We start from the raw sequence: 72,089 nt of genomic DNA, 5'->3' as shown, positions 1-72,089 counted from the left end.
GTCGTTGCAATTGTCTATATTGTCCAGATATAGGTCAAAAATCGAGGTTCTCCTGGTTTTTTCCTTATATCTCAGACATTTTTGGACCGAATTTCTCAATTTTAAATAGCAACCGAGCCGGAAGAATTTCGAAGATATTGATGTATGAATCGTGTATGTAAGTTATTTGGGGGCTTCGGAAAGTTGATTTCAACAGACAGACAGACGGACATGGCTTAACCGACTCCTCTATCTATAAGGATCCAGAATTTATATACTTTATAGGGTCGGAAAACTATATTTAGGAAATTACAAAAGGAATGACAAACTTATATATACCCTTCTCACGAAGTTGAATGGTATAAAAATTTGGTATACATTTTTTAAATACCTTTCAGAAACTACATTAAAATCGCCTTACAAATACCAAAACCTAAAAAGGGATTGAACCCCGAGCAAACATCTTGAGAAACAGTATCTTAGAATGAATTAAACTTTTATATTATTAAAAATGCGGGATTTACAAAGCGTCAATTTGGCTTCAATTTGAAAAAAAGTGCCGCTGAAGCACACCGATTGCTCACCAAAGCTTATGGTGAATGTGTTCCATCGGTTTCAACATGCGAAAGATGGTTTGTTAGGTTCAAAAGTGGTGATTTTGACAAGGAAGACGATGATCGCCCAGGTCAGCAAAGAATTGGAGGCATTACTCCATGAAGATTATTGTCAAACTCAACAAGAGCTTGCAAAATCATTGAAAGCAACTCAAGCAGCAATTTAAAAAAGCTGGGAAATGGAGTACCACACAAATTGTAGCCTATAGACCTTGAAAGACGATTTTGCATGTACGAAAAGATGTTTGAACTTGCGATGAAAAACGGATCCATTACGATCACCCGAGCGTAGGAATCTTATGTGAAGCCCGGCCAAACAGCCCAATCGTTACCAAAGCGCTAAGGTAATACTCTGCATTTGGTAGGAGCAAAAAGGTACATCTATTATGAACTGCTGTAATCTGGCCATATCATCACATGGAACCTGTACCGAACGCAACTGATTCGTTTAAAGTGATCATTGGCCGAAAAACTCTCAAAATATGGGGCAGACAAGAAACTGTAATATTCCATCATGACAACACTCGGCCACATCTTGCAATACCTGTTAATACCTGTTAAACCCGCCTTATAGTCCAGACCTTGCCTCGTCCGAATACTATTTGTTTCGATCGATGTAGAACGCACTCTCTGGGATACGTTTCGCCTTAGAAGAGAGTATCCGAAATTGACTGGATTCGTTCTTGGCCTCAAAAGATGATCAGTTCTTTTGGCTCGGAATCCATGTTTTGCAGGAAAGATCATAGCATACAATGGCCAATACTTTGAATAAATTTATATTGTACACAAATGTTTCAAAATAAAAGCAAAAAATTTTAAAAAATCCTGTATTTTACCCATTTAGTTGGGTGTATGACTTAAAAATATTTACAAAAATTGTGGTCATCGAAATTTTTTTGGATTTTCAATACTAAAATTCTAGCCGAATGTTAGTGGAGAGACCTAAAATATCACTCAGAGCCGAGGACTTTTCAATTTACATCGATAAGCAGAAATCTTAAAGCTGCACAATCATAAAGCTAATACTCAGAGGTCTCATCTCGCAAAAACTTCACTGTTTAGTCACCACCAATTGTCCCATAAACATCTCAAGATCGATCCTACCGAGCAATATAAACATCTGGAACTTTCCACACGCAGAGAAAAAACATGGTTGTGATAACCATAAACTAAGAGCAACATATTATGATCAGATTTATGCTTGTAGTCCAAAACATATTATGATCATTATTAGTATCATTAAATATCATATGTTCTGAAATAATCAAATTATGATACTAATCAATCATAATATGACCCAAAGTAATGATATTTATGACCCAATTAAATCTTATTATGATCCAATGAAATCATATTATGATAAAAATTAATCATATTATTATTAAAATTTATTTTTAGGAATACAAAACTTTATTTTAATAGGTTTTAGTTTTAAGGTACTAAATTCCCAATTAAAATGTTATTGGTAAATTCACCGAAATTTATTGTTATTCGCTCTAGGAAAGTTAAAGAATTACAGACACTCAAAATTTACTTGTAAAAATAAAACAGCTTAGAGAAACACCAGCACTCACAAATGGTTGTAAAAAAGACTACGAAAAGTAAACATATTTTGTTTGCATCTTAAACATATTGGCCCATAATCATAGTCAAACACTAAAGTCGGTTCTTTTTAAAAACAACTTTAAATTAAAAACCCGCTTTATATTATTTCCCAACTATAGTCAAAATTAAAGTATGTTTTAAATTGAACCGACTTTAACTGGGTGCCACCTGAAATGTAGAAAATGTTTTCATACAATATACAACAAAATACAGACAAGTGGCACCGCTGAACAGCTGACATAGAAAATTAAAACAAAAACCAAAAAAGGTAAACAATAAAAGTAACCGGGACAACTAAAGAAAAAAAGTTTTTTGTAGTGGAAAAATGGAAAAGATAAGATTAATATCATATTTAGAATATTTTGGTACTAAGTTTATTGATAACTGTTCAATAATTGCAAAATCTCTGCCAAATTCTTGTAACTTAATTTTTTTTACTTTTTGCAGAAGTGTTTTACATGACGAAGACTAGCTGATGCTGTTGTTAAATGAGTTAATAACAGCTTCAGCTTGTTTTATATTTACAGTCGACTTTAACGTCAAAAATATACTTTAACTTGTCTATGGTAGACCTAAAGTCCACTCTTAAGTAAAGACGACTTCATTTCTATTAAAATATACTTTATTTCTGACTATGATTATGGGCCATTATGACTAGACTAGCAAATTGCTAATCTACGGAAAATTCTAAGAACTTTTCCAGAAGAAACCATGGTTCTAAAATCAAAATCGAGCTTCCGGTTTTTTACGAGAAGATTTGGAGCTCAAGACCTCTTTTGCTAGGAGACCTCGGGTATGTTCAATTTTAAAAATAATAATATTTCTTCGTTTGTGTTCCGATTTCGAGTACTACATATAACAAATTGAACATACCCGAGGTCTCCTAGCAAAAAAGGTCTTGAGCTCCAAATCTTCTCGTAAAAAACCGGAAGCTCGATTTTGATTTTAGAACCATGGTTTCTTCTGAATAAGTTCATAGAATTTTCCGTAGATTACGAATTTGCTATACGCTTTACCACGTTTTTTGGGCCCGAACAAATTGACCCACCCTATTGTACATAATAATAATAATATGTTTAAATATTTATCATTATTTAGTTGTCCGAAAACCATATTCATATTTATAATTGCGATGAAAATATACGTTTAAAGTAACTAAAATATGGTTGAAATTAAATTAAAACAACAATTATATGTTTACGACAACAATATATTGTTACAAAGGACATAGTATAGTTGTCGTAACCATGTCGAACCATGTTTTTTCTCTGCGTGCACGGGATAGAGTAATAAACCGCTTCTACAGTATGAGCTGATATTACCCTCGCTGCCCAGCGAATTCCTATTAAACCCACGATCACAACTTCTCGGGATGCAAAACAATCGGCTCTCATGACCTGGAAGCTAATTAAGCGAATTCACTTAATTGTAAATAAATTCGAAAAGAGTCAATCGATTTTTATGATCGATATCTCATTTTGTTGCTATTATATGTGGCTTTGCTATAAAGCAATAAACCTGGTAAACAATTTCTGGAATTTTCAATTTTTCATTAGTTTTTTAAAACAAAAAGAGTTGAAGTTCTGTGATATTAGTATTAAGTTTGACTTATAGTATATGTTTGTGTTGTAATGATTATTTATTTATTTATTAATTCTGTGTCGTGAAGTCCAGTTTTTTAAATAATAAGTTAATTGACAATGTAAACAATAGAATTTCAATTCAACAATAAAAGAAAACCCCTGAAGAAGTTTGAAACAAACAAACGAAACGTTGGGTAAATAATAATAAAAATGAAAATACTTTGATTTTTATTTACACATTTGGTAACAAATGATTGACCATAAATAGCCCGTAAGATTGGAATCTTAAAAACTAAAATTGTCAACATCATTGGTCATAAATAGAAAACTAGAAAATTAACTATTTTCACGTAAAAAATATATTTTTTGCTTCAATTTGTTATTATAACTCCGTAACTACTGAGCCGATTAAAACGTAATATATATGTATGTATGTATGTATGTATGTATGTATGTATGAACGGATTAAAGGTTATGTAAATTTAAATTTTTCTAAGATTATTTTAATAATATCGGACTAAACATTTTTGTATTATCATTAATTATGTTTTATTCAAAATTTTACTTAATTTTTTTTTTTTAATAATATTCGGTGTTGTCATAAAATCCCGGAATCGGGTTTGAAAACGAAAAAAAAAGGTTCAATTGACTTATGAAATCTAATGTAATTTTTTGATAAATCGATAAAGAATTTAATTCTACATCGAATACAAAACCGATAACTTTTTATTTCACGTACTTTGTTTGTAGTTTTCAAAACCGATTGCGACAATGATTGGATTCTATGACAACCCCGATTGCACTCTTTTATAGGCCACTAAACTCTGCTCACAAAATTTGATGACAATTGATAATTTAGCAAATTACCTTAAAATTTTTAATAAAAAATTTCAAATCAATTTAAGTGATATGAGTTTTTACGAAGTCACGTTATTCGAATCCCACAGGTCAAGTCCGTTTTACGCTCCACTGTATTTAAACAAAACGTACGGCGAGTAGAAAGAATACAACAAAGCAAAGTTCAACATGAATAAAGTCGGAATTCATATCCAAATATATTTATTTCTCTTTTTTTATTATTTTAGTTGTGATATTTTAGAGGCCAGGTTTGGAAATATTAAAAAGATTGATAAGAACTTAGCTGCAAGATGTTTTTTTTCAGAAGCGCGTTAAAACTAATATATTTTTTTTGTTATTCTTTAATTAAAAAAAAATCCCACGTTTTCTTTTTATATTATTTCAAAGAGAGACATGTATGTGAAAAGTTTATATTTAGAAAAAAAAAATAATACAAATTTGATAAAGAAATATTAAAGAAATTTACAAAACTAAAATAAAAATTATCTTAGAATAACACAAAAATTTTAAAACTAAAGCTGCTAATTGTGTGTTACTAACTGCTGCTAGATACAGTTTATTTTCAAAACTTCTACATACCTAAATAAAACAGTAAGTACAAATAAAATTATCTTTTCTAGCATTATATTTAAATTCTAATCATGGGTTTTTTATCAAGAAAACGCCATTGGTATAAATATTCGGAAAAAAATAACTTCAAATGTCATTTAATATGTTTAAAAACAAATGCAAGATAAGCTGATATTAACCATATTACTATCAACAAATAAAATAAAAACTAAATAAAAATAATATTTTTATAATTTTTTTTTTCAATTTTGCATTAATTTAACTCAAATTTGTTTGTGGTAGAATTGAAAATATCGAAACCTCAAGATACCATGGACATAAAATACAAATAAAAAAAACAGTTCATAATCTAAATAATAAAAATATTAGAATAAAATGGTCGGTTACAAAATGTCTTTCATTTAGTTAATATTAAAATTAATATTGGTTTTGCGGCATTTATGGAAAAAAATGTTGAAAAGTTTTCCCATAAATTTGAAATTTACGAGTAAACACAAACCTCATAACCAATTCCGTATTTCAACATCGTGTTTTAAATAAATGGTCTGTCTATACATATGTATATATGTAGTTTATCAGGGTTCTTGATGTTTAAGAGAGATGAACATTTTTTTTTCATTTAGAGGCCTTACTTATTGTTTTTAACCAAATTTTGTTAATTTTATGGTTAGAATTTTTTCCAAACAAATTGGATTTTTTAATAGTGTAATTTTTTCATAGATTTTTGTTTATTTAAGATTGTCCATTCCAACTCGGTTAGAATTTTAATAAACAAATGAAGAATCTATTTTAACTTCAAACCAATAAAATAAATACAGTCATCACTCGATATATCTCGTCAAAATTTTGTTCCTTTTAACCTCGATTTCCGTCGCCATTCATTATCGAACGAAAAACTAAAATAGAAAATTATACATTTCCACAAATGTTATGCATTTCCACCAAGGTTGGCTATCGATTCCAAAGTGTAACGATAATTTGTATTATTTCGTTAACGGTATTTTAGAGGTAACGGTAATTTCGGTTAGACTGAAGTTATTAATAAAAATTACAAAAAATTAAGTTAATTTAACATTTTAATTTCTGTAGATATCAGCAAACTTAATTATGGAAAACATAATTAAGTTTACTGAAGTTGGAAGTATTTATTGAAAAGAGCACTCAACTGTTTATGTAAACTTTGTGATAAGTTGCAACGTTGAAGATAATTTGATTAAATTTGGCACAAATTTTTGTAGATATGTGTATATTAGAGTGTCCCTTATAGGCTTGCCACATAACCCCTAAAGAAGTACGCAAATGTACTTTCACCATCATTTTATAGAGGTAAACATGTCACTTAAACGACAAATTTGAACAACAGCAGCATGAAAATTTCTATGGGTTTTTAGCCGAACAATGTATGTAGCAGTTGCAATAATCAGCAGAGATTTGTCTTTTTAAAAAACGCTCAGCAGAGTTTTTATCGATTATAAGTACTTATATAAAAGGTCGTTTCAATTTAGAAAATAATAAGTTTGAAAAACTTTAAATTTTCCATCTTAATTCAAATATTTCTTTTCATGAATTTGTGGAAATAATTACATTATTTTCAATCAAAAATATTGATTTAGATCAACTTTTTGACGAATTTACATATATCATTAAAAACATTTGCTGAAAACATTGAAAAAGAAAAATCTGCAGAAGAAAAATGGAAAGAATTCTTAAATAGTGGATCATTTCTTAATTTTGAAAAGATTTGTTGCTTAGTCTTTTCAATTCCTCATTCTAATGCAGCCAGTGGACGAATTTTCAGTTTAATGTATAATTTTTGAAGGAAGAAACGAAATAAACTTTTAATAGAAAATTTGGGAAGCGAGTTAATATTAAAAACAATCTTTGAATACAGTTGTACTGAGTTTTTCAATTTTTTAAAAACCGAAAAAGGTAAAAATGAAATTGTACAACAAATACAAAAAAAGTGAAAAATATTTATAATTTATTTAAATGTATCAGTAAATTTTAAAGTCAATAATTTTCAAAAATTAAAAATGTATGTACTTATATCAAAGTATATAATTAAAATTATACTTTTTAAATAAATTTTGATGTATTAAACAATGAAAATTTGTTTTTGAGTTTTTATTCAGTTAAATTAAGAAACCAATAATACTATCATAATATACATTGTTTTTAATCTAGTCTGAAATATATATAAATTCAATAGATTTAAAATCACAAAAACTGATTTAAATTAAATTTTAAGTTCATTTTTGTATATTAAATAGAAATGTGTAGTTATGATCTCTTTTTTTATGTTCTTCATTGTTACTGTTGTGAACTATTTTTTGTTAGTTTTTTTTATTGAATTAAATAAATTTTGAAAATAAACAATTGTAATTCTTTTTACTCAATTGTACTGCTTTTTTAACTTCGATGTACGTTTTTTGACAATATCAAGCCTAGTCCCTTATAAGCCAAAATTTTTTTTTTGGGAATTTTGGAACCCTAAATTTTTATATATATATAAAACTATAGTTAAATATGAAATTTTGGCTTTCTATCATGATTGCTGACTTGCGATTTAGTTTTGAGGTGCATTTACAAGGGAAAAAATGCAATTTTTTCAGTTTTTGTAAAAATTTGTCTATTAAGTAATTACTTTTGCAATTTAATTTAAAAGAATCGAAATGTGTACGTAATTTTCGTTCTAATGAGATATAAAAGACAAAAATTGGTTAATAAATGTTAAAGTTATTAAAAATTCGCCAGGCCATTAATGTGTCTCAGGCCACTAGAACAAGAAAAAATTAACATATTTTGAGAAATATTAAAATAAAAGCTAATTTTTACTTAAAATATCCATATTTACTTGTATATGAGTTTTTTTTCTTTTTTATAGGAAACCGTTAACCTATTCGCAGGTATGACCAAAAAAAATTAATTTTTTTAAAGGCAGTTTTAAAACTCCATTTTCAAATTTTTAAAAATTTTGTTGAACAAATTTTAGAATTTTTTAATCATCACATGGGTATTTATTGGCAACATAATAGGGAATAAAAATATCGAAAAAGTATGTCAATACCTCCTATAGTTTTTCCGTACCTCGATATAAATTTTGAGATTTTCGAGAAAAACTAATTTTTGGCCATACTTTGGCGAATGAGCCCAATTTCCTTACTGTTATTAATTTTAAGTAAAATCTATTCAGAATATTATGGTCCAGGCAATTTTAAATATAGTCTGAAAGTTTTCCTAAAATCGGAAAACGTTAACCATTAAAATGTTATATATTTTTGGGCCGATTTTGATGAAACTTAAGAAAAATATAACATGAAGTCTAGTATTTACAATAACAGCACAAAAATGGAAATTAACCCTTAATAGCATGGGGTCCAAATGACCCTGAACTTTTAAAATCACGAAAAACACAGTCATTTTGACCCCAAGTGCTATTAAGGGTTAATTCATATTTTTCTTAAGTTTCATTAAAATCGGCCTTGAATATTTCTCCACTGAGTATAACTTAACGAAGGCAACTACACTGGAGCAGCATAGTTTACTACTCTTGTAGGTTGCTAGCAAGGTTTCTTTGTCCTATTTCGCAGTTTATGCGTAATTGCAGTGAAGTGTGTAGAGAAGATAAAAAGGCTATCAAAAGTGACACCCAAGATTTAACGGGTGGTTCACTGTCGGAATTTGTACGTCGTCGACCATGATGCCTTCGTCCAGGTGGTGAAAAATGCTGCCAATGACTTCGTTGATGATAACTGCAGGTTACGTGCAGTGAAGAAATTATGGATTTCGTTGAGATAACCGTTTACCATACCGCCAAGCTCATCAACGTTGTAATCAGTCGCCAAGATAGTGCAGACGTCCACATAGGTGATTACCTCCACAGAAGTAAAATTAAACAGGAGCGGCGACATGACCCCGCCCTGAGAGACTGTCGAAGGGCTTTTATAGGTCAAGTGCCACTAGGATAGTCCGTTCACAAAGCCTCTGCTGATTTAAGCCCTGTGAGATCCGAGTGACTATGGCGGATAATGCTGTGGTGGTGCTGTTCTTCTTACGGAATCCATGCTGGTGACGTGCTGCTGGGAGTTAGTGGGTCAGCTGGGGTGGTGAAGAGCTTCAGGTAACAGGACGGAATTCGGCCGAGTGTCCCTCGCTCGTAATTTTCCCAGGTTTTAACAACCGAGATCACTCACAACATTTTCCAGGCATCGGGTATTATTAAGCTCCTTACTGACAGGTTAAAAACAGTAGTCAGTTACTCGACTCCCCGTTCGCCTAGGCGTTTTAGCATCAATATGAATATTTTGACAGGTCCTGTTGCCTTTGAAGGCTAAGCTGCGTTGATGGCTTCTGCAACTTCAGTTGCAGAAGCAAAGTTGTGGTCGGTCCAAGACTGGAAGATCATGTAGTTTGCGAACAATATTTTTCACCTTGTCTCTCTCGGGGTGCTCAATAAATATTCGGCAAAAAGCAAACTTTATCGCGACCCTATCATCCTTGGTTATCAGGTTTGAGAGAGACCAAATGACATCAAGTTTATCTGCGAGTCCTGCGTCTTCTGTTGGGAAGTGCGGCCGCACTGTGTATATTCGTCCAGCGGGAATGAAGCTAGTGCATGCTGCGGTGACGGTTTCGCAAAACATGCTCTCTGCTTTTAACTTTGCAGACTGGAATTAATCGATCACAATGTTGTGTTGGCGAATAAATCAGGTTATCTCAGAAATCTTCTCTTGGAGGCCATTGCAGTTGAACAGCAATATGGATATCACTCCAGGTCTACGGACTACAATCGAAGTTGGTTGTTGATGCTGCAGATGTTGTATGCGCTGCTGTTATTGTGATTACGGTGGAGAGGGTGGAGGTGTGGCGTAGGATGACGACATAATTTTCCCACAACTCAATTTCATGATTAATTCCGGAACAATTCCCGAGGTGACATCGGCCCAAACAGCAGCTCCGAAGTTAAAAATTGTATTGTTGTTTGCTGCTGGGATGACAACTCTTAATTAATTTTACCTACGCACATTAGGGTGGCCCTTATAATGAAAATTTCTGTGTTCCCAAGATTAAAATTTATCTCATTCATCTAGAAACTAAATGCTAAAAATGTTACCAAAATCGGTTAAGGTTGCATATTTTCGAACCCATTTACATCCCTAAAATTGTAAATATCTCCTTAAATAATTATTGGATTTCAAATGTTGTGTTATCCTTCCCGAGAGCTTAAAGTGCAAATTACGATATACATATTTTTTATGAAACTAATTTTACAATAGACAAAAATGTTTTGAGTAGTCGGCCTCGGCCGGCCCAAAAAGTTTTACTTCCTTGATAAATCGAAATCGTTGTTGGCCGAACGATGGCGTTTTCATCTCTGACACACCCATTCAAAAAAGGCAGCTTTTATTACTATAGTACTTCTAAACAATAAAGGTAGGATCACACGATTGCCGCAATGCACCAATTATTGGTCTATTTTATACGTCAATCGTGTGATTTCACAACTTATTGGCTCATATGTCAAACCACAACAATATTGTGCTTATTTGGCCCAATCAAATGCAACCCTGGTACGGCAATCATGTGAATGCTTGATAGGCAACATGCACCAATAAAAAAGTTAAAAATACACCAATATTTATTGTGTTCTAGTGCGGCAATCAAAGAAGACAATTAGCGCCAATATTAATTTTTGTAAATGAAATATTGTTTTTGTGAGCCACTCTCTGACCCACATACATCTTTTAACATTTCTTTATTAATTTTTTTATATGATAATTAAGGCCGACGCAATTTTCTTTTTTTATTTAACAAATATTTTTTTCAAAAATAGATTGTTTTTACATTTATGTAAACAAAACAAAATTTAAAATCTAGCACAACAGCTGTTTCTCTGAGTTGCCGTAAACTAGAACAATCGTGTGACTGAAATGCGACAATTATTGCCACTAAATCGCTTTGCGCCAATTTACGACAATCAAATTTATATAAAATGAAGCAATCATGTGACTGCAGAGAATTTGATTGGGACAATTTCTTTATTGGGCCCCAATTCAGCACAATAAAAATTGTATTAAATTGGTTCATTGCGGCAATCGTGTGATCCTACCTTAAGACCCCTTTCACACTAGGCAATTTAGTTGCGCAAGTCTCTTGTGTTTGTTGATGCCAGAGGTAATGTCGGGTTAAGGAGAAGAAAATTTTACATGCTGTTTTGTTGTTGGGCAAGAGACTTAGGCAACTAAATTGCCTAGTGTGAAAGGGGTCTAAGAGAGCAGAAAAACAATTTATACCTTAATATTTTTTGGGTCAAGTAGCAATATTTTCAATAAAATTAAAAAAATTCAATATTGAAAAAAAAAAAAAACAATCGAAATAGTTTTGTAGTTGTTGCATTTGTCCCATAGAAATATAAAAATTTTCTGACATTCAAAAAAAATATTTAAAATGTTTTCGATGCTAATAGACACTGAATGCGGATTATGGTTAAGGTGCGGATCCATTTAAAATTGGTATTTGGTCACAAATTTTTTGCTTCTTCACGCAGAGAAAAAACATGGTTGAACATGGTTACGACAACTATACTATGTTCTCTGTAACAATATATTGTTGTCGTAAACATATAATTATTGTTTTAATTTAATTTCAACAATATTATAGTTACTGTACACGTTTATATTTTCATCGCAATTATAAATATGAATATGGTTTTCGAACAACTAAATAATGATAATTAGATAAACATATTATTATTATGTACAACCATTAAATGTTAAGTTTATATACGCGTAGTCATAATATATATACGCGTAGTCATAACATGCAAACAAAATATGTTTACTTTTAATAGTCTGTTTTCCCACCATTTGTGAGTGTTGGTGTTTGTCTAAGCTATGTTATTTTTACAAGTAAATTTTGAGTGTCTGTAATTCTCATTCGCTCTATAGTTTTATTTGTATATTATCTTTAACTTTCCTAGAGCGAATAACAATAAACTTGATTTTATCAATAATATTTTAATTGTGAATTTAGTACTTTAAAACTAAAACCTATTAAAATTTTGTATTTCCAAAAATAAATTTTAATAATATTATGATTATTTTGGATCATAATATGATTATTTTGGATCATAATATGATTTAATTGTATCATAATATGATTTAATTGGGTCATAAATATGATGACTTTGGGTCATATTATGATTGATTTATATCATAATATGATTATTTCAAAACATATTATGATTGATTTTTATCATAATTTTATTATTTCAGAACATATATGATATGATATTTTTTGATACTAACAATGATCATAATATGTTTTGGAATACAAGCAAAAATCTGATCATAATATGTTGCTCTTAGTTTATGGTTACCACAACCATGTTTTTTCTTGTGTTATCATAATTTGTTGCAAACTATTAGATATTTATTGAAACAACAAAAATACTCTACAAAGCGATTTTTAAATCAGAGTTTTATAAAAGCAATTTTTTATGGAAATTTTGTTTAATAAATTGGAAAATAGTTTGTGAATATGGACGTACTTCTGAATACGTACCTACAAAACTTAAATAAACATACTTTCAAAATAATCAATACTTAAGTTAACAAATAAAATTTCTCTTTTTGCAACAATTAAATTCATACATGACCCCAAAAAACAACATGATGATAATAAAACCGTCATTGACAAGAGTATTAAATCGATAAATTGTTTTTTCCTTTTTGTTTTCCATACAAGTTTGTTGAATGAAATTTGCCGTCTAAAACTGATGAATGAAGATGAAAATACATCAAACGAATAGAGAAAATTTACAATTCCAACGACAACAAACAAAAAATAATAAAAATATAAAGATATTAATTAACCGCAAAAGTCTGCATGAAAATGTCTATACTTGTGTGAGTTTAACTTTAAAATAAACGAAAAACATCATACCTACATACAGACATCAATCAATACAATACAGGGCTGGTAGGAAATTTATGAACCTAAAAAGAAAATGTGAAATAGAGTAAGAAAATTATTTTATGGATTCTTTCAAATTGCAAGCCAATTAATAGCTATAGGTAAGTACAACTTCAGTTGTAGCGGAACCACCTCGGAAGGGATATAACCGCAACTGGTATGATCCGTACATTACTAAAAATGTGTTTTCGCAATATTATTTACAAAGATGGCAAATGTTGTGACAGAATGACGAACCGTGTGCCATTTTAAAAAATCTCTCCTCTTATTTTTGAACAAATCATCCAAAACAATCAATCGTGGCATTTAACCGTGTGCTTTTATCCAAAATTAAATAATTTTCCAAACGGCCTTTAAAACATCTACAAAAGCAGAAGATTTACTAGAAAAATCCTTGAAATTTATTTAAAAAAAACCCTAGTAATAATTGCAAAATATTATACAAAAAATAATGTCAATGAAGGCAATAATTTAATGAGTTTTAAAGAAAAATACAAAAAAAAAACTCTAAAAAAAGAAGGTTATTAAAAGCGATGATGGAATTCTATACAGAAACTGATAAATTCAAAAAAAGGAACATAAAAAAGCACATTGTAAACGAAAAATGCAAAAAAAAAAGAAGTATAAAAAAGCACAAAACAACTGTTTAATACATGAAAAAATACAACCAAAATTAAACAAGAAATCAGATAAAAATCTTTTAACTGTAAACAACTACAACAAAACACCAAACATACACGCCCCATTAACCATTTAAGCTGCCAACAACAGCAACAAAAAAGCATTATTACCAACAACAATATAATTCCATACACAACACTGCACAAATAAGTAAACAAATACTTACAAACACACTCGTGCATAAACATACAACAAAAGATAATAAATAAAAGCCCACAACCATCAGCCAATCAGGATGGAATAAACTTGTACCACACAAAAAACATGCAAACAAACATGAAGTAATTGCGGTGAATTGTTTTTGTAATCGTTAAAACGAGTTCTCTGATTGGTCGTTGGTGGAGCAGAGTGTGGTGTCAATGATGAGATTAACGGTGAATGTACGTGCCTCTTTTGTTTTTATGATGTGTTTGTTGTTTTGTATTTTAAAGTGTCTTTAAGAGAGTAGATTATTTAAGAGAGATTTTTGGTTGAAAGTGTGTGAAAAAAGATAAGGTCTATAGGAATTTTTGTGATATTTAAAGGATTATAAGTTGTGAGTTGGTAAAAATGATTTCTTTACTTATTTATTTTTTAAAATAACGAACTTAGGTATTTTTCTAGGGTGGCAAAATCAGAATTATTCACTATAACTATAACGAAGCTGTCAAACGAACCACTATTTATGTTAATTTTTGTTAATATATTGTTGAGTGTCATTGTTCCGAAAACTTTAAATAATATTTAGAGGAGCAGTCACGAATATGTAGTAGGTGTTGAAGGTTTTTGAAATTCAGCCTTCAAACTTGGCTCTACTAAATTAAAACCTGGTAGGTCACAATTAACATTTTAACAAAAATCTGAACAAATCAAAAGAACAAAAAAATTGACTTCTGTTTTTAGTGTTTGTAAAATATTAAAGGAGACTTCCAAAGGTAAAATCTAAAAAATCATTTAAATCGGTCCAGCATCCATCCAAAACTAATTTTTCTACTTTAAAGAAAATGTTTGATTTTCTTTTTTGTTCAAAATAAAAATGAAATAAATCTGATGAAAAAAATTAATACCTAACAAAAATATTTGTAAATAATTTTTTCTAAAAATATACCAAAATTACAAGGGCATTGTTTTGAGAAGTGTTGTAATCAATGTTGACTACCGTTACACCTAAAATCACTTTCAGCTCAACTACCGTTACCGTTAAGCTGCAGTTACCGAAATAAACTCAGGTCTCGTTTCTTGCAGATTCACATTTATGCCATTTTTTTAGGATTTTAACAGATTTTGAAATTTTAGATATTTTTTTTAAGATTTTTTTACCGTGGGGAAATATTGACACTAACTAATGAAATTATAGATTTGGATCATCAAATTGGAGTTGACTCGCTAAACCACGATGATTTAGAAGAACTTTTAGCTGAAGAACCATTGACCGATAACGTTAGTTAAAATTTTGTTATTGAAACTGAGAAAAACGTGTATAGTGAAAACAGTGATTCCGTAGAAATTGTTGAACACTTCAAAAAAAATTGGTAATATCCTCAGCACAGTTATGTAATGCTTTACAAAATCAAATTCTTAAAATGGATCCAGATACGGAAAGAGCATTAAAGATTCAACGCGGCCTGTCTGTTCTGTTTTCCGGATATCAAAAGTTGCATAAGCAACTTTAAAATTCAAAATCGCAAAGTTTGATGACAAATTATTTTTCAAGAAAAGAAACAATTGAAGCCCCTGAAAATTCATTGATCTCGTACCGTATTCTCGAGCTAAATTCTACTGATGAAACTGATATTTTACCATATGATGACAATATGATTATATCATTTGATATGATTATATCATATCAAATAATAGCAACGAATGCTTTTTTTTCAAACTTTTTAAGTATGTTAGTCAAATTTTGTTTTGTTTAAAAAAATTTATATGCAGTTTTGTTTATCAGACACACAACATAAGAAAGAACATAATCATTCCTATTTTCATTTATATTTTAATACATTATATGACTAACAATGTATTGAGTCAATATTTTTACTGGAAAAAATAATAGAAACTCGTAAAAGGATTCAACTTTTCGAGGCACATCTTTATATTTTTTGTTAAAAAAACTATCTTATCTTAATATTTAGTTCCTCTAGCTTTGTTTTTCATAACTATATTGCATCTGCGGTTCATGGAACCAATTTCATTCAACCAATTTCTCTACAAACGTCCTTGTTAATGTCAAATCACTCTTCCTGGATTTGTTCCCATAATTCGTGCTTATTTTTCGGACTCTAGCTCCTCTTGAGCACTCCTCAAAGGTGTTTCATTGGGTTAAGGTCCGGTGACTGCGAAGGCCATTCCATAAGAGGTACTTTGTTGACAGCAAACCAGTATTTTGCTAATTTTGAGGAGTGCTTCTGACTATTGTCCTGCTGAAACTCCCATCTGAAGGGCATCCCTTCCTCAGAAAATGAAAGCATTAAGCTTTGCAATATATTTACGTAGTCCTGGATGCATATTTCGTTCTTTATCCAATATACTGGACCGACACCAGAAGAGGAGAAACACCCCCATATCATGATGGATCCACCGCCTTGTTTTACGGTCATCTTGGTGCATTTTGGATCATATGCCTTATTGTCTGGGCGCCTAATATAATATTTCCCATCGGATTCAAACAACTTTATCTTTGTTTCGTATCCCATATCATGATGGCGGTGGATCCATAATGATATGGGGGTGTTTGTCTTCCGTGTCAAAATCTCCACTACTAAACCGAACAAACCGTCTCTCGCACGTTGAAACCGATAAGCTTTGATGAGCAATCAGAGTGCTTCCGTGGCATTTTTTTTTTCAAATTAAAGAAGTAAAGCAAAACTTTCCGCATATGACGCTTTGTTGGCACAAAATTCGTTATTTTCATAGCAAAAACAAGTAAGAAAGCAGCTAATTATGTACCGATCGCCAGATATGTACCTGGACCATATTAAGGTTGTTGCAAACATATATGTACATGTTTACTGTAACCATATATATGGTTGATACAATCATGTGAATCTTAAATTAACCATATTATGGTTACCACAATCATATAAATAGTTACTGTGACTATATTATTGTTAAAAAATATTTAACAGTATAGAAATGGTTACAGTAAACATGCACAACTATATTTTTTCTCTGCGTGTAGAGACATTCTATTAACGTTCAAATATTATATGTATTACATAGTGAAGAAATAATTGAAAACAAGTAAGAGAGCTATATTCGACTGTGCCGAATCTTATATACCCTTGACCAAATTATAAAAAATTGGGTTAAAAAATGTTTTTTGTAGGTCCTACTATGGTCTTACATACGTCGTTGTAAAGGTCTTTGAAATATCTATCATTAGATATCCATATTGTCTATATTAATGTCTTAGTACTCCAGATGTAGGTCAAAAATCGAGGTTGTCCTGGTTTTTTCCTCATATCTCAGCCATTTGTAGACCGATTTTGCTGATTTTAAATAGGAAACATCTCGAAAGCATGTCTGACAGAATTATTTAAGATTTAGATCCCGAAGACAGACAGACGGGCTTGGCTTAATCGACTCCGCTATCTATAAGGATCCAGAATATATATACTTTATAGGGACGGAAAATTATATTGTGGAAATTACAAACGGTAAACAAAAGTTGCCGATACGAATTGTATTAAAATTAAAGTTTGTTTGTGCTATTCTATCAACTTTGCCGCTGCGAATAGGTATAAAGAAAATCTGATCGATTTCAAACTAAGTAGGCATTATTTATTATTCAGAATTGATGTCTCTTTAAAATTTATAGAAAAAATCATTAATTCCTTTTCTACTCACAAATAGACAAAAAAAATTCCTATAGGGTTTCCCCAGTTAACTATGAATTTAATTGAAACAAAAAAAAAACAAGTTATATTGATTAATTAACCGTTAAAACCAAACAATCTCGAAGAGACTCATAATGAAAATATAACATTAAGAGAGCAGCCAGCAAGAGTTCAACACAAAAGAGAAAACAAAACCAAGGGATTAAGCAAAATATTTATACAAATAAAAGTTGTTGTTAATGCGCAGTGTGGTTGTTGTTATTGTTCGTATTTGTTCTTATCATCAAAAAGTTTAGCTATAGCTAGTTGTTGTTGCTTTTGTAGGCAATAGCAACAATTGCGTATCTGTGAGTTTTGTTTGTGTGGCTGTGTGTGTGGATTTACTTGCTGTTGCTGGGTAAATTCAATGGGTTCTCAAAGTGCCGTATGGATTTGTAGGTGTGTTTGTGTTGGTGTAAGTGTTTTTTTTTTTGGTTGAATATTGAATTTTGTTATTTTTTTTTGCACTCAGAGCTCAGTACGTTTCAGAGTTCGTATTGAGTTTGTTGTTTAATGGTTAAACCGATGCTGGTGGCCAGGTTAAGTGCCAGTAACACTTTGATAAAGCGCGCGTGAGCACTTGTTTTAAACACGAGTAAATTTTTAGTAAATAAAATTTATAAAATTGTTTAACAAATGAATTTTAACAAAAATTACATTGTTGAAAAAAAGAAATTGAAAATTGTTATTAAATAAAAATTGAATTGAAAAGAATTTGTCCACAAAAAGAAAACCGGATATACCTTTAATTTTTTTTAAACAATTTTTTTCAAATTGTGATAAATATCAAAAAAAAAAATTTAAATCGTGCACATTTAGTCCGGAAGTGTAGTGTTTATTAAAAATAAATAAAAGAATATAAATTTTAAGAAAATTCTTAATTTAGTTAGCAAGTTTAAGAAAAAATAATTAAAATTTTTATAATTTATAACGTTCAACAAGATTTTTTTTAAATCTTAATTAAAAAATTCATTCATTAATTGCTTAAAATTTTAAACAAAAAAGAAATTGTGTTAATTAAAGTTTGTATAAAATTTTAATATTTGGTCAAACAAAAAAAGCCAAAGAAATCAATTCAAAACAAAAATAATCAACAAAAATCACAACAACGTGTGTGAATGAATGAATTCTCCCGAAAATTTAACCGGTCTCTGGTGTGCTTGAAAACAAAAACGAAAACCAAGTTTAATATTCACCTAATTTCTGCGAACTCATTAAAATACGCGCTAAGCTTCGCACAAACTCAAACTCACGCAGAACATACACACAAACAACTTTACACATGTTCAAACCTTTAAAAAACGTTCGATTTTAACGCTTATTTTAAATTAAAACACAACAAAAATTAATAATAACAACAACGTGGTTTAAATTTTATAGTGTAATCGGAACTAAAAGAAGTCAACACTTAAATGAGTCACTAAAAATAAAAAGCTAAAAAACCAAAAGCACTCAAAGTTTTTAAACAAAAAAAAAAAAAAATTAAAAATAAATTTTGATAAAACAAACTAATCATAAGATTTACAAAAGAAAAAACAAAATACACCATACAACATACAACATCCTCAACTCACCATACTCTCAAACATTTGAAAAACAAACCGTCAAAATAGCTCCCAAAAATTATTTAACCCAGCGAATGCATTTAACCTCCAGCACCGTTAATGCTCTGCAATATTCCGGCTCATCTTTAAATACCTCTTCGAATTTATTAAACTCCTCTTTATTGGGTGGTAGCATCACAGCTACTGGTGCTACCACCACTTTAGCACAAACTGCCACAAATCATCACATCACATCTGCAGCATCACCAACGTCATCATCAGCACTTTTATCGCCGGCTTCTTTGCCACCATTAACAACAACTGCCACCGCCAATATGGTGATATCATCGTTACCTCCAGCTTCTTCAGTGCACCATCATCATCATCACTTGCATTCGCATCCCCACCAGCAGCACACCACACACTCACACCACTCAGCAGCACATCCTCAACATTGGAATTCCGAGGCGGTGGGCATGGCTGCCGATACTATAGGGGCCAGTAGTTCAGCCAGTATTGGCAGTAATTCGCCAAATGGCGGTGCTAGCAATGGTACAGCGAATAGTAATAGTAGTACAAATAACAACAACAACAGCAGTGGCAACAACAATAACAGTGCAAATAACAACAACAATGTTGTACACCAGGATTTAGCTTGGCTAGAACGATCCGTCTTGCAAGCTCAACAACAGTTTCCAAATGAATTGGGTAAGTGGGACAAAATTTCGAAAATACCGGCGTTTTCATAATTGATGATCTAAATTCAAGATTAATCTATCAATAACAAAAATGATTTAAATTTAAAAAGACTTATGTTCAAGTTCAGTTTATTAGTCCCGTCTAGGATTGCAATATAATCACAGCTTATTAATAGATTAATGAATAGATCAACAGTATTTACTGTTAGGTGTTTTTGTTACTGATCCGTCGCAAAGTACAAACGCAGAGTGAAAAAGTTTTTAAATCATAACTTTTGAATTATTAAATATTGCTTAATATCGTTGATTAATTGTTAATTTGAATAATAATATAAAATAATTATTTTTTGAACACAATAAACAAAAGTACTAAGTAGTAAATTGGTAAAAAATGGCGGGATTTTAAAATATACGCGGGACAAACAAATTATGCAAACTAAATAATATAACCAGAACTGAGATTTTCATGCAAATGCATGTTTGTAGTCAATAATCCAAAATCAATTTTTAACAATTACTTTTCCCTAACAGATTATTTGCAAAAAAATTACATTGATTTGATGTTGCATATTCTTGCATATTTTATTATAAATGCATATAATTTGCATAAGAAAACAGGTTATGGGGGGAGGATAGAGGGAGTAATGTTTGTGGATATTTGATTTTAATTTTCCTATGTTGAAAGTGACAGGACGGACAGTACGGCTAGAGAACGAATTTTTCCCAGAAATGTGTTGTGCGATCCACTGTCCAGTTGATCACGACTTGATGAGCCCTTGCCAACGACGTGTATTGCGTAAAAAAAACTACGGGTTTCGGGAACAAGTACAGCTGAGAACACTCAATTGTAGTATCGATAGAACAGTAAAACACAACACACATTGTGATGATGTTCCAGTGAGTCTTTAGAGCTGTATACCCGACAAGCATCTTTACCCTCTCCTGTACTCGGTCGAGTAACATCAAAATAAACTTCGAAGCACCGGCCAATACATGAGCGTTGTATTCCATATTGTGTCGGATATAATAGTTGCATTGGATGCGGGATTTTTTAAATTTTTTAGCTTTTCTTTTGAAACATTTGTACAATATATGATCTTTTCCCATCTTTCTGGTAACATATGGATTCCGAGCAAAAAGAACTAGTCATCTTTTGGGGCCAAGAACGTATCAAGCCAATCTCGGATACACTGTTCTGAAGTGAAGCGTATCCCAGAGAGAACATTCTGCATTGGTCCAAAAAAGTAGGCAAGGTCTGGAATATAAGCCGGGTGAGGCAAAACTTCTCAATCACTTCTTTCTAATAGTTTTTTTCGCCCAATTTTCGCTTCAAATGAATCAGTTGCGTTCGGTATAGGTTCCTTGTAATGGTTTGGTCAGATATCAGCAGCTCATAATAGACAGGACCCTTTTGCTCCCACCAAATACAGAGAATTACCTTAGCGCCATGGATATTTGGCTTTGGTATCGATTCGGCTGATTGGTCGGACTTCACATCGTAATAAATTTGGGTTATCGTAATAAATTTCATCGCAAGTAATGATTCGGTGCAAAAATGATTTTCTTTTAAAGCGTTCAAGCAAGGTCTCTCGGCTTCAATTCGTATGGTACCCAATTTCGCAGCTTTTTGATGAATCTTGCTGCTCGCAAACGTTTTGAAATTGGTGCTTGAGTAGCTCCCAATGATAGCTCTTGTTAAGTTTTCCAACAATCTTTATGGAGTAATGCCTCTAATTCTTGTTCTTCAAACTTTTTTAGTTGGCCTGGGCGATCTTTGTCTTCCGGGTCGCATATTGAAACCGATGGAACACATTCACCATAAGCTTTGGTGAGCAACCGGTGTGGTTCAGCGGCACTTTTAAAAAAAAAAATCGACATTTTCGATACAAAAAAAAACTGTGTTGATTAATGTTCAATAACTAAGTGAGAATAAATGACCCATCAAAGTGACGTATAAGTTATTAAGAACAATAACCGCCTTCTGAAGATACTCCATATAATTGATTTTAATTTAATTAATTTTGGAATTCCGTTTGTAATACATCGAAATATTATATTATATATTCTGCGTCCTTATAAAATTCTAAAACGATCTTCCTATGTATGTCCTTCTGTTGAAGGGCAGCGTCTAAGGATTGGACTTTTAACGTGTTAAGGGGGTGAACTTTTCTCTAAATATTACTTTCTATAAATATATTGCAGATAATACATTGAAATTTTGCACACGTTATTTCTATTATAAAAGAACAATTTGTGTAGAAAATGGTAAGAATGATTTATCCTAACAATCATACAAATATCTTTCCGGAATATGGCTCTACGGTACATAAATGTCTATAGAATAATTAGTTAAATTTAAAAAAAATAAGTTAGATCTGATAAAAATAAATGCTTTTTATACAAAATGTAAAAAATATTGGTGGTGGGTATATGAGATTCTGCCGAATATAATACTCTTACTTGTCACTCTTACTAATTTTAATAAAAACTTTTTGCGTCTTAGTAACAATTTAGAAAAAAATTAATATACAAATTAAAATTCAATTAAAAATTTAATTCGAAGTTTTCATAATTTGTTATTTATTATTAATGATGGTTTTTTTACTTTCTTAAACTTGTACATAGTAAAATTTAAATGTTTTTTTTTTAATTATATTATAATAATAAACAAGTAAGAAAGCATGGTCGGTCAATACCCTACACTAAGTAAATTATCAAAAACATTTTTCTTTTAACATTTTAAACATTTATTTTCGAGAGCTATGAGCAATTATGGACCGATTATCATAAAATTTGGTGACATGACACTTATTTAATCGAAATATCTTCAAAATTTTGACCTGTACTTTCCGCACAAATTTTACATGGACAGCCAGCCAGCCAGACGGACGAACATCGTTTAATCGTCTGAAAAAGTGATTCTATGTCGAAACGATTTTCTATAGATTGTTTTTTTATTGAATCATAAATGCTTTTAATAGCACATCGGGCAAATGGTAAATGTTGTGGGCTTGTTTCCATATACCTTTGACTTCAAATCACCACATAAACGAAATCAAATGATGTTAAATCAAACAATCTGAACCCGAAACTGTACACCACCAGGAAATGTATGTCTCATTCGATAATTTAATTGTTTCATGTTGAAACCACATACCGTCCACATCAATATCATCCAATTTAGGCAGAAAGAACTCTGTTATCTTGTCTCGATATCGAGCTCTCATAACAGTTACTCAAGCCTCATTTTCAAAGAAGTATGGTCCAAAATCAATACCAAACAGTGAATGCATTTGTTGTTCTCTGAACCCTAAAAATTCGTTTCTTTTGAAATGTTGCCAAACAATGATAACCCGTGTGAAGCTCATTTTTTACTAACCCTAAACTGTCAGTTGTCAAGCTCTTTTTGTTTAGTTGGCAACACTTCGTTTATATGAATTAGGCCTTAGTGTTTTTCATTTTCGTTTAGAATCAATTGGTCAATTCACAAGGTCTCTTATCATGTCATATTGTCATAATGTCCTAATAATATATAGCTCGGCTTAACCGACTCTTAGGCATTCGGCTCAGGTCTCTGCTGGTTGGTTACGATAACACAATAAACATAGCATACAGAGTAGTATTATTTTAGGACATTTTTTGCTTGAAAAACAATAAAAACCATTGTGATATATTAGGACATTATGACAATATGACATGATAAGAGACCTTGTGAATTGACCAATTAAATTTTTTAATTTAGCATACCTTTGAACTGAAATTTAATGGGATATAATTTCTAAGCTGCGAAAATTCTTTAGTAATGCTCTCAAAACTTAGGTATTATCTTACTGCATTATTGTTCTATCTATGGGCTTTTCAATTGTGTGACACAAACATTTAGCTCGGATTTCGGATTGCTATGTCTGCCAAATTTGACCTATAGATCATTCTTATATACACAGAGAAAACAGATTCGTGATAGCAACCGAATTTGTTGCCAATCGAATGATTCGGTTGCACACATAGAATTTTTCAGTTCTAATAATAGAAAGTCAGTTGATAAAGAAGAATTTCAGTTGAGGCAACCAAACTTTAGTTACGCCTTACAAAATATTGTAGCCACAACGGTAAAATTCGGTCACTAAGATAGAATCATTCGATTGGCTACAAATTCGGTTGCTATCACGAATCTGTTTTCTCTGTGTACCATTTCTAAAATATTTCTTTTAGGATTCTCTTTTGTTTAACTAGATCACTAGGTAATTGTGTCAAAAGAAACAATATAAAGTTTTAGATTATGGATGTGTGAAGAGTTCCTCGCTTGTCGTCCATTTGTCCTCTAACTTCCTACCAAAGTACTTGAATATGTCTTTTGAACTGAAATTTAATGACCAGAGCATTAATATCTTCTGATTTGTCAATATCCGCTATTATTAGGGATGTTCGTGTATTTTTGTATTCCAAATTTGAGTATTGAAGAGGTGACGAACCGGCAACTCTTTACATTGCAACTGCAAAAAGCATGACGAATAAAGACAAGGCGAATTTATACAAGGTGGCGTGTTTGGAGGCTCAAACTGACTAGTGTTTGTTGTTTGTGTATTTTGAATTGCTGTACAATACTGCAATTGCAATAATGCAAGACTATCCGCACTTAATACAGATCTTCTCGAAGCTTCGCTATGATTATTTTTGTATTCTTGTAAAAATGTTGGTTCCTTGCAACAGTTTTATCGATTTTAACACCTGTTTTTCAGGCGATTTTTGGATTCTATAGGAAATAAAGAAAATGTTTAGAAACATAAATCCTACCAGCAGAGAATGAATATTTCAAAAAGTGATCTTAAACATCATCAATATATTATGTCCCTTCACTCCCAACACAGCATTCATCTCATTACAGCTCTTTATTCAATCCTATACTCTAAAGTAATCAAATCTTCATTAACTACAAAAAAATCCTGTTAAAAAAATACAATTTGATATTATTAACTTTCAAAACTAAAAAACATGTTCGAATATTTTAATACATGCTCATTTCAATAACTTGTAATTAAAAACCAACGCATGCCAAAATATCTGAATCAGTGTCAATCCAAAAACTAAATAAGGTTTCTTGGCAAAAAATTAAAAAAAAAAACATGACACGTTGCTTATGCATAAAAAATCCTTTCACACACTATGTCTACGAAAAAAAGGACACAACTTTCATTCAAGAATTATAAAATTAAGTTTCAAAAATTTAAAGTATCATATCAATGTCAGCACATTTAAATCACTGGAGTGTGCAATTATGATCGTAATGATCAGCAACAACTATGGTTGTATAAATATTAGCTGTAGACACTTTTGAAAGTATCAATAACGTTTTAATGATCCTCTACTTAAGCTGAATAATACAAAATAAAAGCAGCAGATTTAATTTAAGTTTTAGATGAAAATTCTTTACAGCCTTATTAATTTCCATTACCGTTCTATTGTTACAGTACGCACCAGCAATCCCTATTTTCTATGTTCGGCTCTACCCACCCATTGGCGTTCCAATAAAACTCTGCCGATTGCCTTTAAAGTGGTGGCTTTGGTGGATGTGGGAGATGGCACAAATGTTTATATAAGGGCAGGAAATGATGAAAACCACTGTGCCGAATTGCGTAATGAGAAGGCGACCATGAAAGATCAAGTGGCTAAATTTAATGATCTACGATTTGTGGGACGAAGCGGTAGAGGTAAGTTCCATTAAAAATTACAAAGTTTATAAATGAATGAAAATTTCTTTCCCATTCATGCTTAAGCTTAAGAGAAAAAAAGTAAATATTTTGCATTTTATTGATCTCACGTCATTTGTACGTTTTCTTTAGTTTTTAGTTTATTTTTTTTATTTTTTTGGGGAATTGTTCACTTCAGAAGTTCACTCACAGAAGTCGTCACATTAACCCTGCTTGTTTATGGCCTTAGGTCAGCATGCAATCATGGCCATCTTCGACTTGTTCATGCAAGTCGGTCGGTTCAAGCTTAAGTTCAATGCTTCCAAAAAATATTTTGTGAATTTTTATAAATAAATGATCATCTCTCAATGATCAACTTTGTGAAATGAAATGAAGTGAAGTGTGTGTATGTATGTCTGTAAGTTAAACACCAACTGACATATTTTTAGGGCATACACACACTCTCGATCTCTTTCATACTCCTTGATTCATGTCATGCACCATAGAATCAACTCATTTATCCCAAAAGCGTGTAATTTATAAAAAGGACCTTTTACACATTATTGCCACTTTACTCACACAGTTTATATACATAAAGAAGCCAAAGATCATATGATAATGATCGTTATATTTTTGATCATTCGTTTAAATTTTTGTTCTTTTGTACATATTTTTTTTTCCAGTTTGGCACGCAATATTTTGAGTTTGTTTTTTAACAAAGTTCATTATAGACATTATATTTATTGTATAATCGATTTAAAAATACTTTATATTTGGTTACTTTGAATGTAATTTGAATGTGCCTTTTGATCTCTGCCCCTTGACAAGGCAGGACATGCCAATATATCAATATGTACATATATTGTGGCATTACAGGTAAATTTCATTTACATATGAGCGTTTGCTTCAATTCTCTGGGGTTTCGTTTTTGCCAATTAATTAGTTAGAAGGAGATTAGTGTCGTTCATTTGCGCCTTTTTTCGGGTTTGTTTCTGTTGCAAGTGTTTTTAATTTGAAAATTGTACAAATGTTTGGAAAACATGTGTCTAGTTAAGGTCAAAATTGTTGTTTGACATTGCATGTCATATTTTTTTCTTATGACTGCCTTACAACATGTGTTGCAAGTAGATGTTGCCATTTTTTTGTTTGTTGCTTGTTTGTTTTTGAAGAAGTAACATTTGTTGTAATAAACTAATTAGCAAGAATACAAAAGTTCTACATCCAGGAGTTTTTATAAATTATGTAAAAATAACTATACTGGGACTTCTGGTCTCTTCTGAGTTATTACCTTGTCCTATATAAAAGTCCAAATGTATCTTCTTTAACATTAGAATATCCCGAGAAATGAATTTTTGGGAAATTGTTAGAATAATAGCTCTCGACCGATGAATATTAATGTGTTGAAAATAGAAAAAATCACATATTCAAAGTCTTCAGTTCCAGTTTGAGTGGTATTCAATTGTCTAAGAAATGGAAGAACTACATAGCAATACCCAGCATAAACTATTTGAAGTAATTCTTCACCAGTTTAAAAGTAAACATTTCTACCCTTTCTTTCAACCTAGATAACCTAGATAACATATGAACCCTGATGTGGTATCAACGTATCAGATATAAGAGGGCAGGTCAATAAGTCCGTGACTTTTTGAATGGATAAAAAATCATTTCAACATAGTCTCCTTTGATCTATACACTTTCTCCAATATTTCTTTAATTTTTTTTATCCCTTCCAAAAAATAAGACTTGTCAAGGTCATCAAAATAGGTATTTGTTTGTGAGATGATTTCATCGTTGGAGTCAAATCTCTTGGAAACAAGAAATAGTCACTCGGGGTTAAATCCGGAGAATATGGCGGAAGAGGGAGCATTTCGTAGCATAATTCTTGGATTTTCCCATTGGAAACTGCATATCTGTGTGTGTACCCTTTTGTGCACTCGATTATGAGCAAATGAGGCAGCCACCAAGCGAAAGCTTTCTCATGTCATTTGAGATGCCTATGGCTTCCAATATCTCTCGCAATTTCAATCTCCGATCGGCCAACAACATATCATGATTTTTTTCAATTGTTTCGGGTATAGAGACCTCAAATGGGCATCAAAAACGTTCGGCATATTCCGTGCTTGTACGGCCACATCGAAATTCAGTAATCCACTTTTTTATCAATCTTATCCTTGGTTTGAGTGATGGTTTTTTTCCACAAACAATAATGCTCCATTTTCTTCTCAAGTTTTGCGGTAGCCTGCTGTCAATGGCTGTCAAACACAAACTAAAGTGTTGCCCTTTCCGTTAAGAGCCGGGAAATTCAAAAAATTGCGGACTTATTAACCCACCCTTGTATATAAATAAATAAATTATAGATATATAAAGATAATGTATAGCCAAACCAAACCAAATTCAAAACTTAAACTCAACTACGCCTCCTCTATATAGTAAATTTAATTAAAATCGGACTATCGGACTGATGAAGCATTACTCGAAAGAACAAAGCGTTTTCATTGTTCAAACATTATTATAAATGAACAATATTAAGAATGATTTTCCCACACTTTGAGCAAAATCATTTAAAGCGATGAAGCACCAAATTTTCCGCATTTTGAGGTTGAGAGAACCGACCTGTGACAAATATCACTGTTTGGAGCAGATTTCGGAGTGAAGGCATCATTGGAACATACATCTTCGAAAAGAGGCTAGTTAAGCAGTGACTGTTACTAATGTTAGATATAGAGACATGATAACAGAGATCATTCTACCAGAATTAGATGAGGACGTTGATGTGGCTTCAACTAACTGTCACTTGACTTTGAGCCCTTGAAATAATTCAATTACAGAAACATTTTCTGGTCATGTACTCTCTCGTGTCGGTGATCAGAATGGATAATCTATATCGTGTGATCTAATACCATTGGATTTCATTTTATGGGGTTATGGGGAAATCTATAAAATTCAAAGCTGCATAAAACAAACTGCAACCACATTTATTATAGCAACCACATATGTACTACCAAAATTCCGCATATTCTGAGGGTTTTTCGGCCAATGGTCGTTTCAAACGAATAAGTTGCGTTCGGTATAGGTTCCCTGTGATGGTCTGGTCAGATTTCACCAGCTCATAATAGATAGGACAATTTTGCTACCACCAAATGCAGAGCATTACCTTAGCGCTTTGGGTTATTTTTGAAATTGCTGCTTGACCAATTTTCGTGAAATTTATTAAATATTTAATCATCCACAAAACAAACGGATTTTTTAATAACAAGAATCCATTAAACTCAATTCTGTTTTTTTTTTGGAAATTTTTGGATCATTTACAATGCAGTCTAGCTCAAAATTTACATAAAATAACACTTCTACACAAAATAATATTTTAGAGAATGACTCCTCTTGCAAAACATCTTAATATAATTTTGACACGTTAAACTAGATATTTTCACTTTAAATTTTTACGAAAAAACTTATTTTTTAACAGATTTTAACTGAATGTTTTATGGCTTTAACATCTATGGAAGTTAATAACTTAGTTGATGTTTGCTCGCTAATAAATGATCTAAATATACTATTGTTATGTTTTTACCTTTTAAAAACGGCGGTTTATTTCATTTAAATAAACCGTATTCTTTTAATTGCAAATAAATGCAATTTAGTAGTTTAAAATTTGTAGCAACTCTTACTACAACTCTATTTAAATTTAAATAGTAACTGTCTTCTAGAAGTTTCATGAATTATCTATTTCTAGAGCTTTTATCTGCTTTAATGTTGCAAGCTACCGTTACAGACCGTTAAATTCCAATCAGATGTCTCTGAAACAAGATATGAATAAGTAGTTAGACTTTAGGAATACAGTTGGCCAATTGTGAACATTTCGGGTGTAAAAAACATTTGGAGCCCTGAACCGATTTTATTGATTTTTAGATCTATGATAAGTTTAAACAAATCTGAAAAAACTCGCCATATTGAAGTGACAGTTTCCTTTCATATAAAGTATTAGAACTTGAACCGGCCCTTTGCTCCAAAGGAGCAATTACTAGACCAGTTCTGTTTCAATTCCTTTCCATCGAGAGAAAATAATGAAAACTATTTTTAATACAATTTCTTATAGAGTTTTCTTGCGTAGTAACACTAACTGCAAGAGTAAACCCTTTAAATGTATTTAATAATGAAACACACACATTTAACATAAGTTTATTTTTCAAATCCAAAAACATCCTTCAATTTAAAAACATTTAGTTCAAACTGTAATCACCACCATCTTCTCATCTCTTTGAAACATACGCACCATTCATTCATTAAAAACATTTATCTTCCTAATTTGATTTATCTGTTTTTTTGTTTAAAAAATCAAAAAATCTCAAATTTGTTGATATCTTAACTCTTTTTTTTTGTATTTATTTCATGAGTTTTGTTGGCTTGTAATAAAATCCCATTGTGTTGGTTGGTGTTTATTTTTTTCTGGTCTTCAAAAGTACTTTTACGTGTAAACGTTTTCATGTTTCAAACGCATTTTTGTGTGTATAGATTACCAAAAATAATAATGATTGGAATCATTGTACGTTGATATAGCGTATGAGTTTTAAATGAAGTCATTAGAAAATCCCATTTTTCAAAGGCAAAAAATCTTGTTAACAAAAGAAAATAATTCCTTTTGAAAACAAGTACAAATTGTTTTGCTCTAGTTTCTTTATTTCATCGATGGCTTTGTTTTTTGTTTAATGAATTGATTAAGATGTTTGAATTTGATTAATTTTAAAAGTAATTTTAGCTATTTTATTGTTAGCTTCATTAGGCTTCTGGCAAATAATTTTGGGGGATTTTTCAAGAAATTACAAAAATGATTTCATATTTTGATAGAAATAGCTAAAAATTCAAAATTAATTAAATTTTATTTCTTTAAATTTGTTTAATTTACTCTTGGTGATACAACGCAATTTAATTTAAACTATTTTTACATTAAGGAAAGGGTTAATTAAACTCAACTCAATAGTTAATGAGCATTTGGGTTGTTTTCTTTAATTCTCTTTAAATTAAAATAGAGCAAGACAATAGAAAATGAGAATAAAAAGGCTTATTAATGGCGCGTGTCATTTGTTAAAAGGTACCTTTTGTATTTCTACTTTTAAACCTTGCTAATCATAAAAATCTTAATAAACTTAGATTTTTATCGAAATTATTAAAAAATCAAATTGTAATAACATAAAATAATAGGTTTATATTAAATTCATGTACCTATTTCTTTTAAATATTTAAACTTTCTTTAAAAATAAAAAAAAAATCTCATTAAAATGTTGAAATTATCACACAATACTGTACTGTACTACAGTACATTACTTGTTGTTGTGTTGCTGTTGTTTTTAACTTGACTGTAATGCTGTTGCTGTGTCATGCTTGATTAAGTGTCATTTCAATCAAGTACTTCAGGTTCGTGTTTATTTCTAATACATATTTTTTTGTTGTTGTTTAGGCTGTTAGAAAACGGCCATTATAAATTTGTTTTTATTTTATACATTTTTTTGTATATAATTATTGTTGTTATAGTAGGTACTTATTATTATTCATAATTTTTTTTTTGGTGGCATTAGGATTTTTTTGCTGTTGTTGTTTTCTGTTCACAACAACCTATTAAAACTGTCCACGGCTATCAAAAACAGTCTCCACTTTAATGATTCGTCTAAATGGTCGTCTCAGCGAGTGTTAGATTGAGTGGATGAGTGAGTGAAAGACTGATGATGGTATGAGTGTGGGTATGATGAGTGTAATTGTTTTTGAAATTAACATAATAAGATTTGCAAATGGTTGGTTTGCATGAGTGACTCTCTAATCATTGAAAACAAAAATACGAAATTATTAAAGCAAACGCTCCATGATGTCTGCAATTATGAAACAAACTTTTTCATTTTTTTGGTTTCACAATATTTAAATAAATTATTTAGAAACCTTAAGTTTGAAAACCATTTCCAGGACCTTGTTGTCCTGTTTTGATTTTACAAAAACAATTTAAAAGAAAAAATATATGTCAATCGTAACTGAGACCCAAACTCCAAACAAAAACTTTGTTTTAAAATAAATTACAGTGAAAAGTATTTAAATATTGGGAGTATGACTTAACCCTTTCAGTGTTTTTGTCGAATATATTCGACATTATAACATACTCTGTTTCTATGCGCATTTACTGTCTGTTTTAAATAAAAGACAGACATAGAAAACCAGAGCAACCAAATACAAAAAATTTAATTTTTCCCGGATTCAGCGTATTCAAATTACAAATATTTCTTTTTAAAACTTTTAGCTCAACCTAAATTATTTTTGACCCTGAAAGGGTTAAAAATGCGGGATTTTTTTAAATTTTTTGCTTTTATTTTGAAACATTTGTCCAATATAAATCAATTCAAAGTATTGGCCATTATTAGCTATGAACTTTTCCCATATTTCTGGCAACATATGGATTTTGAGCCAAAAGAACTGCTCATCTTTTGAGGCCAAGAACGAATCAAGACAATTTCGGATACTCTGTTCCAAAGTGAAGAACGTTCTGAATCGATTGAAATAAATAGGAGTCGGACGGACAAGGTCTGGACTATAAAGCGGATGAGGAAAAAATTCCCCAACCAACCACTTCATTCTAAATACTTTTTAACAGGTATTGCAATATGTGGCCGAGCGTTGTCATGATGGAATATTACGGTTTCATGTCTGGCCGTTTTTTGGCCAATGCTCGCTTCAAAGTTGCATTCGATACAGGTTCCCTGTGATGGTCTGTCCAGATTTTAGCAGCTTTTCCTCCCACCAAATACATAGCATTACCTTAGCGCCATGGATATTTGGCTTTGGTGTCAATTCGGCTGGTTCGCCGAGCTTCACATACAATTTATTACGCTTCGGGTTATTGTAATAGAACCATTTCTCATCACAAGTAATGATACGGTGCAAAAATTATTTTTTTTTTATAGCGTTCAAGCATCCTTTCGGACATGCAAAATCGTCATTCAAGGTCTATTCAATTCAGTTCGTATGGTACCCAATTTCCCTGCTTTTGAATCAATCCTACTGCTTGCAAACGTTTTAAAATTGCTCATTGAGTAGCTCCCAATGATTTCTAGTTGGGTTTTATAACAATCTTCATGGAGTAATGCCTCCAATTATTGGTCTTCAAACATTTATTGCTTGGGGATCTTTATCTTCCGTGTCGAAATCACCATTAAATGAATATCTTAACTAGTATCACTAATGGAAGAACTAGTTCTAGTACCTGCTGTTTTTTAACGCTTCTTTAGAACTAGTTCCCGATCCCCGGGATTTTCAAAAATCAGTCCCGATTAGCATCTCTAGTTACAACTAAGTCCGAAACCTTGCAGTGGCACGAAATTCGAATTTAGGTGGTCAAAATTATTTTATTTAGCAAGCTCTAGGATAAATATTTGTCGGTTTACAATAGGATTAATTTATTTCTTCGAATTTAAAGAAATCTCTAACAGACAAATTCTGTAAAAAAAACAGCATAAAATATGTAATTATGGATCTACATTGTAGATCAACTTAATAAATACTTGTCGATATGCTGATAGATGACCAAAAATCAAATTTTTTCATTTAAGATAAATTTAATAACATAATTGTTCACATATAATAAAAAAATTTTTAGCCCACATCTAAAAAACGGCAGTATTTTAAGTACTTTTGGAAAATGTGTTAAAAACTAATTTTATTAATATTATATCAAGAGAAAGTTACTAGGAGGAATACTTTAAACTGATTTGCCACAATTTGAGCAAGAAAATCTCTGAAAACAGTAAAATTCCTGATCTATTCTTAAAAAATTTTAGTATTTAACGTACTTTTGGAAAAATTTATCAAAAACACATTTTATTAATTTTATATCAAGGGAAAGTCACTGGAAATACTTTAAAATGATTTGTTACAATATTAAAAAATGTAGTATTTTAAGTACTTTTGTCAGAAATATGCCCAACAGTAACTAAATAGCATTTAAGGTTTATAAAATCTTTGAAAACCATGACATAAGCTGATATTTCCACATTTGAAAAATAGTAGTATTTTTAGTACTCTTTGAAAAATGTTCCAAAAACCAAGTAAATAGAATTTTAGGCGTTAGGATATCCCAAAAAAAATTAAAAACTTGATTTCGCCGCTTTTAAAAACAGTAGTATTTTAAGTACCTTTTTCAAAAACATCTCAAAAACATATTTTATAAATTTAATGTCAATAGAAACTGATTTTAATAATAAAATATATAGTTTAATAAAGCACCACTTCTAGTACCAACTGTTTATTTGTATATAAAATTTTTCACAATATTACAGTCGTCTTTATCATTAAATTGGTCATAGTTCAGAACAGTTCAGATCAGTATGATTCCGAATTTGAACTAGAAAGTCCCGATACAGTGTGAGAACAATTTCTTTTGAAAATATCATACGTAACCAGGATATTTATGAATTTTTTATCTTGTGCTTAGTTGATACTGTTCTAGAACATCCGACTTTCCGTTATATCTGCCCAATGACCTAAGTTTCGTTGTGGAAAGTTTTCAAAAAAATATTTTTGAGGAACTTGTTCTTTTATGATTTATCATTCAACCTAGCGTTCATATCTGTATTTGTTTCAACTTTGAGTGTTATAAATCCAACATTAGCTTCATCTGGATGTATTGAGGTTTTAAAACAATTTATATAGAGTATCATTTCCCACCCAGAGCTATTTGTTTGAGTTCTCAAAAGCATCTTCGCCTTTTTGACTTTGAGTTCTCATACCAAGTATTTTTTTCAATAAATTTAAGTTCTTCAAAACTTATTTTGCAATAAAATCAAAGAAACAAAAAATACATTTCTTAACTAGTTCCGTGCGCAATAATTACCTACAGAAACCACTTATGGAAGAACTAGTTCTGGAAGAATTCAAAAAAAGAAATGAATGCATGTTCTTTAATTTTAATTTCAAAAATGTTTGATAGTTGGAATTTTCTTCTTATCCGATTTAAAAAATTCATAGGATTTATAAATGTTCATTTCTTATATATATTTCTATAAAGAACAATTTATTATATAATTGATAGAGAAAATTATTAAGTGAAATGTGTAGATTATTGGGATTGAGAGTTCAACGTTAAGAGAGAATATTCCCAATCGAGTTCTCGCATCAGTTCGTCAGTTAAGGCTGATGGAATTTGTTCCCCAGCATAGTTGGAGTGCTAATCGCAGTCTATAAGTCCTCCAAACTGGTAGTCTAGCTCACTACTTACTAGGCTACCGAGGTACCCTCGGCGGATATATGTTGAATCATTTTAAATGACGCACTCCTAGTTCTTTTTAAAACATTATTTACTTTACGAAAAGAGGAAATTTAAATCAGTCTAAATTTAAAAAAAAAGAAAATATTGAAATCCTTTGAAATGTTAATTTTTGAATTAGTCTTTTGCGAATAAACAGCGACATTTTGTTTTTAATTTACTTGATTTTTTTCCACCAACAGTGGGGCTATTTGCTGGTTCTTTTAGTTGTTTGAAATGCTTTGAGTTTTAAATCAGACAAACAAATGAAGAAATAAACAGAGCCGGCAAAAAAAAAACAATGTGTTATTTTTATTTTGTGGGTTGGGTTTCATTTTGCCACTTCTCGTTATTCTTGGTTTAAACTGTGAATGTATGTGTCGAAGTATAGGTGTATTTGTAGAAGTTTGCCTTATAAATGGTTGTTAAAACCGTCAGACCGACAAACAAAAATGTTACATTTACTACATTTGTATGGTTGGAAAACAAAACAACACAAAACAACTACACCCACTTCATTTGTGGCAAACAGCAAATAAATGCTACAACAATAGCAATAACAACAACAACAACAATTCATATACAATTCTGAAAAATAAACTACTAAGAGAACGAGGGTGAGAGTTTGTGTATCGGGCAAATAATTGAGAGCAAGCGTAGTAAATGCACACTGGTTTGTACAATATGAGCCCGATGATATCGACCAAGTTAACCACAAAAACCTCAGCCACATAAAAAATACTAAAAAGGAATAAATATGTACAACAACAATGAGAACACATACATACACACTCTAACATAAACTCACACATTTAAAAGTCACTCCATCCAACCACCTTTTTCCTGTGAGATTCATATGAAGAAGTAACCAATGTAGTAGTAACCAATTCTGTAGGAGAGTTTAAAAAATACTTTGCAGTTTATAGGGAATTCGGAAATAACTATGAAAAAGTGGAAACCTTTCCCTGTGGAAGCCAAAATGTTGCAGAACTTTTAATTGTATTATTATTAAACTGATTTTTTATAAACTTCAAAACTCGTGATGACAACTTGCGATTTTTTTCAGATGGCTTTTGAAAGGACAATATTAAGCTATGCATTCCTTTAAAGGCTCTGAGAAAAGGAATTTTCATACAGACATGTATTTATGTGAAATAAGTGGAGCAGAGTGGTGCCGTTTTCAAAATAAATATCGATTGGAAAAAATTTTATGTAAAAACATAGACGAAAGATTGGAAACCACTCTGTGGGAATACAGAATGATATATAGGTGACAAATAGAGAATCCTAAACCGAAAACCGGGTTTTTCATCTGTGTAAACTCCACCGGTTCCGGTTTTTTTTAACTTTTCGGTTTTAATATTTTCTAAAGCTCATTCAAAACCGTTTTTAAAAATATTGATTTATTTTATAGAAAATTATAGCATTTGACAATATTTCGTAAAAGATATAAAATAATTGCATAAAGATAGAGCCTTAAAAATTCAAAAATGATAAATTACCGAAGATTTAGTAAGCAATTCTTAACACATTTCATATTAGTGTCCACAAATAAAAATAAATTTAAGGAGCCCTTTTTCATATTGAATAAAAATTTAATATAAACCGCTTAACCGTTTTTTTTTTGAAGACAAAACCCGAAACCGTTTAACCGGTTTTTTTTAAAAGACAATAATCAAAACCTGTTTTTTAAAAAAACACACTTTTTCGGTTAAACCGGAAACCTTTCTAGTGTCAAAGTTGTCAAGTCGAATTCGTTCTACGATCCGGAACAATCCGAGTCTTTCTCTTCCAAAGATTGTCAACCCAACTATAGCTGAATCAACCGACAGTTGTTTCCAAAGTAAAGTTCTTCTGTACCTTACATCTACCGCCCTCCACCAGACCACAGTTTTTATCCAATGTACAATATACGGTTTGAGACCCCATCCTTTCCCAAAAAATCTTGTTATTTACATGTGTAGAAGGCACGTAAGAACTTTCTCATTCTACTCTCATGACTACGTTTCTACGAAAGTATCAAGTCCAAGACTACTCCTAAAAATTCCATATTTATACCATCAACGCTTTTTGGTCTGAATTCTAGAATCTTAAAAATGTAGGATTTAAATAGCGTCATATGCGGGAAGTTTTGCTTTACTTCTTTAATTTGAAAACAAAAAGTGCCGCTGAAATATACCAATTGCTCACAAAAGCTTATGGTGAATGCATTTCATCTGTTTCAATTTGAGATATGGTTTCTGCGGTTCAGAATTGGTAATTCCGATACGGAAATCAAAGATCTCCCAGGTCAGCCAAAAAAGTTTGAAGACCTATAATTGGAGGCAATACTCCATGAAGATTGTTGTCAAAACTTTGTTGTTTCAAAACGTTTGCAATCAGCAGGGTTCACCACAAAAGCAGGGAAATTCGGTACCATACGAATTGAAGGCGAGAGAACTTGAAAGACGATTTTGCATGTCCGAAATGATGCCTGAACGCTATAAAAGAAAATCATTTTTGCACCGAATCATTACACAGAAAAAGCTATTTTTTTCAATTCAAATATTTATCACATATTGAACTGGTTTCAATTATTTCATAATTAAATCAAGTATTCATGTGCTCAAAATCAAAATTTTCTGATATTTTCTATTGAATCTTGAGTTTTGAATTTGATAATTTTGACAATTGAATATACAGTTTTCGTTATTGGTTGAATTTCAAATACAAAAATTATTGAATAGATAATTTTCGTAATTGAAAACACATTTTTGTTATTTTTTGTGTTTTCAATTACGAAAATTATCTATTCAATCATTTTTGTACATAAAGTTCAACCAATAACGAAAATTGTATATGCAATTGTCAAAATTATCAAATTCAAAACTCAAAATTCAATAGAAAATAGCTATGTTCAATAACTAAAAGTTGTTACTAGTTAGTAACAATTGTTACTGGAAAAGCGTTCATTAACTCAAAAACTTGCAAGTAGAGAAAAAATCAAGAGCGTATAAATTTTAAAGAGTGTTCTCTCGTTGCAAACTATTACAAGTTCTATTTTGAACTCGCAATAGTTAGCAGCTTATATTTCATATGTTTTGTGTTATTCTTTATTTATTTAAAATTTTATTTTTTGGTGAAATAATGTCAAAACAAAAGAATTTTCAATAAAATTGAAGAAAATGTGAGTATTTATACATTTTAAAAGAAACAATATAAGAAAATTGTGTGTATAAAACAATTGTTACTGGAAAAGCGTTCATTTACTTTTTACTATTTTTGAGAATTTAAGAGAGTAATTTTGTAAATTTTGATTTTATTCTCTCGTTGCAAGTATTTACTGGGAAAGTAAATGAACAGACCTAATATCAAGAAATTTTGTTTTTGAGCACATGAATACTTGATTTAATTATGAAATAATTGAAACCAGTTCAATATCTGATAAATGTTTGAATTGAAATATATTTTTTTCTGTGTACTTGCGTCGAATAATGGATCCATTACGAAAACCCGAAACGTAAGAGATCGACCAACCAGCCGAATCAAGACCAAAGCCAAATATCGATGACGCTAAGGTAATGCTCTTTATTTGGTGGGTACAAAAGAGTCCTATCTATTATGAGTTGATGAAATCTGACCAGACCATCACAGGGAACCTGTACCGAATGCAACTGATTCGTTTGATGAGAGCATTGGCCGAAAAACGCCCACCATATACGGTCAGACATGAAACCGTAATATTCCATCAAGACAACGATCGACCACATGTTACAATACCTGTTAAAAAGTATTTTGGAAAAACTTTTGGGGAAGTTTTCCAAACCGCTTTATAGTCCAGACCGAGCCCCGTCCAACTACTATTTGTTTCGATCGATGCAGAATGCTCTCTCTGAGATACGCTTCACTTTGGAACAGTGTATCCTATATTAGCTTCATTCGTTATTGGCCATATGTTGCCAGAGAAATGGGAAAAGTTCATAGCTAACAATGGACAATACTTTGAATAAATTTATTTTGTATAAATGTTTCAAAATAAAAGCTAAAAATTTAAAAAAAACCCCGCATTATCAAGTCATACACCCAATATAATCTCTCATTTGGTACATGTCTCCCAGAGCTAAGAACATTCGTAGAGAATATGAAAAACTGTTTGCTGATTTCCAAAAACATGACAGCTGTGATAATAACTATTGAAAGAAAGCTCAAGTCTGATTACCGGTCGTTCAATGGCCCGTTAATACTGCCATCACCCTGAAAATGTTCTTTCAGTTTATGTTCAAGAGTTGTAGAGAGCGTTTCTCATTGTGTCAGGCAAGAATAAAGTGTCCCTTTTATGCCATCTATTTTCAGACTGAAGACTTTATCGGTATTGCACAGATACTGCGTTTAATGTATTTAAATTCCCGCCAGCTTATTACCATTATGGTAACAATCTATATATTGGTAATGTCTACTGGCAGTTCTTCCTTGCACTGGTTGAGGAAGTGCTATACACAGAGAAAACAGATTCGTAATGGCAACCGAATTTGTTGCCAATCGAATGATTCGGTTGCCTATATAGAATTTTTCGGTTTTAGCAACTGAAAATCAATTGATAAAGAAGAATTTCAGTTGAAGCAACCAAATTTTTGTTACAAGTTCTAAAATTTTGTATCCACAACTGTAAAATTTGGTCACCAAGGTAGAATCATTCGATTGGCAACAAATTCGGTTGCCATTACGAATCTGTTTTCTCTGTGTAAGATTTGAGTAACTGATCAGTTGACTGATCCCTAACGGATTTCCTTACTGCATTTTGTCCAGTTCAAAAAGAATCGAATTTACGATAACCTGTCGTAATAGATGATATCTCAACAGTTTGGGGTATTCCACGTTCAAATTGTTTCGACTTTTTGATATTACGAAGACTAGCGGTCTCACAACTCCCAATTTTTACACCTACTTATATCCTCTAGACCCAGATAGATGGCGATAGATGTTACGTTGTTGAAGGCCCCTTCAATTTCTTGAATTGCTAAATTAAAAGATACCACTATTTTTTAGCAAATTGGTCCCACTGTGTATTGCGGTATTTCTTTTTTCGGTTTTGCTGAAGTATGTGTGACATTGACAATATAAATATTTTTTTTTTTTTGGTTTTTGCCAAACAGGATATTATTGTTATTTTCCCTATAATTGTTGTTTTTATTTATTTTCCTTTATTTTTGCAACAGTAAATTTATGTTTTTCAGGATTTGTATTTAAAAAAAAGAAAGGATTTTCATTTGTGTTCATGTTGGTGGTCAATTTGTGTTTTTTAAAATGCCATTTAATAAATATGTATGTATTTTTGAAAGAACGACATGATTTTATTAAGTTGTGTGTGTGTTGTTTATTTGAAAATTGCATTTAAATGAACCGGTAAAGTAGCTTTTGACCATAATCATTTGTTATGATTATATTTTGTTTTAGCTTTTTTTTCGGGGGCTTTTTGACCGCAAAATATAAATAAATTTTATTTTTAAAATATTTTTCCACTTCTAATGGAAAATCCCTAAATACTCGTACTAGTATGCAGTCAGATAAATAATAATGTATGGGTATTTTTATAGATTAAATAAAAAAGTTTTAATTAGACTTAATTTAAGAATATACTTAAGCTGTCAGTGATTAATATATAAACCAATTAAAATCAGTAATAATGTTAGTAATAAGAAGGATTCAAAATCTTTTTTTGTGTGATTTTGAGTAGATTTTAGTTGTATGCATGACAGAATCAACCAGTTACAATTATTAGAAATTATGTTCTCAATTATAATTTCCCTAAACTGTCAAACAAAAGAAAATTAAAAATATCAAAGTAAAATGTCTAAAACAAATAAAATTAATTTCAGTTTTGTTGAAAAAAATCAATTTGAAAAGTGTATTTCTGAAAAAAAAATAATTTTACGAAATAAAAATGTGAAAAATTAAAATTTAACTCAAAAAATTTCTAAAAACGCGCACAAATCAAATGAAAACATAATGTAATAACATCCAGAGTTTGACGTTGTAGGGGTAAATATTGACAACTCTCCCTAATAATTGTACCTGCTTGATTCTGCCATGGTTGTATTTAAACTAAATTCTGAATTATTATACCCTTCACCTTTGTGAGAAGGGTATATAGAAGTCTGTCATTCCCTTTGTAATTTCCACAATATAATTTTCCGAACCTATAAAGTATATATATTCTGGATCCTTATAGAGAGCGGAGTCGATTAAGCCATGTCCGTCTGTCTGTTGAAATCAACTTTTCGAAGCCCCCAAATAACTTACATACACGATTCATACATCAATATCTCCGGAATTCTTCCGGCTCGGTTGCTATTTAAAATCGAGAAAATCAGTCCATAAATGGCTGAGATATAAGGACCAGGACAACGTCATTTTTGACCTATTGTTGACCTATATCTGGATTACTAAGTCATTAATATAGACAATATGGATATCTAATGATAGATATTTCAAAGACCTTTGCAACGAAGTAAAAATATTTTTTAATCCGAATTTTTTTTTTTCATCAAATTTTTTTCGCTAAATATTAAAAAAACAAAAAAAAATTTTAATATTTAAAAAATATTAAAAAATAAATTTTTTTAAAACAATTCGAAAATTTTTTTTTTCCCAAAAAATGAAAAAAAAAACACTTTGGAAAAAAAAATTTGTTTTCCTAAAAATATTTAAAATTTTTATTTTGAAGTATAATTTGGTGAAGGGTATATAAGATTCGACACAGCCGAATATAGCTCTCTTACTTGGTTTTTTTTAAATTTAAATTTTCGTTTTAAAGTTTTTACAGCTTTTTTCAAATCTTCATTTTTCCAAAACCAAAATTTAACCAAAGTTCGCTGCAATATTAAAAAAATATATACACAGAGAAAACAGATTCGTAATAACCGAATTTGTTGCCAATTGAATGATTCGGTTGCATGCATAGAATTTTTCGGTTCTATCAACAGAAAGTCAGTTGATAAAGAAGAATTTCGGTTGAAGCAACCAAAAAGTTGTGAACTCTTCTAAAGTTTTGTAACCACAACTGTAAAATTCGGTCACTAAGGTGAATCTGTTTTCTCTGTGTACATATTGCTATTTTAAAATAATTTTTAATTTCCTTAAAAGTTCATGGTGTTGTCTTTTAGATTATTTATAAATATTTTACGATTTTTAGTTTTAAGCAAATCTATATATATAAAAATGAAATAGTCCATGTATGTAATGGCATCACGTGAGAACGGCTGGATTTGGCTGATTTTTTTTTTATTCGATTCGAAATTTTAAGGAGATGGTTTGCAAAGAAAAAAATTAAAAAATTCCTGGTAACTGTAATAAAAAAAGCTCCCAAAAGTATGCAGTACAAAATTAGATATTTTATTTGCAAATAAATAAGAACAGGCAGGAGTATGTGGGTTGGAGAAACTTGGCGAACTAACATTAGTAAATGCTACCGAGCGTCAACTAGTTTTATAAATAAATCAAATTTCAAGATTTTTAAATCCAATTTCTTAATTATTTCAATTTGTTAACTGTCTTATTTATATCTTATATTTTTTTAACTATAATTCTTCAATATTATTAAAACATTTATTGACCCAATTCACCCTCAAAAAAATCTAAATTCTGATTTTCTTTTCAAACCCAAATGTCAAACACACATCTAATAAATATTATTAACGCCTTCCAACAAAAAAAAATACATTATTATGTCTTACAGAAGTGATTAAAACAGCTTTTTTGCAACCACCCTTAAACTACTGTCTTAACAAATTAAACTTTTTTGCTAAAGTCTGGTGGCAAGAAAACATGAAAAGACCGCCAACTGTTAATGGCGCGTGTTACGATCACTTAAAATTAATCTAAACTCTCGTAAAAGCAACCAAAGAACACAAAAAATTCAATTTTATGGAGCCAAAGACAAAGTGCCATAATTTAAATAATTTAGTGCCAAAAATAGATATAAACTAAAAATGAGAAACAGTGGAATCTCTCCAAACGAGAAACAATTAAATTCTTTTACTTTAAAGAATAAAATAAATTAAGAATATCATAAACTTCCTTTAAACACAAATGATTCCGAATTTGTATCTTAAAGGCATTTCTGGGGGCCTTAGAATTCAATAAAGGAGCATCTAAAATATCCATTCATTACAACCTGTGTTGTTCATAGTTTAAGTTTTACTGTTACAATTTGGTTAAGTCAATCAAATTACTAGAAAAGCTAAGAAAATATTAGTTGTTCTTACAAAATATTGTAAAGACAACTAAACATTTATTTATGTAAACTCAAACTTGCATTTATTTTACATAAATTCTCTGAAATTTTTTGTTTAAATTAAAAAGAATTTTCTTAATTTTTAAGGATTTTATCATCACGAATTTCACTGTTCTTACCAACCTATAAATTCTAATTGATTTATGTTTTACGATTTGTTTCTAACTATTTTCCCTTCTCTTTTAATTGTGTTTTTCAGGTAAAAGTTTCACTTTAACCATCACTGTGGATACATTTCCCCGACAGGTGGCTACATATTCCAAGGCAATCAAAGTTACAGTCGATGGACCTCGTGAACCGCGCTCAAAAACAAGTAAGTCGAAGTTGTTAATACCACGTCACACATTTAGAACAATGTTGCTGCCGTCGCCACCGCCACCAACAGTTGCAGCAACAAACCGAAAGTCCCCAAGATTAAAAAAATTAATAAAACAAGATAACGATGAGTTTAGTTTAACATTGCCAACCACCGTTCATGCCTACTCCTCCAAGTCGTCCCATTCTAATTATTCGTTTAGTTCGTTTAACGAAACGAACGATGATGGTAATGATCATTGTAGTGGTGGTGGTGTCAGTGTCGGTGGCATTGAGTTGGACGTTGGCAGTGCCTCGTCTTCAGTTATTGAATGTGAGAGTAGTTTTTTAAAACCCTTGTGTGCTGACAATTATGGTGTAATTGATGCTGTTGGTGGGGAGGAGTTTAAAGTTGATTTAAATGGTGAGCATCGTTCATTATTTTTCTTCTTTTTTTGGATAAATTGAGAAAATATTTTTTAATTCTTTTTATGACAAAATTTTATTTGAAATGATTTTAATAATATTTATTTATCATCATTTTTAATTTCGATCATGGAAGCTCTCTCTGGCATGGATTGGCTTATGAACTAGTTTCAATTTCAATAATTTTTAATGAACAAAATTGCATAGTTTTTAGAAAATTAAACAGATTTCCTTAGTTTTTTTTATTTTAAAAAATAAAGTTTGAGTCAATGCTTGAATAGTATTGGGTAATATTTTTTCAAATTTGAGTTCAGACTTATACTGACAAACTTATATATTTATGACCTTATCACTTTTACTCAGTAATACAAAAAGGCGCTTAATTAAATGACCATTTATTTTTCTTTATATGAGTTTGTATCATATTCATTACAAAATAATTTTTCATATGTTGTGGTTAGAAAGAAAGAACAAAATACACATAGATAAGATTCTCAAAAATAAAACTTTTTCTATGTTAAAACATTTGAAATGTTTAAAAGCAACAAAGATAAAAACCGACTTAGCAAAGTAAACTCCCTTTTGTACTCTTTGTACTTAAAAAGTTAATCCGATTACAAAATAATAGAAAACAAAAAGGCTGCATGGTGTTTGGAGGGAGAACTATATGTTGCAACATGTGTTTAACACAATGCAACAGCTATCATCTATATATTTATCTATTTCAAAAAAAAAAATATGAAAGGAAAACAAAGGGATTAATGAGATTAATCCTATGTTTAAAATATGTTTTTGTGATCTAAATATTATGAAGTTCAATTTAACACTTACATGCTGAGATAATTAGCATGCTGCCTAATGTTTCTATATATATTTTAAGAGATTAACTATTAAGAGAGGTTAAAGGGCCAACAAAAGTGGCAGGAACAAAGAGCTAACATTCATTACCAAATAATGAGTTAAAATGCTAAATTCTAAAACTTCACTACTTATGATTTAAACAGTTTGATGTCACTGGAGGCAAGAACTTATTACATTCTCTTATAAATATGCAAAACTAGTTACGAGTAATGACTTTAATAACTCATTGATATTTAGGTTTCACTTAAGACGTTATCAGTAAAAACCGAATGTGCTCATGAAAACAACTAGAAAACGAGAAGTTATACTGAGCTTCGAAATAATTAATTCAATTTGAGGTTAATTCACTAAAATCAGAATTCGGAATTAAAAAATGACAACCATTCATTCCCTACATCTAATTCTTAGGCTTCATTTAAAGGCTTTTACTTAAAGAGAATTCATTTATCGTAGAATTAATTCATACCACATTTCATTCCACCTTTGAATGATTAAATTTTTGTTAACTCAAATCTAATACAAATTTAATTAAAATATGTTTTCTTCATTCATCATTAACAAAATGAATTGAAGAAAAATTTAATCATTTAAAGCAATTTTTTAAAGGATTTGAATTAAAGAAAATTTTAAAGATTTTATAAGGAATTAATTCTATTGCATGTTAAAAATGCGGGATTCACATGAGATGGCGTATCTTTTCATTTATACGTATCTGTCATTTATTCTCACTTAGTTATTAAACATTATTGTGTAACCAACAAAGTTTGTTTTGGTTCGAAAATGTCGAATTTTATAACAATAAAGCGTCATATGCGGGAAGTTTTTTTTTAATTTAAAAAAAAGTACCGCTGAAGCACACCCATTGCTCACCAAATCTTTTGGTGAATGTGTTCCATCGGTCTCAGCGTTCGAGAGATGGTTTGTTCGGTTCAGAATTGGAGATTTTCACACGGAAGACAAAGATTGACTAAGGCAGCCAAAAAGTTTTGAAGACCAAGAATAAAGGTAGGAGGTCACACATGGCAAATATTTGCTCAAAAAAGCGTACAAATTTGTTTGACGTGTTTACTCTTACAAGTGTTTTGTAAGATCAAACAGCATCAAATAAAACAAATAAGAAAGTATAGTCGCGCAAGCTCGATCATATTATACCCTACACCGAGTATATGATTATAAATAGTTTATACCAACATTTTTAAGATATTTATGCTCGATAAAGTGAATTTCGGAAGTGGGCCTTATATCGGAGCTTGACTAATTATGGAGCGATCGTGGCAAAATTTGGTGGGATGATTTGCGTATACAGTGAGTGTTACTCAAAATCGTACAACATATTTTTTTTTAAAATATTATGAAATTATACAGGCTATAATAGGCGATTATATAAAAAATTAAAAGTCATTTTATTAATTGGAACAAAAAATATGTATTTCAACAAAAAAGTTAACAAAACCTCAATTCGTTAAAAAAATATTGATGAAAATTAAAGAACATCACAAAATTCATATTTCACTTAAATTCGTACAATTATATTAAATTATAATTAAAACTTTAAAAATTAAAAAAAATGTTAATATTAAATAATCCTAATACTTTGTAGGGTATCATTTGCTATTTTTAGTGCCTTTACGATTTTAAATAAAGCGTTGATATTCTGGGCACTGACAGTCTTACCCAATTTTTTTATTTGTGGATAAGGGCAATTAAAATTATACCCAATTTTCTGATAGGTAATAGCACACACAATATAAAAATAGCATTTTAAAATATTTCCAAAACATCAACTTTCTAAAACTAATGAATAAAATTTAACTACGATGGTGTACGATTTTAAGTGACATTCACTGTATATGAAACATATTTGTGTTGAATTTTATTTAGATACTAACATATTTCATTGATTTATGCACATTAATGTGTTTTTCGAGAATGTAGCTTATATGGGAGCTATGGAACATTGTGGACCGATCGGTATTAAATTTGATAGTACGAGTTCAGCTTATATAAAACTTATTTGTGCTGAATTTGGTTTGGATATGTCTATAATTAAGATATTTATGAGAGCTTAACTACTTTCAGATAGGGCAGTTGTATGAGGGCTAGGAGAAATAATGGACCGATTCCAACCAAATTCAATAGGCTGCGTTCTTGGGGCAATATAAAATTTTGTCGAATTATCTTTAAAATTGCGACCTATAGTTTGATTGCAAGGTTTACATGGACGGACGGACATCGCTCAATCGACTCAGAAAGTGATCCTGATCATTTTGGTATACTTTAAGATGGGTGTTAGGACAGTATTTTTGCATGTTACAAACATCAGCACTAATCCAATGGTGGTGTAGGATAAAATAAAACTAATTTTTTTGTTTTGAATCATCCAAAGTATAATAAGCTTTTGGAATAAATAAAATAATTCAAATATATTTTATTTAGTGGTTACGTCTTTTTCGTCAAATATTTATCATGTGTGACCCTACCTTAAGAGACATTACTCCATGAAGATTGTTGTCAAACTCAACAAGAGATTGCAAAATCATTCGAAGCTACTCAATCAGCTATTTCAAAGCATTTGCAAGTAGCAGAATTCATTGAATTGAAGCCGAGAGACCTTGAAAGAGGATTTTGCATATCTAAATTGATGATTGAACGCTATAATTATCCATTACAATAATCCGAAATGTAAGAGATCGTACGGCCAACCAGCCGAATCGACACCAAAGCAAAATATCCATGTTGCTAAGGTACTGCTATGTATTTGGTGAGACCAAAAGCCTCCTATCTATTATGAGTTGCCAGACCAGCACAGAATGCAAATGATTCGTTTGAAGTGAGCATTTGGTGAAAACGCCCGGAATATGCGGTCAGACTTGAATCCGAAATATTCCATCATGACAGCTACATGTTGCAATACCTGTTAAAAACTATTTAGAAAGAAATGGTTGGGAAATTTTACCTCACCCGTTCGACTACTATTTATATCGATCAATGCAGAACGCTCTCTCTGAGATCAGTTTCACTTTGGAACAGAGTATCCGATATTGGCTTGATTCATTCTTAGACTCAAAATATGAGCAGTTCTTATGGCTTGGAATCCATATATTGCCAGAAAGATGGAAAGAGGTTATAGCTAACAATGGCCAATACTTTGAATAAATTTATATTGTACGAATGCATTCGAATGTTTCAAAATAAAATCTGAAAATTTGAAAAAGTTCCAAAATTTTTAAATCATCACCAATATAAATAATGAATTCAATATACAGTGGTGGCCAGAAATTTAAGACAAAAATTGTTTGCTAAATTCCATATAATGGTCAATTATTTTTTCAAATACTTCCACAAATATGTATGCATGAGGACTGTTTTAACACACAAGTGTGTTTTATTCGACAGTGTCAATTCATACATATTCACCATGAACACATAAAATTTGTCTACAACTTGACCAAAAAATTTTTTTTTTAAATAAACATATTTTCTCACATTTATATCATTATAATTTTATTATTATAAAATATTCGGACCAAATTTCGTATTTTAGTTCCATTAGTTTCGGTCATATCATGTTATTAAGAGCGGATGTTCGATGAGGTGGGTCAACGTATTTCCACATATCTTTTTTTTACCGATTTTTCCAAACATTTTTCAGAAACTAGAAACATTAATAATAAATTTCATACCCTTTTTTGGCTCTATCGCACTTAAAATTCAGTTGATGAAAAAAATTCAAGTATTTGTCTTAAATTGGTGGCCACCACTGTATTTGAAGTACAACTGAATTAAGCCTGAATTAACCCTCTAACCCGCAAAATTTAAAAAGCTAAAAAAAAGTTGTCGAATTATTTTTTATGACCCAATAAACTCAGAACAGCCATCAGAAACTAATTTGCAAATTAAGTTTAGGAACCAGGTGCCAAAAGGTGAAGAGTGCCTCAGGGCATTGTTGCCGGTTTAGGTGTAAAAATAAATAATTATGATTATGATTTTATTGAAAAACTAATGAAAAAGAACTAATAAAAAATATTTGGATAGATCAGGCGACTAAAAGTTAGTAAAACTTTGATTTCAAAATAAAAAAAATGTCACGTTCTAAAATTATGACACTCACTCACAAAACAGCTGACAGAACAAAAACAAAAACTCATAAGGCATTTCGACCTTCGAGGGAAATGTTAACAAATCTGTAGCTAAAGTCACAGTTAAATTAAAAAAAAAAAAATTAATTACTTTTTGAGATAATTGGTGTTTTGTAATGCATGCCTTGAGGCACTCTTTCAAACATTTTCAGTTATATAACAGATCAGAGTACTTCTAAGTAATGCATTCGTTATGTAATAGCCATTGGAAAGTAATTTATTGAGTTATTACTAAGTTTTCGCTGGATGAATAGCTTTTATAATAAAAATTAATTGGATATCCTTTAGGAATATGAAAATTCACATGGCAGGAAGTATTGCCTTTGGTAAAGATACGAGTAGAACTTTCAAACTACTGATCCAATTTAAAGAAAACTTGGAAAATCAATAGAGCAATCTTCAAGTTTGCAGAATATTGATAGTAAAGTTTTTAAAATTAAACACAGGATGCCAAAAAGTGTCACTGGGAAATACATTTTATTTTAAATTCATTTATATAATGGCCCATTTTGTTGTAATTTTATGGAACAGATTTTGAATTAAAATTTTTATTTTATTTCTGCTACTAAACCTTTTTATCAGGAGAGTATAATACCCAGCAGTTCTTGGAAACTGGAATGAACTAGTGATTTTACATATCATTTAGGGTGACAACAAGCTACTAACTACAATAAGTAGCTACGTGGCTACCAGCTTATTTAAAGCAGGGTGTGAATGGACTATTTTTGATTAGACTGTCTGATAGATGCTCCAAAATAGTCAAAGCATTGGATTCACATATGGGTTACATAGAGTTAGTTACTTTACTAGCTACCTAACTGGTTAATTGATCAGCTAAATAATTATATATTTTAACGGCTGCAAGCGGATGCCAATTGACCTGAAATAGTCGGTTAAAAAGACATCACATAAAGTGACTACATTCCAGACTACTTAGAGACACTTAAGTGGCAATTGTCTTCACGCTAGATTACTTGGGATGTATAAAGTAACCAATTCTCTTCTCTCTGCACTACAAAGAGCACATACATGTCAAATGGCCCAAAATGTATAAATTGGAGTCAGGCCAGTGATCAGATATTAATGACAATTACTGTTTATAAGGGATACATTGACTACTTTCTTAACTGCTGGTTATTGTAACGGATATTGATTGTTGTTTATGTAGTGGTAAATTCATCTGCTCATTGGTTGGTTGGTTGAATGGTTGGGTTAGTGTGTCAGCTGAAAGGATACTAACGGAAATGGAGAACAAACACACTGACAATATTCATGTTTAGTACCCTAAATTGGTAACAAAAGATTGGTAACTATTGTAATAAAAGTGGTTTTTCGTAATAAGAGCGTCAAGTGTTTGAAAAGTAGAGTAAAAAATGGTTGATTTTGTTTAAAATAAACAACAAAAGCAAATCAACTTTATTGTTAACACTTCTTTATAGAATATTTACCAGTACTCGTTTTTCTGGGCCCCAATATATTTTTTTAATTTTTAAAAGAAGAAAAAAAAATAACATTTTGCGGTTTTTTGAAATAAAAAACAAAGACTGCACACTAACAATATTGGGAATGAATGTTTTATGTTATTTTTTTTTATTAAAATGTACTGCGTACCTACGTTTTTTTTTGTTATTGCAATAAATTATGCAGCATTTTTAAGTCTTCAATTTTATAGAAAAAAAAAAAAAAAACAAATTAACACACTCACAAAATACAAATTTTAATATACAATATAATAATGGCTGTACTTTTATTTGAATTATAAATATTGTAATAAACTTATTTTTTTGTCTATTTTCAGGCCCTCCTAATGGCACCCACTTTCGTGCTTATGGCTTAACACAACGTCCCTATCCCGATGCCCCTTTCAGCAGTCATTTTCGTGAATTGGGCTCATTACATCGTGTTACACGCTCATCAGCGGCCACGTCTGCTTCTATTATTAATTCAGCGTCTACACCAACATCGGCTTCCAGTACGAACAGTAGTTTGCCGCAATTAGGCGGCAGCGGTAATCATTCACCCACGAGTAGCACCATCAATTCAGATTGCCAGGGTTATAAACCGAATGCAGCCCATATACAAGGTAAGTTAATGGAGTTTTTTTTTATTCTTTTATGATTACCAATAATTTCTTTATAATTTTTAAAGCATTAAAATTAATAGTTGAACATTAGTATGAAATAAATGTTGATAACAGCATCATTTAAGTTTGATACTTCAGTAACGTTTGTAAAAATAAGCTGATTACTTAAACAATTTTCAATAGAACTGTTTTTACTAGTCTTGCAACTAGTTAATAAAGGTCATATTTCTTAATTGGTTTAATGCATACAACTGCCCTACAAACGAAATATCAAGATTGTTTGATACATTTTATTATTATCATTTGATATCAAACGCAATTCTCAAAGGTTTTATTTTTTACATTTAAATAAAATTTTGAAAATTAACTTGTTTTGAGAAAAATCATCTTGATTTTTCAATTTTGCCGAAACAAAGGTTATTGAATTTTGAAGAAGAAACTATTTCAAATCTGAGGACTTAAATGTTTGTTTAAAGTGTCTAAAGGTAGGGTCACACATGACAAATATTTAACGAAAAAGACGTAACCACTAAATAAAATATATTTGAATTCTGTATTTATTCCAAAAAATTATTTTACTTTGAATGACTCAAAAAAAAAATTGTTTTATTTTATTTGATGCTGTTTCATCTTACAAAACAATTGTAAGAGTAAACACGTCAAACAAACTTGTGCTAAAACAAGTAAGAGAGATATATTCGGCTGTGCCGAATCTTGTATACCCTTCACCAAATAATAAATATTTTTATTTAAACAAAATCAAATTTTTTTTTTTAATATTTTAAAATTTTTTAAAAAAAATTTTTTTTCCAATTTTTTTTTTAAAAATTTTTTTTTTAAATTTCTTTAATTATTTTTTTTGGAAAAAGAATTTATGACAACAAAAAAATTTTTGATGAAAAAAAAATTCGGTTTAAAAAATATTTTTTTCCGATTTTGACCCATTGTATGTCCAACTTACTATGGTCTTATATACGTCGTTGCAAAGGTCTTTGAAATATCTATCATTAGATATCCATATTGTCTATATTAATGACTTAGTAATCCAGATATAGGTCAAAAATCGAGGTTGTCCCAGTTTTTTCCTTATATCTCAGCCATTTTCTCGATTTTAAATAGCGACCGAGCCGGAAGAATTCCGGAGATATTGTATGAATCGTGTATGTGAGTTATTTGGAGGCTTCGGAAAGTTGATTTCAACATACAGACGGACATGGCTATATCGATTCCGCTATCTATAACGATCCAGAATATATATACTTAATGGGGTCGCAAATGAAAAATGTGGAAATTACAAACGGAATGACAAACTTATATATACCCTTGCCACTCATGGTGAAGAGTATAAAAAGTGGTTACGTTTTTTTGAGCAAATATTTGCCATTTGCCATTTAAAAAATGTTCAGAAAAATTTATCTCTACAAAACAAATTTCTCTTCTACATCATTTCCAATTACATATATTTCAGAAATTTTCAATTGAATTTTAGAAATTTTCAATTATAAAAATTTCAGAATATTTTTATTTTATTTCAGAATATTTAATTTATATTTCAAAATATTCCATTTGTATTTCAGTAAATTCTAAAAGAAATACAAAAAAATTTCCCAAATTAAAATAGAAAATTTTGAAATATAATTTAAATATTCTGAAATACAATAAAATAAAATTCTGAAATATAATTGGGAATTTCTGAAATTCAATTGGAAATTTCAAAAAGTTAATTTACAAAGATAATAAGGATTTTAGATTGTTGAGTTTTTTTTATATGAATAATCGATTTTTGTTCAGAGATATGAGTGATCACATATCGGGGTCCTTTTCTCGATTAAACGCTTATTTACAAATTTATTAAGGATTTTATATTACTGAGTTTTATCATACGAAAAAACGATTTTTGGTCAGAAATATTGGTGATCACAGATCTATCTCCTTTTCTCGATTAAACACTTATTTACAAAGTTATTAAGGATTTTAGATTTTTGAGTTTTTTCATATGAAAATCGATTTTTGGTTAGAAATATGAGTGATGACAGATCGAGTTCCTTTTCTCAATTAAGAATTTTAGATCTTTGAGTTTTTTCATATGAAAAATCGATTATTGGTTATATTATTAAGGATTTTAAATTTTTGAGTTCTTTCATATGAAATATCGAAATATGAGTGATCACAGATCGAGCTCCTTCTCGCGATTAAACGCTTATTTATAAAGTTAATAAGGATTTTACATTTTTGAGTTTTATCATACGAAAAAATGTTTTTTGGTCAGAAATATTAGTGATCACAGATCGACAGAGATATGAGTGATCACATATCGGGGTCCTTTTCTCGATTAAACGCTTATTTACAAATTTATTAAGGATTTTATATTACTGAGTTTTATCATACGAAAAAACGATTTTTGGTCAGAAATATTGGTGATCACAGATCTATCTCCTTTTCTCGATTAAACACTTGTTTACATAGTTATTAAGGATTTTAGATTTTTGATTTTTTTCATATGAAAAATCAGTTATTGGCCAGAAATATGAGTGATCACAGATCGAGCTCCTTCTCCCGATTAAACGCTTGTTTACAAAGTTATTAAGGATTTTAGATTTTTGAGTTTTTTCATATGAAAATTCGATTTTTGGCCACAAATATGAGTGATCACAGATCAAACTCCTTTTCTCGATTAAACGCTTATTTACAAAGTTATTAAGGATTTTAGATTTTTGCATTTTTTCATATGAAAAATCGATTTTTAATCCGAAATATGAGAGATCACAGATCGAGTTCCTTTTCTCGATTGTTTACATTGGTATTAATAAAACTAAATTTGTCAAAAATACACCTTTTATTTTCAAACAAATTTGTTGCGTAAACTCTAATTCTTCAACTTTTATATCAGATGCGATAATTGCGGCGCTATTGAATCAGAGTTTTAATAGGGAATTATGTGAATGAGTTAGGAAACTTCTTATATGTAGAAGAATCATCTCAGTTTTTGGAGTTTTCTAGAATTGCTAACCTTTTTAATAGTGAAAACTTTTCTCTCTTCTATTATGTAATCTAGCTCTTAATTCACTTCTATAATCTCTGGAGCATCATTGCAGTTGATATTTCAGTTAATTTCAAATTTCTCTTCAACTATAGGGATCATTATACAGATCTGCTGCAATGTATTCATTATATTATTACAATAAAATTGAATTCAATCCAGATTAAAGTACCGCAATTTGTTAATACTTAAAATTATTAAGTTCGCATAAAATTAGTAATAGTCAAATTTGGTTTAAAATATTAAAAATTCACAAGTCATTGAGGAATTTCCAGAAACGTTAATTTGTTTTTGGAAAGGTAGAAAATGTGCTAAAAATATGATTTTGTAAATAAAGGGGCAGAAATAGTGTAACATTTTATTCCAGAAAATGTGAGGGTCTATCTTTTTCTACATAAATTTAAACTATAATAGAAAAAACACTACTAAATCAAAGTAAATATAACAAAAACCCGATCAAACAAAAAAAAATTTAAATAAAAGTTAAACTGAATCATCATCAATCGCTACTTCTACACTACTAAAGTGGCGCCTAAAATACTGAATCATTTTAGTTTTAAAACAACAACAACGAATACACAAAATACCAGCTCTGATATTGTTAAATAAAAATTAACAAATTAAACCAATCGTTAATATGTTAATTAATTGATCACATTCATAAAAAAAGAAGAAAAAAAAAAACAAAAGACAATTTGAAGAAAAAATCAAATAAACATATCAAGGTAAACTTAGTCATACCCTATAATATTAACAAATATAAATATAAATTACCAGATTTCAAAGAATTTGCATTAAAAGAATTTAACATAAAAGTGCATAGATTTTCGGAATTATCCAAAAATGTTTGACTAGATCCTATGCTATGTCTGTCCGTTTGTCTGTTAAAACACGATAGGGCTTTGTGGATAAGCTTTGTTTGGTATTGAAAATGGACCCCCCTACAAATTTCTTTCGGAATACTATTTGAGCAGTCATTATGCGGCAAACATGATAAAATTTTGAAATTATATTGTAAAGTATGGCGAAAATAGGGCAACATTTGTCCGATGTCCACCTCAAAAAATTGTTTTTAATATGGTGATGGTGGGTAGACAAGATTCGTAACAGCCGAATATAACACTCTTGTTTGTTAACATCAGAAATTGCTACATATTATATTAAATTTTGAAACAATAATCCTCCATATTAAAGCTTTAAAACAAGACCGGAAATTCCTTTAACTGTTAACAAAATATAAAACCATTTTCAATATTCTACACAAATTTCCAAGAAAGTTATAAATGGCCCCAATAAAATTAAATAATTCTAGTCAAAACACATATGTTTCAAATCATTATAAATGGCTGACAAAACAACATAAGTTTAAATGGGTCAATATTTAAAGTCAAAAAAAAAAAAGGATTTAAATCACTTTTTTTTTGGTTGCAAAATGTGGACAAATGAATCTTATACAAATTATTCAAAGTTGAAAAACAAAAGGTTGAATAAATTGTATATAAAACAGTAGGAAAAGCCGCAAATCAATCGAAATGTGGTTACAAAACTGGGCAGCTGTTGGAAAAAGCCAGTTGAATTTTGTATACCTTAAAACTAAAGTAAACTAAATTGAGTAAAAGTGTTTTAGTTTAAAAATTTCAAAGAAAATAATAAATATAATTTTGTGTTTTGTAAAACAAAACAACAAAAAAAATCCCTTGTTTAAAACAAATGTTTTTAAAACCTCAAATCATTAACATGTCAATGTTATATGTCTGCAGAAGGTTGAACCAAACAACTACCCATCAATGTTCCAAAAATTATTAAATCGCATTTGGCAAATGCAAACAGTAGAATACGATTTTATTTCAACAAAAATCACGCACATTTTTAACATTTTCAAAAACTTTGACAAGACAGTTAGTTCTTTCCAACACTTTAGTGAATCAAAAAAAAAAAAAAAACTCCTGTAAAGAAAGCCACTGTTTTTCTTGGGCCAAAACGGAAATGTACTTCAAAATATACTGAGAGTTTTGTTAGTAATGGTAGCAGCTTAAGTGCCAAAATGAAGAGTAAAAAGAAGATAGAAAGAAAGAAAAATAAATAAAAACCAATGAACTTTAACATGATCAGGTGGACAGGGTGTAGTATTGGAGTGATATTAATCAGAATTTTTTTGAGAGTCATGGTTTGGGTTCTATTCTTAACAAATAAATTTATTTCATTACACTATGAGCACAACTTAAGATTTAAAGAGGAAATCTGTTTTGTTTTACTTTGGATTTGGAAATTATATTTATTTTTGTCTTATTTGGAAGCTTTCTGTAGAAGATCATATTCGCAACTCTTTGGATATTGAGATACCTTACCAGCACTCCATTAAACGACGAGTCTCTGAAGTTTTCTGAGAATTTCATACGACAAAAATGTTGTCTTCACAATGACTTTTGGGAATAGCTAACACGTCTCAGCTCTAAAATGTAAGAACCACAATATATCTTCAGAAAACACTAGAAATGATTGTCGATTATTATCTGCATAAAATAATTCATCAAAATCTGTTATCAGAGCGCTAGAGGTAGATCAACTAAAACATATCTACATAAAATAATTAGAAAGTAATTGAGAGAATTATGTTCATTTTGCTTAATACATCATTGTAAGAGTACACAGCGCTACTGAGTCTGGGTGTTAATAGAGAATTATGTAATTGGGTTAGGAATCTTCTTATTTTAAGTTTTCCAGTAATACCAGCATTATTAATAGAGGTACAAAGCATGTTTTATCTGCGCTTTTATGGAATCTAGTTCCTAAGTCAGTTCTAAAATCTCTAGAGCCTTCATGGCTGTTGATATTGCTGTCAATTTCAAAAACTATTTTCACTACAATCCACATTCTATAGAGCTACTATACCATCTGTCCAAATGAACTGGGGAAATTGAAGTTACGGTATAACCGAACTCCATCACTTTATGAGTATGGAATATCAAAATATCTAACTTCCGATTCATCGTTTAAAACAACACCGACATCAATCTTGCCGGCAGAGCTAAGTATTTGGGTATCATTGATCAGTAAAAGCTGAAGGGAAATGTTCAAAATACGAAGATCAATCTAGGCATCACTGTGGATAAGAAGTTGATCTTTAAATTGCTGCAATTGAGCTATTGGAATGAGTTGGGACTGTTTCGTTCATTGCGTTTATATTTCGCTTCGATATGTGTTACCAAAGCTCTTTGCACTACATTATCGGATCCGCTAAATATTCTTCTAAAACTACTGCCACTGCTTTTGGTAGAGAAGGTGATGGTGATGAATTCGGAAATTAATCTAGGTTATACTTCGCAATGGAGTGGAAACAACGCGATCGTTGTGAATTTCTGGATATTTAGTTAGTGGATCATACCTGTCCTATATTGAGGTACAAATATCTCTCGATGCTCATACTCTAAGGAGATGTTTATCTAATTGGTAATCCTGATGGAGGAAGTTTCGTTGAATTGTAAACACATGCAATTGTTCCAACTGGTAGGTTATAGGGACCTCGATCCCTTCCAAGTGTTTGGGTTCTCCGATCTGAGGGCTGCGGGTTCGATTCCCGACGCAGACTCTGGGTATATCTGAAGACAAGCAAAAAGCTTCGCAGTTTGTGTTTGTTTTTTTTTTTTTTTAAATGATTTACAGAAGGTTTTTCCAATACTACCGTATGTTTCAATAAAGAAACACAACTTTTAAATAATCTGGCTAAACCAGTCGCTCTTTACTCGTGAAAGAGTTTAAAATACCGAGATAAATCTTACTGACAAGATATCATTGTGGATATTTAGTTGATCTTCAAAGTGAATGTAATGGAATGTGGAAAAAAAGTTACAGTAGCTTTTTATTCCTGGAATAGAGTCATTGTAATGAGTTCCAAAGATCGTTCACTAGGCAAAAGAACTTCCGGTTGACACATTTGTAACTGAGTTAACAATCTTTGGAAGAATATAATGTCGTGGTTCCGGAGCGAAGATCCAATTGGAATTGCAATGAGTTAGAAAGTCTACTCAACTGCCGTTAATGTCTACTCTGAAAGTCGAACTGGCATTACAGTTTAACATAAGGATCAATTGGGCACTGCCGTGCAGATTTCACCAAATATGTAATGCGTGTTTATACTTATATTCTCTTCCACAGATTTTGGCGTAGTACTGAATATGAAATGTGTCGCCAGATATGATATCAGGATAATGTCTATGATCATTTGGATCCCGGAGAGTAAGGATATTTAATTCTGTTGTCTGAAACTGTTCCAACTGGTAGGTTATGAACCTCATTTATAGGAGGTTTTTTCAGTGCTGCCGTTTGTTTCAAAAAAAGAACACCAGAGAGAATGTATTTTCTCCACCTTTAAATAATCTGGCTAAACCAGTCACTCTTTACTCCTGAAAATTGCCTTAGGGAAGATTTTCAAGTACCGATATCAGTCATACCGACAGAGCCAAATATCATGATATCATTGTGGATATTTAGTTGAAAATGAATATAATGGAATGGGGAAAGAAAATGACAGTAGCTTTTTATTCCTGGAATAGAGTCATTAGAATGAGTTGAGGCTGGTTCCAAAGAGCCCATTTACACATTTGTCACAAATTTAACAATCTTTGGAAGAATATACTGTAGTGGTTCCAGAGCGAAGATTGAGGTTGCAACGAGTTAGAAAGTCTACACAACTGCCGTTAATGTCTACTCTGAAAGTCGAACTGGCATTACAGTTTTAAGGATTAATTGGGCACTTACGGATTCCTCCAAAAATGTGTTGCTTGTGTCTACCCATATTCTCTGAAGATTTGACAAATATGAAATGTGTCGCCAGATATGATTTCAGGTTAATGTCTATGATAATTTGGATTCCGGAGCACAAGGATACTCGATTCTGTTATCTGAGATATCTGGTCTCTATTACATAGGGCGGCACGAGTTGGAAATGGATGTTGATTTCGGTCGGAGATTTGGATTAAAAAACGAAGAAAAACATTGAACACTTTTTTTCACTGTCTCATTTTGTGGAAGAATCGAATGATCTTCCTGGTTTTTACTGAATTACAACATATTATAAACTTTATTTATAACTAAAACTCTTGTTAAAACACCCTTTTAAACACTAGGTACCCACAAAAGAACTCAATTCACACCAAACCCAAAGCAAATTCATTCAGACAAAATTGTTCACCTTAATTCTTAAGCAAATGAATCAAAACATGAATAACACAGTACAACATTTTTCAGTTCATTGCTTTGGGACTCAATCCTGACAATTGCACGTGAAAGTAGCCCCAAAAATAAGAACTTCTGCATCATTAGTTTTGTCAAGTTGGCTGCCGTATTAATTAATGGCCATACGATTTTTTTTTCCTCAAGGTGGATTTTTATCACTTTTTCTATATTTTAGCACGGTTATATCTCGTATACCGTACGGAATATCTCTTTTGTGGCTGAAGCAAAGTTGTAGATATTGAATAGTAGAAAAAAAGTACGGAACATACCTACCCGAAAAAGGTGCATCCAGTGCCTTAAAAATCGCAAAAATGTCAATTTTTTAAATTTTTTACCAATTTTTCACTTTTTTTGCTCAATAACTGGATTACAAATACAATTATGGACTGATCTTCATGGTGATTAGGTCGTGTGATTTGTGTCTACATAAAAGTTATTTATCATGAATTTTGTATGTATACCATAATTTTTAACAGATTTATTCAATTTAAAGTGCTTTTCGGAAGCGGGTCTTATATGAGAGCTATGAATAATTATGGACCGATCGTAATAAAATTTTTTGACATGAATTTTGTATGTATAAAACTTATTTGGAGCGAAATTTGTGTATATACATATATAAATTAAACATTTATGACCGATAAAGTCCAATTTCGGGAGGACATTTGTATGGGGGCTAGGTGAAATAATGAACCGATTTCAGCCAATTTCAACAGTCTTCGTTCTTGGGCCGAACAAATTATATGTACCGAATTTGTTTATGATCGGTCCATAATTAGTCATAGCTCACATATAAGACACGCTTCCGAAAATCACTTTAAAGTGCATAAATCTGTAAAAAATTATGGTATACATACAAAATTCATAATAAATCACTTTTATATAGACACGACCTAATTTCATGGTGATCAGTCCATAATTGGATTTGTAATCCAGTTATTGAGCAAAAAAGGTGAAAAATTGGTTAAAAAATTTAAAAAATGGGCATTTTGGCGATTTTTAAGGCATGGGATGCATCTTTTTCGGGTAGGTATGTTCCGTACTTTTTTTCTACTATTCAATATCTACAACTTTGCTTCAGCCACAAAAGAGATATTCCATACGGTATACGAGATATAACCGTGCTAAAATATAGAAAAAGTGATAAAAATCCACCTTGAGGAAAAAAAATTCATATGGCCATTAAACTAATACGGCAGCCAACTTGACAAAACTAATGATGCAGAAGTTCTTATTTTTGGGGCTACTTTCACGTGCAATTGTCAGAATTGAGTCCCAAAATCATGTGTTGTACTGTGTAATAAAATCTGTGTAAAACTAACAGCATTATCTCAAAGTATCTGCAACATCATAATAATATTAAAGAAGAGGTAGCAGAGAATGAATATCATTATTATTATTATTTTTGCAAAACCGCAGTACAACTTCCGTTCCTGGATAGTTTTTTTTTTTTGTTAGGTACTGCGCTTGTACTCAAATTTTACAATACCATGTTGAAAATACCAAATTACAATATAGCCAAACATTTCTTTAAAAGAATATAATGTAATTCATGGCCAGACCAGACCAGGCCAGTCCAGTCAGGAGTTTGGTTACAAAAATAATCACCATTAAATTGTGTGGGGATGCAAAAGTGTCCATAATGCGATAGTGAGAACTGTTTATGGTTTCTTTGTATTTTTTTCTTTTCATTTTTTTTATTGCATTGTCTGGTTTCATCTTGTATTTTTCTTTCATTTAATGAATGAATGTTTCTTGGGCAAAAAAAGAAACAAAAAATTGGATAAAATGGTCGCGAGTAGATTTGATTGGGAAGATCATTTTCATCATGTTGATGAGAAGAATTTTAAGTTTTATTATTCTTATTATTTGTTTTTTTACAAGGTGTTAAATTGTTAATATCCGGTAAAACAATACCGGCCAGTTATGAGAAATGTATAAAGTTATTGGATGATGAATTTGAATAAGATGAAGTTTAGCAAATGGAGTTTAAAACAAGTAAGAAAGTATAGTCGGTCAAGCCTGAGCATTTAATACCCTACACTGAGTAGGGTGATTCAGAGTCTTGGCCCAAATACTTATCAGAAGCAACTATATGACGTTTCAAATTCACTGGGACAAGAATATCAGTTATACCAGAGAAAGATAATTAATTGACCTAAAATCCTAATATCGAAGGAATTGAGATTTACATAGATGTTTCAAAGAAAGATATTGACGATCCATAGTAATTCCTCAGAAGCTTGATTGATATTTCAAAATTTCAGTATTTTCAATTGATCCCTTCCCTTTAATTTCTCTATTTTACCTCTTCAACATTGACCACTTTCTCTCAGTTTCACTATTAGTTTAACTCACGCCAAAAAAATCACCACAAAAAACGTTAAACAAGACAAACACACAGCAGGACACTGAATATACAATCCCTCTTAAATGAATCGATGAAAGGATATCAAACTAATTACAATTATAATTAATTGAAGGTTCCCCTTCAACGATCAAAAACAATAGACAGTTGGAAAAAACAGCAACAACAAAATGACAACATAATCATTAAAGCGGTGGAAAATATTGTAAAAGAAAGAGTCCTTTGCAATTATCAAACGTCAATTGAAGGTTAAATTAATGACAAAAAAACAGGACACACGCATGCAAAAACAAATACTCCTTGCCTTATAGAAAACTACAACATAACAAAATAATCTAAGCGGTAAAATGGCTTTGAAAAAAATTTTAATTTGTTTGAAGGAAAAAAACAAAAACATGTTGACACAGGCGATTGTACTTGCATCACTATGAAATAAAAATGAAAATTATATGTTGCCTCTTGCATACAATGTTTTTTGTTGCTGTTCTTGCAAGCAATCCTCGGCAGTTAGAGTCAGTCACAGGAAGCTATGGTGCAAATATTGTTTGTTTATGGAAAAACCTAAAGGACAGACATTCAAATGGACATTGAGTCGTTTGTCCGTCCGTCATTGGTGTTTATGGAAAGTTGGTGGCCCAACTACAGTAGCCAGAACAATTGTAATGCAGCATAATAATTTATTTAGACATTAATGCTACAACATGTATAAAAACATTGTTTGGTTGTAATGACTTTGAAACAAAAAAATTTATAAAATATACTGAGAAAAATATAATATCTTGAAGTTTAGAAAAAATTATGAAAAAGGAAGATATGTATATAGAGAAGGAGCGGATCCAGGGGGTTGCAAAAAGGAAATCCTCCCCTCCCCCAAACTGAAAAGTTTTAATATAAAAAAGGAGAAAAAGCCCCGCCCCTCCAAAAAAAAGAGTCCTTTGACCTGGATCCGTGTCTGAACAAATTCATTAAATAATATAATCCTCATTATAATGTTGCTCGTTTTCTGCCCTTCTTCTCGAAAAATGCAAATTTGTTTAAAATCCGGTTTCTATGGACCCATTTTGCTGATGCTTTCAATATAAATAATTCAGACAGTATTTCTGACAGATTTCAATGTTTTTTATTCTATCCTAAAGTTCATATACACACTTTTGGAAAGGTCTTCTACATACCTATAATTTGCTACCAAATTTGTTTAACCTTCGCTTTACCAAAGGTTTTTTATGTACATGGTTTACCACTACCCATCCGGGTGGTACTGCACTTTTATACATATAACCGACGAACAAAATTTTAAAAAATCGAAAAAACCTCATAAAAAGTTTAAAATGATTTTAATAAATTCTACACAACTCTAAAATTTGTTCAGTGAGTCTTAATTTCATTTTAATCCGTAATGGTCACCCGGGTGGGTATTGGTAAAGCGTAGATTAAATATTAGTTTTTACTGACCAATTTTGATGGTCCTTCCAACACGAATAATTCAGAAAGTATTTTTGACAGATTTAATATTTTTTTATTCAAAAATGATTTTTTATACTTTAGAAACGGTTTTCTAAACATATTTCAGTGTTTTTATTGCATCCACAAGTTCATTTATATACATTTTTTTAAAACCAGTTTGATTTGGATGATTCAAGATTTTTAATTTTATATCTTATCTAAAAGCTATAAAAAGTTCATTTATGTGACTGATTTTCATTCCCAAAATTGGTATAGGATTGTCAGATTCGATATGTCAATATACGTTGATTCTTAAATTACATGATGCCTTAATAAGTTTAGAAATACTTCTCATAGAAAATGCAAATCGAATGAAGTGGTGCGAACTGAGAGACGGAGTGAAAAGACGAGAGTTTTCGAGAAATCGCAATGAATCTAATAAAGATCCGGATTTGGTCGAAAGCGATCAATGTCATGCACATTATGGAAATTGATATCCTATATTTTACCGACGGCTCTAGTTCCAGTGGAGTTGGATGTGGCATTTACGCATCTGTCCCTGGAACTACCGGATAACTGAACAGCCGTTCAATTTGTATAGCACATCGAAAGTTGTCGACGAATGCCGGATGTCTCTTGAGATATCGAGATATTCCTCGTTCACACGCTCTTGGGCACCTGGACATGGGTATATAAAAACAGTAATGGCAAATATGAGTATTTCGCATTGCCAATAACATATGTTAGGGCATATGTTGTAAATCGGATTGCCAATAGAAGATGGAAGGGAGAATCCCGTCATTGTAACCTGAAAATCTGGCATTGTATGAATGAATCAGAGAACGTGAATTGTGGTTAACTTACCAACACACTCCCTTCACGTAACTAAATTGCAGAGTTAACTGGCCACTGATCATTTGGAACACAAGCTCGTAGGGTTAAATTGCTGCAGAAGTTGTAAACATAAGGAGGAGAAGACAACGGAACATCAAACATGTCTCTCCACTAGTGATTTAGGAAAAATCCATACTTTTATAAACTCGACAGATTGGTTACACAAGATGGTTGGCGACCCTTGAACTTCGATGGACCCGATATTAAATGAGGTTCATTGATGAAAATCTATGAATTCTCTACAGATAATATATGGCGACTGCACATATCTCATGATCGATTATGGGACCAACCATAACAAACAATCTAGAGAAGAAATAATGTTGTACTATACATGTTTACCATAAAGATTTCAACATTTTTACAAGTTTTTAAACAATATTATGGTCATTGTAATATGATTGCGGTAACCATAAAGAAAAATATCGCCCAGGGTAGCCAAAAACGTTTGAAGACCAAGAATTGGAGGCATTACTCTATGAAGATTATTGTCAAACTCAACAAGAGCTTGAGAAATCATTGGGAGCTACTCAAGCAGCAATTTTAAAACTTTTGCGATTCATCGAAAAGCAGGGAAATTGAGTGCCATACGAATTGAAGCCGAGAGACCTTAAAAGATGTTTGAACGCAATAAAAGAAAACCATTTCTACTTGCAATGAAAAATGGATACATTACGATAACCCGAAGCGTAATTTACGATTGTTTGTGAAGCCCAGCCAACCAGTCGAATCGACACCAAAGCCAAATATCCAAGGTAGGCAAAAAGCTGCTGAAATCTGGCCAGACCATCACAGGGAAACTGTACCGAATGCAACTGATTCGTTTGAAGTGGGAATTGACCGAAAAACGCCCAGAATATGCGGCATTTTTCGGACATTAAACTATAAAATACGGCCACATGTAGCAATACCTGTGAAAACCTATTTAGAATGAAGTGTTTGGAAAGTTTTGCCTCACCTGCCATATAGTCCAGAATGTGCACAGACCGACCACTATTTATTTCGATCGAATCAGAACGCTCTGTCTGGGATACGCTTCACTTTGGAACAGTGTATTCACTATTGGATTGATTCGTTTTTGGCCTCAAAATATGAGCATTTATTTTGGCTCCAAATCCATATCTTGGTAGAAAAATGGGAAAAGCTAGCAATGCCCAATACTTTGAATAGATTTATATTGTAGAAATGTTTCAAATTAAAAGCTAAATGTTTGAAAAAATCCCAACTTGATTTTCTCTTTTGTACGAAATTAAACTCTGAAATATGTCCTTTGCAAACTTTTTCTAACAGTGTATAAAAACGAAAATTACTATTGATGTCGATGACGTGAATAATGATGATTATGATGGGCGTACAAGTACAACAAATATTAAAACGTATATAAGGCTATAAGGTAAAGGTCTAGTTCGCTGCGTTTTTTTTATACAAAATTATATTTCCATTTTTATTTTAACCTAAAACAAGGGGTTAAACAAATTGTGAGGAATAAAATCCACACTCGCCGTAGCCTGGTAGAACATTTTCATACTAATTGAAACATTAAAATGTGATAAATGCTAGTTTTAGTTTCAACAGTGATTATTGTATAAAATTACTTTAAATGTAGGTAGACTTCCACATCCTTTATGGACAAGCGGCAATCAGCAGCAATGTTGTCTTCATTATGGGAATGAAGGAGAAGAAAAAAAAGGGGATGAATGGTAAAAAACATTTTTCAATTATGGGTTAAATTGACGGTGTGCGCGTACTTTTGAAGACATTTTTAAAAAAAAATATAGAGACAGGTTTTCTTGCAGTTTATTAAAATCTGTGTTGTAGTTAATTAAATTAATTAGTTTTCATAATTAGTTTAATTAATAATCTTCAAGAATGTTGGCTATATAATTAATCAAAGTAATTTTTATTTTTCTAGTCACCTGTAAAGCTGTTTTCTTCTATTTATGTAAATCTGTGTGACATCTTTTAAAGAATGTTGTTTCTTTCCTTTCATTTGCCATGTAACCCTTTTTTCTTTAAATTAATATTTTTCTAGTCAAAACGGTTTGCAGCTACAGTTTCGCTCATATTGACTGACATTGTTTATATGACACAGCAGGTTGCCATTTTGTTCATATGTTTTGGTTGTTATCCTGTCTGTCATCAATTTCATTAAAGTCCTTAGAATAGCAGCTCATGTCAAATTATTTTTCAATTAACATTATTTTGTTTTTAAAAATATGGCTTATATTGTTTATGACATGTTTATTATTTATAAAATGTTAGTCTTTCTCCCTCCCTCTACTTCAGCTCTTAGTTTGATATACATATGTATGTATGAGGAAATAATTAAAATGTACGTTTGCTTTTATTAAATTTAATATTTGCTATAAATCTGAAAATTAAAGAAATTTAGAGTTAATAAAATATGAATATTTTCTAAAATTAAACTAACACCGTAAATTCTCTTTATCTTTCTAGACAACAACAACCTCATGGGCGCTGCCGAATGGACCGGCTACTCCAGCAGCATGACTAGCGCCTCAGCCTACTCCAGTTTTCATCATCCCCATCACTTGCCACCACCTCCCCCACCGCCATCTGCTGCCACCGCAGCTGCCACAAATTCCGCCTACACCGGCTATGAAAGCCTCACAACTGATCCCGCCAACTTACACTTGCCGACCGTACTCACCGATATGCAACCGTACTGTGCCACCAGTGACTATCATCCCGGTGCCATAGTGCCGCATGTTCAGCCACCCATTTGTAGTCCCAACTATAGTTCGGCTCCCAAAAACGAATACGATTCCTATAACGCAGCAGCGGCGGGCTACTCCTCCTACAGCAACTGGTCCAATGGCTACAACAACTATCAGTATGGCAGTTGTGCGGGACAGCCACAATACTCAGCTCATGCAGCGCACACCATGGTGCTGTATCCCCAACTTATATCCACCTACAATCAAAATGAAATTCATTTACACCTACATGGCACCGATAAAATCGAACAGTACTTGGGCGGTGAGAATGCTCTCACCATTAGCTCTCTGCCCGGCAATCGTTCCAGCATAGAGATCGGCATCGGCACCTCTGATCATGAGGATCACATGCAAAATGCCAACACAGCGGGCGTTATGAATAGTAATGATCCTCATACCCATGTAGTGGTAACAGATCCGGCGAATCTGGATGCTGATCAGAGACAAACACAAACGCATTTAGCGGATCCAGTTGGGGATATAAATGTGGTGGGTGGTGGTGCTGTAGCGGCGGGTGTGACAAACGAACAACATACTCATGCCACCAGGGAGGGAGAAGAAGTGTGGCGACCTTATGTGCCCACTTCATGGCCTCAGTGACAAAATTGTAAGACTTATGTACATATAGAATTAAATTAAGTAACATTTTAGTTTGAATACTTAAAAATGATTAAGTTAAGAATATTAATAATAAATGAAATGGAATGAATGTAAAAAAAAACGGAAGAAATTAAACACAAAATTTAAAATTATTTAATCAGAAGATATGCTGAGAGAAAGAATTAAAAGAGTCAGGAATAACCCCCCAAAACCTAAAAATTGTAATATAAAAAAGGAAAAAAAGAAGTATGTAAAAGAAATTTGAAATTATTTCCCCCCTCCCAACTGGTTTACCTGGATCAGCGCCTGGACTAATGAACAGATATTCATAATGTGATTTTAACTAATTAATTATAAATTGTGTGTCTGTAAATAAATTTGTTTAAGTTTTAACCAAATCGTAACATTTAATCTGATTCGTCCAAAATCAGATTAAATGTTACGATTCGAACTTGTTTAAATTGAATATTCAACCATAAGCTGCAGTGGAAATAAAACATTTTTATCCCATTTTAACATCCTAGTATTTTCCAAACACAAACAAATGCAAGTACTACTTTCCTCAACGCCGAAAAGTATGCCTTTTTACTATTCCAAAGTGAAGCATATCCCAGAGGGAGCGTTCTGCATTGATCGAAACAAATAATAATCGGACGTGGACTATAAACTTCCCAACCACTTCTTTCTAAATACTTTTTAACAGGTATTGCAGCATATAGCCGAGAGTTGTCAAGATGGAATATTACGGTTTCATATTCTGGGCGCTTTCGGCCAATGCTAGCATTGGCAGGTTCCTTGTGATGATCTGGTCAGATTTCAGCAGATTGTAATGGACCCTTTTGCTCCTACCAAATAAACAGAATCACCTTAGCTCCTTGGATATTTGGCTTTGGTATCGATTCGGCTGGGTGGCCAGGATTCACATACGATGGTAATGGATCCATTTTTCATCGCAAGAAATGATTCAGTGCAATAATGATTTTCTTTTATAGCGTTCAAGCATCATTTCGGACATGCAAAATTGTCTTTCAAGGTCTCTCGACTTCAATTCGTATGGTACCCAATTTGCCAGCTTTTGTATGAATCCTGCTACTCGCAAACGTTTTGAAATTGCTGCTTGAGTAGCTCCCAATGATTTTGTAAACTCTCGTTGAATTTGACAACAATCTTCATAGAGTAATACCTTCCATTCATGGTTTTTAAACTAGTTTGGCTGGCCTGCACGATATTTGTCTTCTCTCGCACGTTGAAACCGATGGAACATATTCACATATTCATATTCAGCGGCACTTTGTTTCAAATTAAAGAAGTAAAGCAAAACTTCCCGCATATGACGCTTTGTTGGTACAAAATTCGACATTTTCGAAGCAAAAAAAACTTTGTTGTTTACACTATAATGTTCAATAACTAAGTGAGAATAAATCACAGATATGTACCCTTCAATATGACATATAAGTTATTAAAAACAAAACCCGAGTTCAAAAGATATGGTATCTATAGAAGTTTTATGACCACATGACTTGCAAAAGCAAAATATTTGTCTGTTATGTTGAACCAGCGCTTAGTCCACTATTCGTGCAAAGCATTGCTCTTTAAATTCAATAATGATTTGCAAAGAGTTTATTACACATACGAATAGTACGGCTTAAGAACGAAATTTCTCTGGAATATCTTAAGCGATCTACAAATGATTGAGATCATTGCTGGGGAACAAGCTCCTTGAAATCATCACAACTTAAAGAATTAAAGTGTAGATAGAACAGTGAAAAACAACTCAAACCAAGTAATGTTCAGATATGCATCTTCTCCCTTTAATGTACGTGTTCAAGATACTTAAAAGTTGCGTTACATTTTCGATAAGATAAAGCTGTTGTAAATAGTAAGTAGATCAGATAGAGCAGTTTAAGCAATTTAGTGCTTCTTACGACTAGAATATGAAGTGCTTCTGATTTCTTGGTATTTATACCTGACGATCAATAAAATACTGAGTCTTGAGAGCATTCAGATCGACCTTACTGCATGACAGATAGACCAGTTTAAGCACTTGATTCCTTCTTACGACTAGAACCTGAAGAGCTTCTGATTTCTTGGTATTTATGCCAGACGATCAATAAAATATTGAGTTTTGAGAGCATTCAGATCTACCCTATTGCATGACAGATAGAACACTTTAAGCACTTGAACCATTCTTACGTCTAGAACATGAAGATCATATGATTTCTTGCTATTTATCCCAGATGATCAATAAAACATTGAGTGTTGAGATCATTCAGATCTACCCCATTGCATGACCATATTCATAGGTTGTGAATTCCGGTTGATCATTCATGTTTTGTCTTATTACCCCAAACTTCATCAGGCCTAACCTCTTTGGGGTGGTCCAAATACAAATAAAGCGACTCATTTTGGTCAGCGTAGGTATGACTGATAATCAATTTTTCAAATAGATAAAATCAATCAGTGTCTAAATGATACTTTTATTTGGACAACGAACGCTTGGTCTATAAACGAATGAATATGAAACACAAATATTGCGGACAACTTACACAAGTCACAGTGTTATTTTCGGTTATACCGAAACGTATTCACCTTAATAGCAAATAGCAGTATTTGTAAAAAAAAACTTTTTTGAGAAAGGATTTTGGTGAAAAATATTCGTATATCTCCGGAATATTATACTTTAAATTCAAGTTGAATGTATTGGCCATACCCTACCTTTATCTAGATATTTAATCATTTAGATTATTTTTCTATATTTTTCGCTTTTCTTTAAAAAGCCGTAGCAACAAATATTTTTCCCGAAGTAGATCCAAATTTCTAAGTTGGAAAATACTTCGTTGGAATATGAAATACCTTTAAAGCAACGCCCACTCATTCTTTTCACAATTTCTCAGCAATTTGGATAATTATTTCCACAATAAGTTGGCAACTCCAATATGTTGACACCACATAAGGTGTCGACATATGACCCACTGAACGACATCGCTAAATCGACTCATATCTATTAGATATCAAACGTTGGTAACAGATTTAGGATAATTGTATAAATGTTTTGCGACGACGATTAGTAGAAGATATATAAACTCAAGTTGGCAACACTTGAGTTTACATAAGCAGATTTACATTTGAGTTGGCAACTCCAATAAATTTACATTAATTTATGAGAATTAAAACAAGTTTTCCTTATAAATTACCTTCAAGTATCCAAGTATATCTTACTGATTAATATTGTATTTCAAAATAATATAACGTTTTAATAAAATCTTATAATTTAGTTAGTTATAAATTCTATTTAACTTTATAAATGTATTTAAATGTAAAAAAATAAGAAATCTATGAATACAAATTATTAAAAAACATATATGATTAATATTTCTTTATAAAAACTTAAAAAAAGAAAATATGATTTTATAGAAACCTTTAAACTACAATTACAACAAAGTAAAGTAATACAACAAAAAAAAAAATTGGATCAGATTAACAATATACGAGTAAATTGTTATAAATACATTAAATATGCATGAATATTTCAAATAAATAAATAAATAAAACTTTCCTGCGGTTTTATTTCTTGTACTTAAACTCAATAATTTATTTTCAAACGAAGTGAAATACATTAAATACATACTTACTATATACGCTTTCTTTAATTTTAGAATAATGAATGTGTTTTACTTGAATTTGCTATTTTTATTATTTTTATGTTCACGCTGTTTGAAATTTATTTCTCATGTTATTATTATTATTATTATTATTATTTGTAATTTGAAAAAAAGGACTGTGTATTAGAATTTAAGTTTTCAATATTTGAATATATAAAAATTTTAAAATAATATTTGTTGTATTTTTATTATATTGGCAATTCTTTTGTAAATAGTTTAATGTAATTTTAATTATTATTATTATTTTCTTTATTGAATTTATAAATAAAATGATTTTTTAAAATATTAAAAATTAAATGAAAAAAACCCTATTTTTATTTCCAGTTACTAAAAAGGTATAAATAGAATATTTTATTATCATTCAAGCTCAATTAGAGGAAGTCTATAAAGTAAAGGTCTTCCAATAGGAACTCTCGTACTGTAACAATTAATAGCGGCCATATTGTTGAAGCTACATCAACAACACATGCAAATGATAAAATAGTTTTATAAAAATTCGGGCAATGGATGATGGAGTCATTGGTCCATATTTCTTTGAGAACGAAGTTGGAGGATTACCAACATCTTTTGGCCTAAATTACATGATATGGACACCAATGACATGTCATTTCAACAGGACGCGCTAAGTGACACAGTTTATGCCACATAGGACATTCGAGCGATTTGTGGGCATGGTCATCCCAAGTGGAGGTGTTGTGAACTAACCACTGAGATCGTTAGGTGGACTTTTTATTGTGGTGTTTTCTTTAGTCGCAGGTCTATGCGAATAAGCCACAAACTACAGTGACCCTCAAAGCCAACATAACCCAGAGTCACTCTATGTTTTATTTACATTTAGAGATAGGAAGTGTTTAATGACAGACCCTTACTTTTTGTTTTAAAACAGAAATTAGTTAGTTTAAATGTCTATTGATTAATACTACTCAGCTTATACTTTATTATTATAACAAAAATAGTTTGAAACACATAAGAAATTAACAAGTAAAAGAGCTATATTCGGCTGTGCCGAATCTTATATACCCTTCATTATACTTCAAAATAAAAATTTTAAATATTTTTAGGTAAACAAAATTTATTTGTTTTTTCCAAAGTTGTTTTTTTTTTCATTTT

At 31.1% G+C, this 72,089-nt stretch overlaps 1 protein-coding gene across 1 annotated transcript; it reads left to right on the top strand.

Moving 5' to 3' along the window:
• The first annotated feature begins 18,699 nt into the window (after positions 1-18,699).
• On the top strand, positions 18,700-67,428 carry lz (lozenge). The gene is made up of 5 exons (XM_065508789.1): positions 18,700-19,970; positions 25,429-25,668; positions 43,396-43,509; positions 50,715-50,999; positions 66,437-67,428. Exons 1-5 carry the CDS (start codon positions 19,358-19,360, stop codon positions 67,315-67,317), a joined length of 2,133 nt encoding a protein of 710 aa, XP_065364861.1. The 5' UTR covers positions 18,700-19,357; the 3' UTR covers positions 67,318-67,428.
• Positions 67,429-72,089: the final 4,661 nt, after the last annotated feature.

This window comes from Calliphora vicina, chromosome 4 (genome assembly GCF_958450345.1).
Source record: "Calliphora vicina chromosome 4, idCalVici1.1, whole genome shotgun sequence".
NCBI lineage: Eukaryota > Metazoa > Arthropoda > Insecta > Diptera > Calliphoridae > Calliphora > Calliphora vicina.
Note: the sequence above shows the minus strand (reverse complement) of the source record. Positions and strands in the feature narration are given on the sequence as shown.

Coding starts and splice junctions, on each gene's coding strand:
- lz (XM_065508789.1), top strand. CDS start 19,358: ATGCATTTAACCTCCAGCACCGTTAATGCTCTGCAATATTCCGGCTCA. Junction 43,510..50,714: donor TGAACCGCGCTCAAAAACAA/GTAAGTCGAAGT, acceptor GTCTATTTTCAG/GCCCTCCTAATGGCACCCAC. Junction 51,000..66,436: donor GAATGCAGCCCATATACAAG/GTAAGTTAATGG, acceptor TTATCTTTCTAG/ACAACAACAACCTCATGGGC.